The sequence below is a fragment of the Rutilus rutilus genome, assembly GCF_951802725.1.
Source record: "Rutilus rutilus genome assembly, chromosome: 6".
NCBI lineage: Eukaryota > Metazoa > Chordata > Actinopteri > Cypriniformes > Leuciscidae > Rutilus > Rutilus rutilus.
In genome coordinates this window covers 46,693,633-46,765,721 of record NC_140214.1, presented here as the reverse complement: position 1 = coordinate 46,765,721, position 72,089 = coordinate 46,693,633, and the positions used below count along the sequence as shown (strand labels likewise).

The following is a 72,089-nucleotide window of genomic DNA, read 5'->3' as shown; positions in this document are numbered from 1 at the left end:
ACCAGATGCCCAAGTATTTATATGTAGTGACTTGTTCTAAAGTAGCCCCATTACAGGTGGTGATGTTAAGTGCTGGTGGAGGCATAGTACCCTTTCGGTGAAACCACATGATTTTTGTTTTGGAGGTATTGAGACTGAGGTTGAGTTGTGTAAAGGATTGTTGAAGTTGGTAAAAGCTTTCTTGCAGGGTAGCTTGAACAGCATCAGGGGAGGGACCTGTGGCATAAAGAACTGTATCATCAGCGTATAAGTGAATGAAAGAATTGCCAGCTGCCGATGGAATGGTATTAATATAAATTTAAAAAAGAGTTGGAGCAAGGATAGAACCTTGGGGCACACCCCTGATGATCGGGAGAGAATGGAATACAAGGTTTTCTAATCTTACACTTTGAACCCGGTGTGAGAGAAAATTTGTGAATCAAACCAGTGAGTGATCAGTGACACCAATGCTGCTGAGTCTGTCAATGAGTATGTTGTGGACCACAGAATCAAAAGCTTTTGCAAGGTCAACAGCGCAGCGCAGTGTTGTTTGGTATCTAACGCAGATGTAATACCATTGAGTACTTTAGTGGTAGCTGTAACACAACCATACCCTGATCGGAAGCCAGACTGTGCCCCGGATATGATATCGTAAGTGTTCAGATAATTGATAAGTTGTTTGTTGACAAGTTTCTCCACAATTTTAGACACACAAGGCAGGATTGAAATTGGCCTGTAATTGTTTAGATCAGCCTGATTACCGCCCTTATATAGTGGAAGCACCACCGCTTCTTTCCAAGCCGGTGGAATCTCGGATGTATGGATGGAGAGATTAATGAGTGCTGTTAATGGAGCCGCAATGACAGGGGCAGCAATTTTAATAAAAAAGGCGGCAAGATCATCTGACCCAACTGCTTTATTGTGGTCCAGAGCGGTCAATTCTTTCAGGACTTCCTCCATTAAAACAGGGCGGATGGAAAAACTGTGTAGAGGTGCAGAAAGGCTGCAGGGATTAGAGGCTACAGGAGCTGTAGCAGTAGAGATGAGAGCTTTGGGAACAAAGCCTGAATTTATGAAGTGGTGATTGAATGCGTTAGCCATGGTGTTTTTATTAGTGACAACTATATCATCCACTTTTAGTGACAAAGGAATGGTCCGGGGTTTGTTTTCAAGTTTTTTCACCGTGTTCCAAAACGCTTTTGGATTTGCTCCACAAAGTGTGAACTGTTCTTTAAAGAAGCCAGCTTTAGCCTCCCTCACCGCTTGTGTGGCCTTGTTCCTGATTTGTCTAAATAAAAGAGTGTCTTCAGCAGATTGTGTCTTGCGGGCTTTGCGCCAGGCTGAATTTTTTTGTTGAAGCAGAACAGCTAGGTCACGGTTAACCCATGGGCTGTTGCTGTTTTTTATGCGTATCTTTTTGTATGGCGCATGTTTGTTGATCACTGCAGTAAAGCCTGTTTTATGCTTCTGCGTCGAACTGCCGCCGTAGCTACGTCGTAGGCTGTGTGTAGCGCGCGTACCCTACGGCGTACCCTGACGTGCACCTCTCCAAAAATGTAACAACGCGTCAATTCTACGCGGACACAAGCGCTGTGATTGGTCTGCCAGAACCCCTCCCTCGGGGTTTCACACGCTCCCTAGGTACGCGTCAACGCGGACAACGACACAGAAGTATAAATTAAAACCAACACGTTGCCTACGGCGTATAGGCTCCGGCGTAGGTCCGACGCAGAAGTATAATGAGGCCTTAAGAAGGTCTTTAAACAACAACCATGCGTCACTCACAGTGGGAATCAGGCTGACTCTATACCAACTCACATGGGCCAAATCACACAAGAAAGCTTGAGCGTCAAAAAATTTTAGGATACGCTTAGTAGTGATTATGACAGGATGTTTGACAAAAAGTTGTTTTCTAACACAGGCAATGAAACAGTGGTCGCTGAGATCATTGCAAAAGACACCCGGTTGGTACAAGAGTGGGGCGTTAGTGAGCACAACATCTATCAATGTGGCCTTATCACAATTTTTTGTGTTGTATCTAGTAGGCAGGTTTATGATTTGGTGAAGGTTTAGGCAGTCGAACTGTTGTACAACTTTCTCAGGGGGCTTAAGCATGTCCCAGTTTAGATCGCCCAGTAGGATCAACTCAGACCTGGTGAAAGGTACAAGAGCATTGCCTAAGGCCTCTAGAGTACATGCTGGTGCAGATGGAGGGCGATAGCAGCCAGCCACAGATAAAGAAAAGCTGTTTGATAATTTAATGTTAAGGACAAGAAGATCATTCTGTTTGGGTATAGACTTTGCCAGGGCTATACTACATTGAAGATATTCTTTGGTGAAAATTGCCACCCCCCCACCCTTAGATGACCTATCCTGCCGAAACAGGTTGTAACCAGTTAAATACAGGTCAGGGTATAGAGTTGCGCAACCATGTTTCGGTGATCACTAAGACATCAGGTCTAGAACTCTCAACCCATACTTTAAGCTGGTCCAGTTTAGGTAATATGCTTCTTGTGTTTACATGCAGGAAGCCAAGATTTTTGCGCTTACAAAAGTCTTCAAAACTTAGGTCATTTAAGGCCACATGACCCATAGGAGAAGCAACACCAGAAAGAACATCAGAAGAAAAAGACGGGCCAGGGTGGACATGAACATTACCAGAGATCATAAGCAGTAATATAATCAAGGCCCGATAGAGCACAGCTGAGGCACTATAGTAGTGGTGTTTTAACAATACAGTTGAGTGCAGTTTGTTAGGTAAAGCAATAATTCTAATAAGCGTTCTCATCATAAAACATGACAGTAGAGCCGGGGCAACAGAGAATTTGTCAGGCATTAGCCCAAAAGTCCGTAAAATCATTAAGGAGGCAGAGTCTCTATCATGTGAATAGACATGGTGTGCTTTACTACCTAACTGAGCTAGGACTTGTTGTTTGACTACACATGACATAACGCGAGGCACTGAGAAATATGAGAAAAGTACTGAGAGAATGCAAAATAGTTTGAGTGTATCCATGGTTCAACACCAAAACAGAAAGTCACAAAGTCCGTGAGAGGAGCTTTTTCCAGAGTGGCTTTTTTCAGAGTGGATCCAGGTGGAACCACACAGCTAGCCAGCTAGGTATCCATATTAACACTGTGGTGGAAGTAATGCTGCAGATAAAATAATTTAATTAAAACCAGCCGTATCTAAAACATCAGGCTATATCTTAAAAACCAGCAGTTTAGAACAAAGAAGCACTTTCCTTCATTATAGGAGAACAAGCCCGTCAAACTCAGCGACACATCTGCACTCGAGCTCCAGTAGATAAGTAAGCTCCAGGTTCCAACCAGTCAGCATGAAGCAGATCCTCCAAAGACAGCACGGTTTCAGGGAAATTTCCGTACCAGCTTATATGAAAGCTTAGAAAATGATCAATTTGTAATTTTTCCATAAGCAAACAAATTTCATCCACAGACAGAGAGACAAGCTGCCATCTTGGATTTGAAGGAAACAGGAAGTGAAGTGAAGTTGACTACGAGCATTGCTGGGATGAAGACATTTCACACGCCATGTGAACATTCCTGTACATGTCCGCATTTGTGAGGTTTCCGGGTTTATCTGGAAATATACTGTTCCATGTTACTCTGATCCGCTTTTTCCCACATACATCCGGCAAACATCAAATTACACAGGAGTTTACCATGCCCGTATTTTGCCGGATTTGAGTCTTTTCATGCAGTGTTGGTCTCCCCAGCGTGATCCCAATTCGTCAGGGTAACTCCCCCGTCGGAGTTCCCTGATGACGAAAGGGAACTTTAATATACTATCTTGTGTACATTGCAAAATAAATACCTAGAGTACATTAAAAAAGTACAGCAGCAGATATAATCTCTTGAACAAAATACATAATAAAGATCACTGAAATGCTATGGCAGAGCTATATATATACACTTTTGAAGAACATTTCTGTTATACCTGTATTACTGAAAAGTACACTATGAATATTACATCACTAAATAAATAATCCATCTGAGTTTGATCATAATTCTGAATATGATCTGGATGAAGCCTGACATAAACATGATTTTCTCAGCTTTTTGCTCAAATGTTTTTATTATTATTAACCCTCTGGGGTCTGAGGTGTTTTTGGGGCCCTAGAGATGTTTTGACATGACCTGACATTTGTGCTTATTTCAGCTACTTACAACATACTATTGGCCAGCATGTAATTTTGTTGTATTAAGCACAAACTCTGCTACAATAATATGTAAGCAAAATGGATGTACATGTTTGCATTTTATAGAAAAAAAATATTATGCGTGGTTAGTATGTTTTGGGAAAAACATTGTCACTGCAATAAGGCCATTTAACACATACTGAATAGTTGTCCACAAGACTTTGGAATTACTATTCTTGTAGGCTAGAATTTTTTCTACAAAATGAGGTGAAAATCATTCTGACCACTCTTTCACAAACAACAATATAACGTGTGTTTTTTTGTGTCAGCACTGCTGTATGCGTGGGCCATGAATATTAATGTGATTCACACCAGGGGTGTGACTAAAGACACTCCCCCCATGGCTAATGGGCCATCAAGGTGCTGTGAGGCAGCCTGAACAAAGAATGATGTACTAAGAATGATTCACTGATGAATAAAAAGTTAAAAAGAACAACATTTATTCAAAATAGAAATCTTTTCTAACAATGGAAAGACTTAAAGTTATTACTATCACTTAATACATCCTTTCCAAAAAAGAAAGAAAAAAACCCCAAACTTTTGTTTTTTTATAAAAAAAATGTATATTCAAAGAATCCTGAAAAAGCTATCACAGCTTATAAAAAATATATTATGCAGCACAACGGTTTCCAACACTGATTTAAAAATCATTGCCGTTTTCTGTGACACACCATAGAGCTGTTATAAGTTGCTCCATAAACTCTTTATGGGACAAGTTACCATGTAGCTCTTTGTGCACAATGAAAGAGTTGGTGGAAGCAATGTCTAAGAAGTGTAGAAAAATCTTACTGTACCACTTCATGGTTATGTGCTGTGTTGTGTAGTACTGTAACAGCTGATCAGACAGGTCAACACCCCTCATGTGTTTGTTGTATGCAGTCACAGGTGCAGGACATGGAAATGTCTTTGTCCTCCATGTATCTTGTGTTTTCACCCTCATCTGCGCAGTGTCTCCTGTATAAGCAGAATGGATGTTTTTTGTCATTTCACACAAGAATAGATAGGCTACTTTTATATTATGATGATGTAAACACAATCGTCACTGCGAGTATCTGTTGATGGGTATCCCCACGCATTTAGTGACACGCAATGAACGGATTGTTCGCGAACGACACACATCACTACATTTCAAACATTTACACCTGTATTCACAAACATCCGTGCATAAGGCAGTATTGAAGCGTGTCATAGGCTAACCAAAACCGAACATTTATATAAAAATATAATGTAGACAGTATCACATATTTTACCAAAGGCTGAAATATATTTGCACTAAATCACATTATATAACCTAAGCAGATATTCGCAAACAAGCTACATTACGCATAAGGAAGTATTTTAGCATTATAATCAGAGGCGGACAGAGTACACAGCTACATTACTTGAGTAAAAGTACAGATACCTCTTGCTAAATTTTACTCAAGTACAAGTAAAAGTACTACAATCAGATGTCTACTTATGTAAAAGTACTAAAGTACTTGATTTTAAAAGTACTTGAGTATCAAGAGTACAAGAGTAAATTTTTTAAATATTGCATTACTACTGCCACAGTGCTTACATTGGTAAACACAACAAACACTTGAAGCGAAAACTATCATTAACTTGTTCAGAAAATTGAAATAGTCTGGCGAGGTGGGGCCACGGCTTGGCACATTCCCGGGATGCTATATTTTTTTTTCCCAGGATGGTAGGGGAAGACTCATGAATATTCATTAGGGAAGTCATCCCTGACTGGTCTGATGACCTACCCCTAACCCCACCCCTAAACCTACCCGTCACTGGTCTTATGACCTCCATAACCCCGCCCCTAAACCTACTAGACTTAACCTAGTCACTGGGGTTAAGACCAATCAGGGATGACTTCCCTAATGAATATTCATGAGTCTTCCCCTACCATCCTGGGAAAAAAAATATCGCTCCCGGGATGGACCTGCTGGGTCTTCATCCATTGTTTCGTCCATGGTTTCGTCTCTTATCTAAATCTGACCACGGAGTTGACTTGAACATGACTTGATTATTGAGGTGATTGCTGATAGGCTGTCCCAATCATTGGCGCCTGCACAATCCAATCACATTTGAGAGGGTTTCCAAGGTGATTCTTTTTTCCTTTTTTTTTATTTTATTTTTTTATATGTAGTAACAGGTACTCACAGTTATGGATAGAAATGTAGTGGAGTAAAGAGTACAATATTTGCCTCTCAAATGTACTTAAGTCATGAGTAAAGTCATGAGTACTCCCCAAAAATGATACTCGAGTAAAGTACAGATCCCTCAAAATTGTACTTAAGCACTGTACTCAAGTAAATGTACTCAGTTACTGTCAGGCTCTGATTATAATCAGTGTCATAAGCTAATCAAAACTGAGTGAAATATATATGAAGTATAAATTTAGCACTGAAAGGTTGCCTACCAAACTAGTTCACATTTCAACATGTGTCTGTCTATTTATAGATGCATATAGGCTACATGTACGATATTAGGCTTAGTTCATGTTTTTACTCCAAACTCATTTCATAACATACATTTTAATCTGGCACGACCAGTTTAACATGTTTTACCTGTAAAATCTTCTCATCTTCAAATTGCGTTCTTCTGAGGTAAATCCGAGGTAAACAGCACAGCACAACACAGTCTTCCAAACTCGATGAAAAGCAGAGAGGAGTAAGTTCCCGAAGTCTCTAATTCTTTGTTTTGAGGTGATGAGGGCATTTACAGGTCTGGGTTCTGCCGCGTGGATCATTTGCATGTCAATCGCTCGTGCACGCGTGGGTGTGGTCACATTATAGTTAATTAGGACGCGTTTGAGAAACTGTACATGCCAATGCTTTCTTACGGATTACTTAAACAGAGAATATTTGTTTTTTATATAATTTACATATTTTAAAAATAGAGACTCCAAGCCTTGTATTGACATGCGTTTTAAGTCTGTGTGACAAACATTCGCTGAGTTACAGGTCATTTTCTGTCGCGTTTCAGAATGAGTTTCACATTGAGAGAGACGGCAGAACGCGCATCATGTTTATTTTTCTTTATTTGGCAAAAAGCACAACACTTTGTTTTTATTATGGATATACAAATAAAAAACAAACTTAACAGGATCGATTGATGTATAACACAAGCATATAAGCTAAAAATTAATATTAGTATTTAGATTTTTTTTTGCACTGATAAGGAAAAAAACGAGTCTATCGCGCCGGCGCGATAGCCGACCTCAGGAGGTTAAACTTTCCCACATTCAAGTGTTGTTAAAAAAGGAATGCATGTTATTTTTTTAAAGCAGAGTGTCGAAAGAGTTAAAAACACAGAGTGAACTTTACAAATGAAAGCATCAGATATAAAGCGTTTTCAGATTACTTAAGTCGTCGTAGTTGAGCCGAACCGTTTGTGAAAGTTGGACTGGTTTTTCACTCAAACCACCATTGTTAGTTAATTGTGTCTTTAAGGTAATTACAGTTGCACACATTGGATCAAATAGTTTGTCTGTAATCTCAGGCATTTCCTACATTAGATCCACAAGCTTTAAGATGTGTGTTTTACAGTGTGTGCAGGGAATGAAGAGCTCTTTAAACACGGCAGTGGAAACTTGTGAAACATCTGTCAGTCTGTGTGTTGCTCCACAAACTTCTGCTTTGACCTGCAGACGAAACACACAATCCTGTCAGTAACGTAAGTTCTTCAAGATTTATTCCTAGTTTAATAAACCATTGTACACAATGGTTACATAATATTCAGAACAACAGCATTCTTGCTTCTGTGATATTGTTCAAATGGAGGATTTCCAAACTTTAATCTTACATTTCACGTATTTCATGCTTTCTAACATTACACACATCTCCTCTAAAGAACATGTCAAGCAAACTGAGGAAACTTTATTTCAACAATCACACAGAAAACAAGTTATGTCATATATTTTCCCCTAATGTTTTTAATAAAGTAGTAAATAGTAAATGAATGCATGTTTTTAAACTAATGACTGGTTTGTTATTTAGTGTTGCCTGTCAAGATTTCATGAAACAATGGCAGAACAAAACACCAGCAGCAACAGATCAAGTGAAGATTTTCATATCAACGGATCAAGTGGAGTACATTATGGCGATGAATGGAGTCGTCAGATATGGGAATTTTACTTGATACTTGAGTCTGCAGACCCATTAATAATCAAGATCATTTCAGCCATTGAGATTCCAATCATAATCTTAACTCTGTTTGCGTTGTGTGCTCTTATCAAATCTCATCGCTCCACTCCAGTGTTTGTTATTCATTTGATTCTTTCAGATCTCATTCAGATCATTTGTAGATTAATAGATACAATCAAAAGGTCAGGGGGTGTGTATAATGCATATGATTATAGTTTGAATGTGGGTCTGTATTTTATGGCATGTGTTGCTTTTGAACGATATCTTCTGGTTTCTCATCCTATCTGGTACAGATCTCATCATTCACTAAAAGTCTGCTGTGTCGTTTCTGTGATCATCTGGTTTATTCCTCTGATCTTTGCAAACTTTACAAACGTTAACTCTCTTTTGTCCCGATCAATCGCCTGTTTAATCCCCTACCCGATAATCATTCTGTGTTTTGTTGGCACTTGTCGCGGTCTTTCACGTGCAATATCACTTACTTCTCTAAAGCGCAAAAAAATTTTGGGCAGTTTGTTCCTGGTGCTTCTGACTTACACTTTTCTCATTCTCCCGAACGTAATCCTAACTTTTATATACATATTTACTTACGACAATGCACAGCAAGGGTTTAGTTACAGCTATACACTGTTTTATATAATTTGGTATTTTTCTGAATATCTCCTGTATCTGAACCCACTGGCTGACTGTGTATTGTACATGTTCTTGAGGCCTGATGTTGGAAGGTTAATTAAGTCTGTTCACTGCTGTTGTAGAACTGACACACATCAGAGTTCGACACACAGCCGGGACGAACACTCTCGAGACAGTAGTGCAGCGTTTGCCTGCTGTGTTTCAATGCAAAAGCCTGCATCTCATTCACAGACCGCCTGCAGTTCAGTTTAAACATCTGCACTCAATAAATGAAGTCAATGTCATTCTTTTCACTGCACACACCCTTCCTTTCTGTGACATTTAGGTTTATTAGAGATAACTCTTGACTCATAAAACTCAAAACTCAATTGCTCTTTTTGCGCTCCATTAAACACATACGGTAAACAGAGTTTTATTAAAGATGTATTGATGTGCCGTTGATGCTTCTGCTGGCGTTCTGTATCAGCAGGACTTTATCATACGATGGAGAGGAGGGTTGTATAAAGCACGGTTTATTCTCATTAATTCCCCCGATAGACTGACAGATCAACAACATCAAGTAGTTTAATGTCATAGTCTTGCTTGTGTTCCTAATGCATGTACATTATACTCTTTTACCAAATAACTACTATTCACGCTATTATTCACAGCACTTGAATATTGTTAGTTTAACTTCTATTGTTCTCCTCATTTGTAAATCGCTTTGGATTAAAGCGTGTGCTAAATGATTCAGTGTAAATGTATTAAAAATATGATTCACTCAAAAATTGACAATGTACATATGCCCTCATGTCGACCTAAAGCTGGATAACTTTCTTTCTTCTGTGGAACATAAAAGACAATATTTAGAGATTTCTTTGTCTATACATTAGAAGTCAGTGGACAGTTTCGGGTGAACTATCCCTAAAAAGTTGGAAGTCACCTTCAGAAACCTGTCAACTTTATTGCCATGACAACGAGCTGAATATTACAGTAGTGAAGAAAACACCTGTTCCTGCGTTTGTGTTCCTGTTTAAATTTCAAGGAGCAAGTGTATCTGCCATTGCAAATTTTACATTATATTTAAAAAAAAAAAAGAGTTATTTAAATCAATAAAAAAAAATTATGTCACACAAAAGACTGGCTTATAAAGTATATATATATATATATATATATATATATATATATATTTATATATATATATATATATATATATATATAGTGCAATGCAATAATGAGTACACCCACTTTGAAAAGTAACATTTCACACAATATGACAAGGAACACAAAGATATATTTCCAAAATGCTCCCAGACTAAGTTAAACACAGGTTCTGTTGTGCCTTTGAACTCAAAACAAAGGCTAATAATATAACTTAAATTATTTTTATTTCAATTTTAGTGAAAGTGGGGTGGAACAAAAGTGAGTACACCCCAGTACATTTAGTGCTTTGTATGGCCTCCATTATTTGCAATGACAGCCCCAAGTCTCCTTGTCATGGAGTGCACAAGTTTACAGCATTTGGCTACATCAATCTTTTTCCATTCTTCAAGGATGACATCTTTCAGAGCCTGGATGTTGGATGGAGAATGATGCTCAACCTGCCTCTTCAGTATTCCCCAAAGATGCTCTATAGGGTTCAGATCAGGTGACATACTTGACCATGGAATCACTCTCACCCTGTTCCTCTTCAGAAAGTCAGCAGTGGCTTTAGATGTGTGTTTTGGGTCATTGTCATGTTGAAAAATGGCACAATGACCAACGGCCCGAAGTGATGGAAGCATCTTAGCTTTCAGTATAGAGCAGTACATTTGAGAATTCATGATGCCATCAATGAAATGCAGTTCTCCAACACCCGCAGCACTCATGCAACCCCACATAAGAACACTACCCCCTCCATGTTTCACTGTGGGCACCATGCATTTTTCCTTATACTCCTCACCCTTGCGACGCCAGACTGTTTTGAAGCCATCAGTTCCAAAAAGATTGATTTTGGGCTCATCACTCCAGAGTATAGAGTCCCAGTAGCCTTCATCCTTTTCAGCATGTGCCCTGGCGAACTCTAGACAAGCTTTTTTGTGACTGGGCTTTAGGAGAGGCTTCCTTCGGGGATGACACCCATGCATGCCATTCCGCTGCACTGTACGACATATTGTGTCACGTGACACATTCACTCCAATTTCAGTCTCTACTTCCTTAGATACCTGTTGTGCACTTGCATGCCGATTTTCCTCAACTTTTCTCATTACAAGCCGCTCCTGCCTGGGTGTTAATTTTCTTGGCCAGCCTGTACGTCTCTGTACTTTGGCTGCAGTTCCATCTGTCTTGAATTTTTGGATCACTTTTGCAACCGTGTTCTTACTGATAAGTAAGGCTTTACTGATCTTCTTGTAGCCCTCACCTCTCTTGTGTAAAGCAATAATCCGCTTTCTCAGATCCAGAGACATTTCCTTGCCATGAGGTGCCATTGCTGACATCAGGAAATGGGAAAGGGTGGTTTGCTTTAGGTAACAGCCTTTTGTAGGCAACTGCCTAATTAATTGTTTTTAATTCAAAACAATTGGTTAATTGTTTGTTCAGGTCCACATTGGTAGCCTAAAACGTTGCTTTACTCAGAGCCCTTCAGTGGGGTGTACTCATTTCTGCACCACCCCACTTTCATTAAAACTGAAATAAAAATAATTTAAGTTATATCATTAGCCTTTGTTTTGAGTTCAAAGGCTCAGGGAACATAGGTTACAGTCGTAACCTGAGGCGTTCCCTTTCGAAAGGGAACTCTACACTACATCAGAATGACACTAAGGGGAACGATATACCAACGCCACCATGCTAAGGGGAGGGCATGCCCAATGGCAGTGACAACTGTCAGAACTCGCAAATTCAAATGAAACGCTAGAGCCACTCACCCTCAGGTCAGACTGGGCTGTCAGTGACAGCACTCCCTACGGTCATAGCCCAAGCTATATGATACCACAGAAAAACCTCCATAAACATAGTTTAGTTAACCTGTTAACCGTTGCCAGAGCGCGGGCGCACTGAAGCGGTTTTTTTTATATATAGTTCAAAGTTACTATCAGATTTAATGTTATACCTTGACAAACTATACATCATTAAAAAGATATAAGACTCAAGTTTCAGAATTTGACCACTATTGTATTCTGAGAAACTTATAGCGACAGTTATTTCTTAATTTGTGTCAGGAGTTATGAAATGAAAAAATGAGTCGATACCTTTGATATGAATTATGCGCGTCAGCCGCTTTCATTCATAAAAAAACTCCTGTGCTGTCGTCATGACAGCGATACACAAAACAACGTCCTTCTAGGCTTTAGCTCAAAAATGTGCAGATTTGGAGAAATATTGATATATTCTCATAGGTTTACATCAGATTTCTATAGACAGGAATAATATTTATTGAATTTATACCCAAATGCGTCGATGTAATCATTATGAGCGTTTGCATACTCTGTTAATGTGTTTTCAATTCATACCAATAGCCTGAGGGCGCCCTCGCCGCCCTGTGCACATTAGAACATGAAGAAGTGCCATAATCATGTGACAATCCAGGAAGCCTCGAACACACACACAGCTAACAAGAGATTGCGCTGTAACTATGGCTGTAACATGCAGATACAGACATTTTGAAGACAATAAACATGTTTGCTATGATATTTGAGTTACCTGTGTTTTTCAATCCATGCCAGGTATTTCCATAATAATAGATTATATTTATAATGTAATGCTAATCTATAGAGAATCGTTGTGCAGAACACTATCCAATAGTATATTTTCTGTCTGATTTTTTATCTGAAGCCAAATTAGATCACAGAAAATTATTTAAAATACTCGATTTGCTTTATAAAGTAAGTTTATAAGCACAAACATGGTTTTAATCTCATAAATTGTCGTGTATTGATGGTGTGCTAAGCTAACATGCTAGCTAGCCCTAGGTGCACCTGCCACCTAGAAGTTATATTTTTATTATTTTTTGAATGCTTACTGAAATGTTTCTTTATTCAAGAAATGCATTTGATACAGTTTAAAATGTAAGGGTGAACTTTGAGAAAAGAAATTAGTGACTGAAACCATATGAATAGCCTGTGAATAGCCAGTCGTTAGTAACTATAATGCAGACAAAAGAAGTGCATATTTACAGCCATAACCAGGCTGGAGAGGTGTGAATGTGTGCATGGGGAGACTGAGACTGAATGGGGATCGTTTGCACCACAAAACAATAAAGACAATATACTGGATAGATGGTTAGAAGATGACAATAAACATCAGTAGCATTTTAGCGTCAAATCAAAATAAAGTCACATGACATGGTCTTGAAAAACATTTCACTAAATACAGAGTTTTGGACTTATTATCTTAAGATTTTAAACATAAAATGTTTAGACATGTGGCATTAGCTGTAGTGCATTTCTAGATTGCTCCAGTGCCAACTTCAATTTTATTTTCATGAGGATATTTCATAAAAAATAATTTCTAATAACTTTACAAAACTTTGAAGCTATTTATAACAATTTTTGTCATTATGACAAAAATTAATTCTACATTTACAATAAACTGCCAGGTGTCAGCTTTCAAATGAGATCATACTTGTGCTTTTAGTACAAAGGGTTCATGAACTGTATCTGTTTCAGTTTGGGTATGTCATTTCTTGGGATTTTTCAAAAGTGGGGTTGCAGCTTAACAGGTTAAAGGTCTACCTGGGCCTGCTCAAGGGCCTAGAACCACAACTTCAACTTCTTAGAAGGGGTCCCTTCTAGGGAATGTGGCTAGGGAACCTGAGGGAACCCCAGCCAGTCACTATTCAGGGGAACATGGCACCTGAAATGCCACCAGGCAGGCCTGACCTGGTGTCACTATATAAGACACTACAATCTGACCACTTCCTGTCTGTCCGAAGACAGAGCCTCTGGACACTTGCCTTTCGGAAGGCATCCAACCCGAGGGACTGCGAAGCAGGCAGTGAACCACTCGGACCGGATCTCAGAGACGGGATATCCTGGAGAGTATGACTCAGCATAGTGCTTTACAACCCTTGCCAGCGAGGGGAGTTTCTCTACTCGATCCACGGATCAACCCAGTGTTTGTGTTTCAAAACACTAAGGAGGCCTGTGAGGGCCTAAGGACTGACCTAACTGGGAGGCCTCATGAGAGGCCTACGACCGACTGACCAGACTCAGGAGACCACATACTCATACTGACCCTCAGTGAGGGGAGGATTAGATCTACCTGGTAGGCAACCAGGCTGTAGCAGGATAAAGAGATTCCAGGAGGGAACCCGTAGCAGAGAGTAAAAACTTGAGTCGAGCCAGGGCGCAAGCTCACCTTCGGTAGCTGCCTGATAAGGTCTGCTAAACTGAAAGTAAGCGGCCACTAGCTTACAAAACCCAGCACCACAGTGAAACTACTCAGGGAGACCTGGAGAGGCCTACTACCTGACAACCACAGTATGTGGAAGCTCACCTTCAGAGAGGCCTGGTGAAGCCTACTACCTGAAAAACCATGCTCAGTGGAACACACAGTAAGTGGGAGCTAATCCTCCAAGGAGGCCTGGTAAGGCCTACTACATGACAACCACAGTATGTGGGAGCTCAACTTCAGGGAGGCCAAGTGAGGCCTACTACCTGATAACCACAGTGCATGGGAGCTCACTACAGAGAGGCCTGGAGAGGCCTACTACATGACAACCACAGTATGCGGGGGCTCAACTTCAGGGAGGCCTAGTGAGGCCTACTACCTGATAACCACAGTGCATGGGAGTTCACTACAGAGAGGCCTGGAGAGGCCTGCTACATGACAACCACAAAACGTGGGAGCTCAGCTTAAGGGAGGCCTAGTGAAGCCTACTACCTGATAACCACAGTACATGGGAGTTCGCTTACAGAGAGGCCTAGAGAGGCCTACTACCCGTTACCAGAAAAACCACATTAAGTGGAAACTCAAGGTATGTTGGAACTCAACTCCAGGGAGGCCTGGTGAGGTCTACTACCAGAGAACCATGACATGAAGGAGCTTACTTTCAGGGAGGCCTGGAGAGGCCTACTACCTGAAAACCACAGCTGACAGTGGGCCAGACTGGCAGTCCAGTTGACTGTCTATGGGGCTTTGCCTTCAAGGAGGCCTTATGAGGCCTACTACCAGATAGTTCAACCTCAGGGCCACTTAGTACCACAGTATGAGGGATTTAGCCCTCAGGGAGGCCTAGTAAAGCCTACTACCTGACCCCCACAAAAAATGTGGGAGCCCATCTTCAGGGAGGCCTGAAGAGGCCTACTTCCTGAAACAGTCTAATCAGCTGGATGTGACTGCTGCTGGGGACTCGCCTAACAGGGAGGCCCGGTCGAGCCTACTAGCTGATAGCGAGTCTTTCTGCTACTTTAAGGCGAGACACGGCAGGCAAAAACATAGTTTTTTTTTTACTGGTCAATTTTGAGATTTTTGGATATTTGTCTTCAATAACATGTCTTCTTTCAGACTTGTGTTGAAAAAAAGTCCGAAATACACATTTAGGTCTTTATTTTATTACACTTTGCCTATTTGCGTCTGTAGATTTCTCATAAATTCAACAAAAGTTTGCGTTCTTAATCAACATGCTGCTCCGCGATCTCTGCCGGCACCCTTTCATCACAAGCACCGTTAGGAAGCTCTCTCTCTTGTGTACAATCCTGTCGGATCCAAATATGGTCATTTCCTTTTTATCAGCAACCAATCGCGAAAGTAAAAGGGCTGAATGCGCAATCTCATTGGCTGATGAAAAATCTTTAAAGCCCGTTTTCTCAAAATGACTTTTCTCTCATACTCTAAGTTCGAAATCTCCACTTCAGTAGCACCTATATACACCAAACCTTCCAGTCTTGTACCTAGTTATATTATGAAGACATTTACAGAGGGATTTGTAAATATATTATTCCTAGCCTGATTTATATAACATTTTATTCCAAAAAACATGGCGAAAATCATTTTTCTAAGGCTATTGACAGTATTTTCTGATTTACAGGATAACAAAAGTAGATATCCATAAATCCCTCTGTAATTTTTTCCCATCTAATATGTGAACACAATGAAAAAATAATTTTTAACCTGGCTTTATCCAATACTCAGATTTCGTTTTTTAAAATATATGCAAATTAGTGCATATTTGATTAGATATTGCCTAATTTGCATATTTAAGCATCAAATTACAGAAAACTTGTAATACATTTTTTTCTCATCTTAATGTAGGTAATCAACTGGAAAAGTTTCATGGTGATATCTGCTAGTTAAATTTTTTACCCTATTCACCTGTAGTGTCTCGCCTTAATGAACACTGCTGGAACCATACTATTAAAAACTTTTCCTATAGTTTTGTCCTAGTGTATGCTCCACAATGTTGTGACCCACCTCCGAGGAGGCCTGTTAAGACCTACTACTCGGTGAGCCAACCACCGAAGGTGAGCTGTCCTAGGAGCCCTATATTAGGGGCTACCCGGTCAAGGAGGCCTGCTGGGGCCTACTACCTAACTGTGCAGCCTTCATGGCAGAAAAACTGTTACTACAGCGCTTACAGCATCCTGGTACCTATTCACATTGCCAAAGGCAGTGTACTCAGCACAAAGCAATACCCTCATAGCAGGGGAGTACAACATACACCACTCTGCCTAGTGGAGGCCCCATTTTGAGGGCCTACCTACTAAATGCATGGGCGTCAGCTCATGGCAATGCCCTGGCTTCAAGGGAGCGGAGTTCGAATACCGGAATGAAATGTAGTTAGAACTCCCTGCTCAACCGGAGCCATCATGGTGTGAGGTAGATAATACAGAGCTGAGAATGGATTACTCAAAACTACCCTGCGTTAGCGGGGGAGTAACACCAAATGCCCCTGAAATGTTAGACAGGGAGCAGGCCTGCAAGTGGCTCCAAAGGGTGACAGGATTGTCCTGTGCCCAGCCTGGGGAAGCGGGGCTTGCTTGCAAGCCAACCAACCTTCACCATCTTTCGAGCGGTTCAGCTCAACGGGCTAAGTGGAGCCAGCTCTAGAGGCCTAATCCAAGTAGCTCTGTTCGGCAGGGTCTGGCAAACTATCACATCGCAGAGCGAAAGACAGCCTAACCCTGCCTAAAGGATCATACCTCAACTACCCTGAATGCAGTGAAAGGGGCGGGCCTTGGCCAACAACTCCCAATTAAGGGAGGAGGCTGAAATCTAGGGGAGGAAGCCTAACACATAATGAATGCGGCAGCTATACTTAGCAGAACGCCTCCAACATCCCAAACCTAGCCTAGGCCAGCTACAGAGGCGGCCCGGGTTAGGGCCGACCTATAAGCATAGATCTACCTGAGGGCTCGGAGGAGCCACAGCCTACTTGATTGAGAGGCTGTGAAACACTCAACCTACTGACACCTTACAGAGCTCAGGGAAGTGAAGTACTCAGGATACCACTGTCACAAACCAATAGGTAAGACATAAGATCTATCTGAAGCGCCAGCGTCAGTCTAAACCTAAAGCCCAACTACTCTACCCCAGGGTGGCTAACAGCCCTGAGGCTAAACAGAAATGAGCGGTGGCCCACCACGCATAAAAAATGTTATGACAGGAAGGCCATCACATACTCAGAACGGAAGTCAATTTTCCTTGAGCTTCTCGTTAATTCGTTCCAACCACCAACTGGGGAGGCTTCAGGGCCCTGAAGTCTCCATACTTTACCTTTTTTATTCCTCTAAGAATGACCCCTAGGTCTATACAGGGAACAAGGCTTCTGTAGAGAGATACAAATCAGTGTTAGTTATATACACAAATTCTCAAAAACCAAAAAGTTCACCTGCGGCGTGCGGAGTGAAGACTTCACCAGAAAGGTCTCAACGAACCTGGGGTCCACCACTTTTACATGCCTAAAAGAGGCGCTCACATCAACCAGTTGCTACAGTGGGCCATCATAACATAGTTCTAATCATAGGCCCAACCCCAGGGCTGGTGTAACGTAAACGCCTGGGGAGTCAAGAAGAGGGAGAGGGCCGGTAGAAAAAGCCCTCCAGGGAGATCAAACCCTTACTTCCGCTGAGCGTTGCTACGCTTGCGCTGAATGACCTCCCTTAAGTCCCTCTTCCTGCGGGAGGCTCGCCTTCTCTGCATCCTACTCCTCCCTGGAGGGGGCGCACGAGAGGCAACACTAGACCTCTGGTCCTGTCTATGGTCCTCAGACCAAGACGGACCAGGTCCTCCCGCCTGCCTGGGCCGGGGCCCGGATCTCAGCGGTATACAGGTTTTAAATGCGGCTGAGCGCGCGTTCGCCTACCTAAACTTTCCAACCACCGCCTCAACGGAGGTGCCAAAAAGTTTAGTAGGCGAAACTGGTGAATCAAGGAGAAGGACTTTTTCCTTCTCCCCGATATCAGCCAAGTTGAGCCACAGATGCCTCTCCGTGGCCACCATCGCTGCCATCGACCAGCCGATCGCGGCAGCAGTCTGTTTAGTGGCCCGGAGAGACAAATCTGTGGTCCGGCGCAACTCAGCGACCGCCTCAGGGGACAGCCCCGTCCCCTGGTCGAGATCCCGCAGCAGATCAGCTTGGTAGGCTTGGAGCACTGCCATGGTGTGAAGGGCAGCACCAGCCTGACCTGCTGCCATGTACGCTCTGCCATTCAAGCCAGCCGTGACTTTAAGAGGCTTGGATGGCAGAGTCGGAGCTTTTAGTGTCGACGCCCGCCCAGATACGAGATAGTTCGCAAACGTCTCGTCAATGGGCGGCATCGACACATAACCATACTCCCCGATCCCCTCAACATCAGCGAAATTACCCCGCTGATGTCGATGAATACGGGCCGAGTATGGTTTCTCCCATGCCCTCTCGATCTCAGAATGGAGATCCGGAAGGAATGGAAGGCTCCGTTGAGCTGGTGGTCTATGTTCAGGGAGAAATCGATCGTCCAACTGGCCGCGAGCGATCTCTCCCTGAGCGTGCCGCCATGGCAACTGAAGTTTGTCAGTGGCGCGCTCCATAACTTCCACCAACTCAGCGTACATGGAGCAGGATGGCTGACGAGGTTGAGGATCTGATTCATCCTCCTCAGCCATCTCTTACCCAGCCTGAAGAGCACTCGCTGCAGTATCAGTAGGAGAATCGTCTCCGTCATCCACCTGCAGCTCACTCTCGTCAGCCGATGACGCGTCTGAGAGGTGAACAACCCTCTCGAGACTGTCAGCGAGCTCCATCTGGGAGCCCCATGAAGCGCGTCGCCGCTCTGCCTCGGCACGAGCGGGACCCGATCCGCGAGGACCAGATGCTGAACTCTCTCCCCTCGAGAAGAGAGCCAGACGAGAGCGGAGCGTTCTCATTGGAAAACACTCACAGTTTGCACAGGATGCTCCCTCGAGAGCATCCCGTGCGTGCTCTTCACCCAGACAGAACACACACATCTCGTGAGTGTCACCCGGCGACAAATATCTTGGGCACGGGTCAACACATTTCACATATGTTTTAGGACTTGCCTTAGATGTGCATTTCATCTTTGCTGTAGCAGACATTTTAATTAACAGACAAAAACTGTCTCTGAAGACGAAAAAGATGTTGTCATGTTTGCAAAGCGCCCTTTTATACTTGCAGGTCGCACGTTAATCATTCACGTTAATGATTCACGGGCTGTCGCCGGTCAGCATGATTGCTGTGAGTTTATATTTGATTTCAGACACCTGTCACGCCTGAGGCGTTCCCCTACGTCAGAATGGCGCTAAGTGTAGAGTTCCCTTTCGAAAGTTCAGAATTTAAGACATTTTAAGACTTTTTAAGACCCCGCGGGAACCCTGAAGAATACTTCCTCCGCAAAGTCTCAAAATACGTCTTGCAACCTGTTAAATAAATCATAAATAAATGTAATGCCAATAAAACTAAGTAAAACAGAGGACATTAAAATGATTACAACATCTTTAAGATTACCTTTTGCACATTCAGGGTCAACGTCTGTAAAAGTTGTCCTTAATTCTTCGAAGAGGTAATTGGTCACAGCCAGGGTTTGTGATGAATTTATTCTGGGGGAAAAAGTTGCAGGCATCATTAATGAAATTCAGTTTTGGTATTTCAAATCCATATAGTATTAGATTAAACTAACATTTACAGTATACAATACGCAGTCTTACCCGGTTTGTGGATCGTATTTGTGTGGGTTGTTCTCTGAATTATGGAGGCACCTTACAGATTCCTGTAAAGTTTGAAATTAAAAAAGTGTTTAAATGGATTCACAATCTGCATGAACCACAAAACTGAATTTTCAGTTTGAATAAGTTGGCCATCACAGTAAACATAAGAGACAAAACATATCAGTTCATAAGTCTTTAAGATGTCAAGCAGCGCCTCTGATATCTTTCCGGTTCGTGCCGCCTTCTGCCTATACAAGGCCACCAGTGCAGGTGTGTGTTGGTCAAGCACAGCGTAGAACTGGTTCCGTATGTTGAGGTTTGTGATGCGTTGGAACTCAGCACAAAGCTACAAAAACAAACAAAAATAATTATATAAAAAGACTAAAACTCGATTTGCAACAGAAAACACATTTGTGATGCAACATGTTCAGTTAAATTACATTGTTGAGCAACATGGTCACATGCAAAGTGATAGTTCTTACACACAGTGAATAGTGGCATTTGCAGTTCCATTTGAATATGATACATATTAAAAATTTGGCAGTGAAATATGTGTGAAGAGTGGCAAAAAAGAGAAGTGAGTCTGTTTTACCTGTGATTCAATCCGAAGAGCCGGCCATTTCCCCAAGAAGTCCTTCACCTGCACAGATAAAACAATCAATATGAAACCAGTCAAATTATGCAATCAACCTCTTTACAAATTAATGATACAAAATTTAAACTGAATGTAGGCTAACTTACCGATAAAGTTGCTCTCTGGTGACAATGTAGGTCTGCACATGCACACAAAAACAGACAGCAAGATATTGAATTTTTAAGAGACGTTTGATTGATGCTAATGAATTAGGCTCCAAATAAAAGAAATGGTGAAAAATAGTTACAGCCAAAATTAACATTTGAGTCACCTTGATTTTGGGGATGCTCACTGCACTCCTTCCACTTAAACCTATAATGAAAAGACTTTTGTAAAGATTTAATAAAAACTTGCATAGTTCATTCGGTAACTATTATGTCCATAACCTTAACTTTGTTTGAGTAAAAGTTAACATAACTGCTAACGTTAGCCACTAGCTCATTTGGGTGCATGTAGTAGATAACATCACTTTGAACTTGCCAGAGCAAGGCGCTTAACACAAACAATAGCAGCAACACACTCAAAAACAGAAGGACTATCACTTGCTGAAAAGAGTTATTGACTAACGTTAACATTATTGCCCTGCCATGACATTAACAGTAGCTAACGTTACACAGGATATTATCTGTAACTAGCAGGCGGACTGACGGCAATCGCGCCCGCGGCACCGCGCTTGCAACTTAAAAATAGCCTCATCTAACAGTCAAATATCACGTGTAATATGATATTCTTACAATATTACAACAAGCAAAGTAGTTTTGAAGTGTTTTGGTTTACTTACAAGTTGTTTCATTCTTGATACCACGTCGCTCGAGAGGGTAGCCATCTTGGATAGATTTTTCAGGTAACGTCAGCTGCATGTCATGACGTCATATCACGTGATCGACAGTACACTTTAAAATAGTAGTGATGGGAAGTCCGGTTCTTTTCCGCGAACCGGTTCTTTCGGACAGTTCGTTTCAATGAACCGGTTCAAAAAACCGGTTCACCAGTTCGTTTACGTCATCACGTAATGACGTCAATTCTATCATCCCGGCGGATAAAAATACATTCAAATAAAGGCATTTGTAATCATAACTTCAGTTAAATAATAGTACTCATCGTCATAATCATCTTGGATAGGTTTCTTATATTTACGTTTTGAAAATGAACCCTGTAGTAGGCCTAAGGCGATGCGTAAAACGCGGCTGTTTTACATGTCTTGAAGTGAATAAACTGGTCTTCATCATTTTTTTTTTTTTTGTAATTAAATAAACTTACATTTCGCCGAATTCGGCCCCTCATTCAAGTCCTTGGTTCACCCGTGCTCATGTATCAGCACAGCACATAGACAATATAAACACAGCATCAGTTGGCCAAAAGAAAGTTTGGTTCAGAGACGCATGCGCAGTCTCTCCAGCTGGTCGGTTCTGTATCGAACGCGTCCGAAAGAAACAGTTCTCGGTTCTGTACTGGTGATCCGAGAACTGCTGCAACAACCAGTTCTTGACTCGAGAACCGTAGCATATGCCTGTGTGCGAGCTGAGAACTACTGAAACCTTACTAGGTTATAGCCTTCAGTCGACAAAACTAAAAACTTGATGCATGTCTTCAGTATGTTTACGTTATGTTTTGATTAACACATTATAAACATTTACTTTGCACCCTTTAAAACCTTGGCAAGAGTTTACGTCAAAAATGTATATCAACTTACTTAGAAATTAAATGATCTGTTCCAGAAAATAATGTTTTAGTAGGCTATAATAATAAATGTTTAGTTTTACAATCCATTCATTGTGTTTCCAATCTTTAAAATAATACAGTGAAAAGGCAGTAGCCGATGTGATAAACATGTTTCTAACGTGTTTTATTTTGTTACACTTATTGATGTTTAATCAAATACTTAAGAAACATGCATTTCGTCCCTCTGTAAGAATTGCACGCATGCTCAGCTCATCAGCTCATCGGTTCTCCGTATCAAACGCGTCCGAAAGAAACAGTTCTCGGTTCTGTACTGGTGGTCCGAGAACCGCTGTACCTGTACGTTCGGTAGTGCGCGCATGCTCATATCAACTGCTCGTGATCATCACTTCTCTCAGCACATGTCTCAGTTCAGTGAACTGTTGGATTTACTGGAGTAACATATATGCCTACTCCGGGATATTGGTTTATTTTGAGTCGAAGGGACTGTCAGGACTCAGGCATGTCCGAAAGTGAGTAACCTCGTAGTGTTTTTGCGCTGCGCGTCTGTGTTGCACGTCATCACGCATCACACACGTGACCGGCGTCGGCCAATAGTGAGCCTACGTGGTGACGTGTAACACAGACGCGCTGCGCAAAAACACACGCAAACCAACTAGAGGTCCAGAGAGAAGGAAATGAATAGTGGAATAAAGTCGTTATTTTTGTTTGTTTTTGCACACAAAAAGTATTCTTGTCGCTTGATATACTTAAGATTGAGCCACTGGAGTCACTTGGACTATATTAACGATCTCTTTAATAACTTTTCTGGGCCAGCAAGTTTCGGACACCTAGCAGCCTATGGAGAAGTGACCCAGCACTCAGATTTCATCAAAAATATCTTAATTTGTGTTCCGAAGATGAACGAAGGTCTTACGCGGTTGGAACAACATGAGGGTGAGTAATTACTGAGAGAATTTTCATTTTTGGGTGAACTAACCCTTTAAACCCAGGCAATTGGTTGATGAAACATTGATTAAAATTAAGATACAATTAATACCAAACGAAATTCATTTTAAAGAAAGGCTTTATGCTTTCTTTTGTTATTGTTTTTTGTTCAAAGGACTTAGTTTATGGACAAAACGCCTATGGTTTTGGCTGTAGGTCCGGGTTCATATTGGACGGCTTCTGGGTCCGGGCCCGGACCGCGGTCCGCCTGTTAGTGACCTTTGTTTTAGAAGATACTTGTGTGGCGGCAGGTTGGTCCTCTTCGCACATATTTATCAGGTTTTATTACTTGGATTTAGATGCGGACCCTGGTTCCCGGGTTCTTTCCATATGAACTGGTCACTTAGGTCCTAGTTGAGTTTGGTCTGGCTCAAAAAAAAAAAAGGTTAAAGGAGAGTTCCTTGTTGGGCCAGATCTGGCAGTGCTTAGCTTGGCGTGTGTGGTATATCGTTCCCATTGCGTCATCGCTACACAGCGTCGCATGAACCTATGAAAGAGAATGTCTTGGGTTACTTGCGTAACCCATGTTCTCTGAATAGGGAACAAGACACTGCGTTCACTGCCAAGCTCCTCTTGCTGCCGATGGAGCTTCTTCTTCATCGGTGGAAAATCTGAGGAGCAGATGGCACGTTCACTGTATAAGAGTGAGTGACGTAGCACCGCTGAGGAGGCACCCGCACGGTAGCTGACTTCTGGGTACAAATGTGTCCCCAAAATATGGTTAAGTAGGTAAGTAGGCACACATAGATCAGTCAGTCAGGAACAGAGGGGAAAAAGAGGTATTTTGATTTTCTGTTTGAAGTCAATTAAAGAGTAAAGGAGGAGAAGCCAGTGGCACAGGAAAAGAATAATGAGAGCATGTTTGTGTGTGAGGGGGAAGTGAAAATGAGACATGAGAAATTAAAAGAATATTACATTATCCACATCAATTTAAATCAAAGAATATCCACATCAATTTAAAATTCCCAAAGACTCCTCAAAAACAGAGTATGTTTGTATGTGTGTATTTGCTTGTCTATACAGATGTCACCGTGGGACGGAAGTGTAACCAAAAAAAAAATGTGATGCGGTTCTTTCGGGGAAGCACTTCCGGTGCGACACCAGGCCGGTTCCGCTTCTGTGTCATGGCCGACCGGGATTTTCTCGGAGGAAACTAGCGGCAGCTGTAGCGGGTGAGAAGTATTCGAGACAGCGATTGGGACATGTATCCCCAAAGGGGATTATAAAGTGGAATTTGCAGACTGAAGGGGAAGGAAAAGAGAGCGGGAGGAAAGCAGAGAGAGAGCAAGTGAGTGTTTCTATCAGAGCTTGGCTGACGAGGAGAGTACCCTTGTGATTGTGACTATCACTCTCTTGGAAGCAGTTAAGTACATGTTTTACATCTATTACAGAAGTATATCATCTGTGTTCATCAGAAGCATATCAGTGTACCAGTTTGTGCTTACCTGTCCATTTGATTCCCTGTTTTGGGGACACGTTTCCTTTTTATGGTTCACACAGCCAGACAAAAGCCCCCCCCTTCTCGATAAAAGCTGTGGGTTTGAGGAACCCAGTTAGATGGAGTGGAGGCTTAATTTCACTGTGAGGTATTGTGGAATTGCAGTGTCTGAAAATTGCAGTGTCTGAAAATTGAAGTGCACACGTGTGGAATTCTGAAGTGTTTGATGCATGTACGAGTGTTGGGAGGGTTGAACTTTACCGCCACTCATAATCTTTGCTGGGGATCGTCTGGCCCTGTGGGGTGTTAGGAAATATTCTAATCTACTGTGTGTACAGCTCTGTGCAGGTGTTCCATCCACCATTGTTGTTCTGGAGAACAGAGAAATCCAGCCACTCATGCTGCTCTGAGTTTCCTTGCTCGAAGACCACTGTATTCTGAGTCCCCACCGCTGTTCTGGAGAACGGAGAAACCCAGTCACTCACGCTGCTCTGAGTTTACTTACCCGAAGACTGCTGTATTCTGAGTCCCCACCGCTGTTCCATAGAATGGAGAAACCCAGTCACTCACGCCACTCTGCGTTTCCTTACCCGAAGACCGCTGTATTCTGAGTCCCCACCGCTGTTCTGGAGAACGGAGACATCCAGCCACTCATGCTGGTCTGAGCTTCCTGGCTCGAAGACCGCTGTATTCTGAGTCCCCACCGCTGTTCCGGAGAACAGAGAAATCCAGCCACTCATGCTGCTCTGAGTTTACTTACCCGAAGACCGCTGTATTCTGAGTCCCCACCGCTGTTCTGGAGAACGGAGAAACCCAGTCACTCACGCTGCTCTGAGTTTACTTACCCGAAGACTGCTGTATTCTGAGTCCCCACCGCTGTTCCATAGAATGGAGAAACCCAGTCACTCACGCCGCTCTGCGTTTCCTTACCCGAAGACCGCTGTATTCTGAGTCCCCACCGCTGTTCTGGAGAACGGAGAGATCCAGCCACTCATGCTGGTCTGAGCTTCCTGGCTCGAAGACCGCTGTATTCTGAGTCCCCACCGCTGTTCTGGAGAACGGAGAGATCCAGCCACTCATGCTGGTCTGAGCTTCCTGGCTCGAAGACCGCTGTATTCTGAGTCCCCACCGCTGTTCCGGAGAACAGAGAAATCCAGCCACCTACGCTGCTCTGAGTTTACTTACCCGAAGACCGCTGTATTCTGAGTCCCCACCGCTGTTCCGGAGAACAGAGAAATCCAGCCACCTACGCTGCTCTGAGTTTACTTACCCGAAGACCGCTGTATTCTGAGTCCCCACCGCTGTTCTGGAGAACAGAGAAATCTAGCCACCTACGCTGCTCTGAGTTTCCTTGCTCGAAGACCGCTGTATTCTGAGTCCCCACCGCTGTTCCGGAGAATAGAGAAATCCAGCCACTAGCGCCGCTCTGAGTTTCCTTACCCAAATACCGCTGTATTCTGAGTCTCCACCGCTATTCTGGAGAACGGAGAAACCGAGTCACTTACGTTGCTCTGAGTTTACTTACCCGAAGGCTGCTGTTCTGGGGAACGGAGAAACCCAGTCACTCATGTTGCTCTGAGTTTACTTACTCGAAGGCCGCTGTATTCTGATCCCCCACTGCTGTCCTGGAGAACAGAGAGATTCAGCCACGCACGCTGCTACTGTTTTAAAATGTTTTAATGTTCAATAAAAGGAAACTGTTTTTCTTACCTCGTTGTCCTGTTTCGTGGTGTTTTCCTGGTGTAGCTCCTCAGAGTGGTACTCTGTAGGGGTGGTGTGTTGAAGGGATTTGTCCACACCCCGGCCTGTGACACATACCTTTGTCTGGTTTTGCTGAAAGATTTAATAACAGCGGTTTTTCTTCTTGGAATTGTGGACTTCATCTACAAATAAAAGCAAACACAATTGCACACCAATTACATATACACATCGCAAAAAAAAAAAAAAAAAAAAGTCAAAATCATCATCGGTAGCAGCAGCAACAAAAGTACTAATAAATGAAGAGAAAACTAAAAGAAATATGTAAAATATAAAATAATTTGGTAACTATAGCAATTATCTGTTCATTGAGAGAAGAAAATTCACACCTTTAAGATAATCTCTCTTCTTTATATGACATCTGGTGTAAATGCTTCACTGACCTTTCCATATTTTCATAAGGAGAGGTAGCATGGTTTGTCATTGGATGTTTTATTTTATTTATTTATTACAAGAAAAAAAAAATCACAGGCAAAACTGCAAAATAAGAATGCACAATATTAGTCTATTATTCTGGTTGATGCATTAAAACATCCCTATCCAAAATTGCTAATTGAAATTCATTATTTTGAACAAAATCCATAAGGATCCTAAGGATCAATAAATATTTCCCCTAAGAATCAAATAAGATTAAATTACAAAGGTCAGATTAGCTCACATAATGTTCCATAAAATAAAATAAAAAAGATTTCTCAAGCTTTCATGTGTGTTAACCCTCTGGGGTCTGAGCTGTTTTCTGGCCCTGGAGGTGTTCTGACATGCTCTGACATTTGTGCTTATTTCTATTACTTGTGACATTTTCATGGCTAAAGTCTGATTACACTGTATTTAGCACAAACTCTGCTACAATAAAATATCAGCAGCATGTGTGTAAAAGTTTGTAGTTTTTGAGATAATGACATTTATGCATGGATTGTGAAAATACAAAAAAAAAATTCTCACTGAAATAAGGCCATGAAACCCATACTGATTATTTCTTCACAAGACTTTTGCAAATTGTATCACGTAGCCTAGAATATCTGCTCCAAAACTATGTGAAAATCATCCTGACTGCTCATTCAGATAAGACAATATATTGATTTAAAAATTGTAAGATGTGTTTTGTGTAAGAAAGCTTTATGCGGGAGGCATCATTAATATGTATGGTTTTCACACCTGAGAAAGACAAAGACCCTCCCTAATGGCCCTATTAGGAGCTATCAGGCCCTGTCACTCTGATCAACCTTGCACAAAGAATGAGGAGATTTAAAAAATGCCTTTTTGATTGTTTGGATTTATTTACAACACAACATAATCCAAAGATACACAACAAATGACAAAAAGCACATTATTGAAAACAATAATCCAAAGACAAAGACCTTTGTGCCATTGCTAAAAACATTGTACATACCTTTCATTTCCAAAGTGTTTGATTTTCACTTTACCATGTTCATGTACAGAGACTTATGTGAATTTTGAAGTCAGCAGGACTCGGTGGCATCTGGTCCCTGTATAAAAAATAAATAAAACAAAACTGTGAACATGCTGATATCAAGAGAGACTATAGGGCAGTATGGTTAAATGTATGTTTTTTTCTGGTTAAAATTGCTTTTTAAAATTCACAGAATACACACACAAATGTTTCCAACTATATATAATGAACACCATACGCTGATTTCACGCAGCCGCCATTTTGAAATCGAAAGTGAGGCTCCGGTGGGAAAAAACCCGGAAGTAAAGATAAACAACAATGCCTTTGGACTACCAACCTGAAGCTGCTGCCGCGATTTACACTATTGGATGTTAATATCCAATATAGGAAATGTATATAGTTCATTCCTGCATCTTTTTGCATCAAAAAAAAAAATTGATTATCATGTTACTTCAAATGTTTCCATTCGTTATGATGATATAATGTGAAAAATTCAAACGCAGAGCATGCTCCAAAATATGTTACATTCAAACACAGCGCGCTCCAAAATATGTTACATTCAAACACAGCGCGCTCCAAAATATGAAACATTATGGTTACCATATTATACATATCTACGTTTGAGCAGATATCCACAAACAGTAAACACGGGTCTAAATATTATAATATTCACCATATATCTAGCAACAGTTCAACTGCAATGTGAAGTTTATGCAACAATAATATTCAACTAATATAATTATAAATTTCTTACCTTACATCTTTCTAGTCTTCAAATCGCGTTGTTCTTCTTCTGAGGTAAATCCAATGTAAGCTCAGGCGCGTCTTCCAAACTCGACGAAAAGCAGAGACTGATGAAGTTTTTTCGTGCTTTGTTTTTGAGGTAATGAGCGCGTTCATTCCATGTGGAGATTTGCATGTGAATCTCTTTTGTGCGCATGGGTGTGGTCAAATTATAAATAATGAGCAAGCGTTTGAGAAGCTGGACATCTTGTTGGTTTTATACAAATTGCTTAAACAGAGAATATTTGTTTTCAGTTTGAATCCTATCATTTAAAAGTACACACTTAAATGATTATAAAGATATATGGCTCATAAATGTGCGACAAGTATTCGCTGAGTTTTGTTTCAGTTTATAGACGTGCTCAAGAAAAAAAAGTTCACCGCGACGGAGAGGCAGAACGCACACCCTGTTTATTTTCTTTATTTTACAAAAGCACAATGTTTTGATTTGATTGTAAGTGGACACATATAAAAGTAGAAATATCACAGATTCTTTTTTCATATTTCTTTTTCTGTGTGACCATAAATGACGGAGTAATTTAAGTTTATTTTGCTACAATGTGAAGAAAATCCAGCAAAATGCGCCGGCGCATTTGCCGACCTCAGAGGGTTAATATAAAAAGTGTGTATCAGACACCATATGCCAGCAGAAAGCTCTGCATTCTAATTGTGACAGGGAATGTTTAGGAGACATACTGTAGATGAGCAGATGCTCTTATTTAGTTGCAAAACACAACAAATAGATAATATCTGAAAAACATGCACATGTCATGTCAGGACACATAGGTCTGAATAAAACAACATTCAAAGTAAAAACCTTGGAAGCTTTTACCTTGCAAAAAGATTGGATGCCTATGAATGCTGTATATTTGCACTGAAATAGCAGCAATTACCCCCAGGGACCAGATTTAATTTAGATACAGAATTTCATATTTAGATAAGACTGACCAGTGATGTGAATATCAGAAGAGTAAATATGAGCTAAATGCATGCACGACCACTAAATGCATAACAGGTTTAAGTAAATGTCTCATGTATAGCTCACCTACCCTCAGTTTGAGGTCCATTCAAGGACACCTCAAGTAAATCATCTGCTGAACTTACACAAACAAACCATTGCTACCTCTATGTAAATTCACCTTTTCCTCCACAGGCCTGGTCTGGTCCACTTCTGGTAGATTGAAGGTTAATGCAGTTTGAGACCTTCTGATGTGGACTCATTTTCATCCATCTCCCTCCATCGTCCTCGGCAAGGCTGCTCTAAATCTCCTCATTCACAAAAAAAGAGAAAAAAAATAAAGAAAATGAGCTTGAATTGTCTTCGAGATTATATATTTCTTTATTTTCCCTCATAAAATCATAAAATAAATTGTAAAGGGCTTTGACTTTATCATCCAGATGAGAAGTTGTCTGGAACTTGGTGTGAGGAACTTTACCCACCCAACTTTTCTTCATTACTGTCCCCTTCCTTTCTCCCTCTCTCCCTCCCTCCTTAAAGGGGGGGTACAATGGTGTTTCATGTATTCAGAGTTGTTTACAGTGTTAAAGAGATGGATTCTCATGCTAAACATGGGCAAAGTTTAAAAAATATATTTTGGACGAATAACGGAGAATTTTTGTGCCGAAAATCTTACTTCCGGGTTGGTACAAGTTTCGGCTGTTTTTTTTCGATCGTGGATCTAATGACGTAGATGAGAGTGGAACTCCTTATTTGAGCATTTCTCTCAGAAAAGCGCGCCCGCGCACACGTCGACCAGAGGAGAACGAGACCCCGCACATCAACGTGCTTCAACAGGAAATCATCGGCAGCCAGCGCTGCATAGGATTTGTTCAAGAATGTCTCCAAAAAAGTGTGTTTTTGGATGTGAGGGAAAGCTTACCGTGTTCAGCTTTCCAAAGAACCCAGTGTTACAGGAACAGTGGATGCAGTTTGTTTTTCCGGGGCAGCAACGGAGTGTACCAAGTGCGGTTGTGTGTTCTGGTCATTTCAGTGACGAATGTTTTATTAACAAGGCCCAGGTCGACGCTGGATTTGCAAATCGTTTGCTATTAAAACGTGGAGCGGTCCCAGTGATAAAAGACCCCATTCATGTAAGTACAACTGGATCAGATTTCTGTCTTTTGCTGGAAATCAAGCACTACCGCTTGACTCTATAGCTCCGCCTTCAGGACCTTGGCTTTTTCCGGAGAGAATCGGAAAGCTGTATTTTTCTTTTATAAATATAATAAAACTAAATACTTTTTGGAGATATTAAAGATGCACTACTACTCTATAGGTACTCAAGATTAACATGAGATTAGGTGAAACTGTGCATGTTATGTACCCTTTAACAAGGATTTCTCATTTCTTCCCCTGCTTCTCTCTCTCTCTCTCTCTCTCTCTCTCTCTCTCTCTCTCTCTCTCTCTCTCTCTCTCTCTCTCTCTCTCACACACACACACACATATTCTTTCAGTTTCACTCTCTAAACATGGATGTTAAAGGTGCTCTAAGCGATGCCACGCGTTTTTTAGGCCAAAACAAAATCTCCTCACTATCCACTAGCTGCCTGTCTCCTGAACACACTGTAAAAAAAACCCGGTCTCTCTAGACACCACAGGCTCCACAAACGGCAACAAAAACAAACTGGGCTCACCCGCACCACGAAACACAACAAACAGTACTCCAGCCAATCCCAGACAAGAAGTATTTGAGGGTGGGGTTTGGGGGGTTAGTGCGCGTGCACATGAAGTGGGTGTGGAGCGTGTGGAGGAGAGAGAAGCATGAAGAGGGAAGTTTGAATTATGGCCGAAACACGACCAAAGAGACGACGTTCCGATGAACAAATTGCAAAGAAGAGGGACAAGGAGAAGGAACGCGCGAAATACTGAATTTACATCTGAAAAACCTTCGAAAGGCGGGAGAACTCCGCCGGCAGAAGAGCTTCCAATCCGACATTCAGTTGCTCTGTTTTTGGCAGAACAGGTAAGATCTTTCTTTCTAAACTGACGTTCATGTTCGCCAAACCAACACAAGGATGTAATTAGCTAGAACTATGCAGTCAGCGTTAACTTTGGTGAATACAACATATAACGTTATGTTTCTAGCAGCTAGTGGTCAATCTCTATTGTAAATGATCAAGCAAATTCACAACAGACAATTTGTGTGAATGATTGTTTTCATCCACTGTTTGTTATGAATTTGAATGTTCATTTATAGGCTGACGACAACTTTGACTAAATTTGTTTACGCCGCCGCCGCCGTTGTTTATGCTCACTGGGAAACGCAAAGCTAACGTTATCTTACTATTATTGCGTCCTTGTATGGGAGCTATACACTATAAAAACTAATCTATAGAATTTACCCAATAAATGTGAGGTAACAATTTGCATCGACTTTGGTGGGGTAGATTTAATCCCAATTATTGAGTATAAACTATCTGAAGTAAAAAGCTATTAAATACTTGCATAAATTGGGTAATAATACCTCACATTTATGTATATATTCAACAGCTACTTACTCATAAAAATTAGGTAAAAATTATCTCTTCAAATCAAAGTTAATTAATATCAGTTAATAACAATTACTTATTCAGAGAAGGTAAAATGTACCCCCCACAATAAAGACATTCAGATGGTTCATCAGATCAATGTTTTTAATCCAAAAAATCCTATGAAACACTCAAAATATAGTGCAGCACAACAGCTTTACACAACATTTCAAGTAATGAACCTGTTTTATAACTCACTGATCTATCAAATGTTGTTTCAATAATGTTGGATAATAAAACATATCCCTGTTTTAGGACATCCAGATCAGAGCGGAAAAGAGAAGATAGGCGAGAAGGGAGCAGAGAAGAGAAAATGAAAGGAGAAGTGAGGAGATCAGAGCAGTGCTGGATGTCCAATCATATTAAGATTTTCTTGTCTCTAAACTCTTAGACTAAACTCTTTGTGTCTCTTCAGATTTACACAACAGTGACTGACCAAATCTGTGGTCCAGGTACATTCATATAACAAATAACCGAACAGCCTTGTTTATATGCAGCAATGATGCACCAAATTATCAAAAAACACAGAATAAAGTGCTAAATAAAGTACAACAGCTTCACACAACAATGAACGAATTGACTTGTTTTATAACTCACTAAGTTAACAGTTTCAAATGTTGTTTCTGGATAATTGGCTACTGCAAACAACACATGCCACTTATTCTATTTTAAAAATCTGGATAAATGTAACCCCTAGGGGGCGCTCCCACCGAAATTTGTAAAGGTAGACTAGAAACCCCAAAAACCCACGCTCCCTTCTTAGATATTGAGGCAGGTGGTATCCAATGAAGGAAAGGACATGGGACTGATGTACTCAATTATAAATTTATTAAACAATCAATATAATAATTGGCAGTAAAAATAGACAAATATTCCCTCCAGGTAACAGTAAGCAACTTTACAATAAATAGATCACAGTGAGTTAAAGCATCATAGTGCATGGATACAAGATATAAAGTCTAACAATATCAAATCTACAGTGCATAAAGTCTACTAAATAAGTACTGCTCACAAAACACTCAAACACTGCAAGAAATACTCCAAACGAATACTACCATACAGACACACACAACACAGCATTTCACACTTCACTAGTGAACATTACATTACAAAATGGATACTGTTTCCAAGTGGAATATTGCACAATGCCCATAGGCCGAATGTTAGAATGGCTTAAGCCCAACTAGATCCAAGTCATCACTGGTAGTAGCCGCTCCTCAGGACGCACACATGCACACACAAAAATACAAAATAAAACAATGATTAAGCTCAGGAAAAACAGTGGCTAGTGACCAACGTGGGCAATCCTCCTATAAATCACAAGTAAAGATGGTTTATGATGCTATAACAATTTAAAATAACTGATTAGAAAATTAAGGCAAAAAGCTGGATAAAACTTACATTTTTCTCTGCATCAAAGTCGTATGCCCCATAGCAATTTGATTAAACGATGTGGATGACTGAAAGCTGTGCACACTCTCTATTGTTGCTTCTATTCATACATATTAACAAAACAGGAAACAATCAGCACTAACAATTATACATTTTATCTAAAAGGGAAAAAAAGGTCAGCGTTACTTACGTTGCTGCAACACCTGCGTAAGATCACTACGCTAGTTCTGTAAGCTCTTTACAGCTGGTGCCATTTACTGGACACCATAAACACAGACCCCAGACCGAGCTACAAAACAAACAAACAATGAGCTGTGGTAAGCGGCTCAATGACTTTAATATCACGCAACGAACTGGCGTGGACTTCCACAAAGGCTTGCGCCACTTACGTTGAGCGCAACACCTGTGTAAGATCACTCCTTACTATGATGACAGCAAGTTTCTGTACGTGCTCTACTGCTGGTACCATTTACTGGACACCATAAATGCAGACACCAGCCCGAGCTACAAAACAAACAAAGAGCTGTGTTAAGCGGCTCAATGAATTAAATATCAACAACAAACCGGCATGAACTTCCAGCACGACTTGCGTTACTTACATTGCTGCAACACCTGCGTCCAATCACTTGCTATTGTGAAAGCAAGTCTCTATAAGATAGTCACTGCTGGTTCCATTTACTGAACACCATAAAAGCATCTGCCAGACCGAGCTCCTCCCGTTTGCACAACTGATACACAATAAGACTCACCCTTCAACTCACACCGCATGTTTTTCCTGTTCATATCTCCCCACATTTAAAGGGACACGTCACTTACGCCACCTGATCCCAATAATCAGCAAACCTTAAAGGTACACTTCCCAAACTCACCACCTGACCCACTACATTCACCGCCCCTAAAATGTCACCGTCTCGGTGACAGATGGCAAGTACTACAACCAGGGCCTAAAAACAACATTGTGGGAGCACACGATTGAATGGGCTTCCCCATGCTCGTCTTCAGGTGATTGTTCAGTTAATGCACACGGGAGGTTAAAAGGGTTTGAATGGTAACCGGCTGTTGTTCTATTGGTCCGCCTTGGCACAAACTCTCGCTCCGGTATTGGCATTTCAGCTGCTAGAGCATGTTCCACAGGCGGATCCTGCCGGGTCTGCTCCTGTTGCACAAAAGTTGAAGGTGACTGGTCACCAGCTGAAATGGGGACATGACTAATCTGCCCCTCTCGGCCAGGAGTGTCTAAGGCTACCAGTAGTGCCAACTCACCACTGTCATCGCTGCTACTGTTTGAATCCTCGGAACCCAGATCAGACTGGTCTGAGGTGGGCTCTACGACTGCCAAAGTAGACGAGGGTTGACAGGGGTCCACCGGAAGGGGACGCAACTCCTGTCTATGAATGTTCTTCTCTGGACCCTGCTGGTCCCTTGGTCTAATTTTATAAAGGGTGCCAACCTCATCCAAACAGTTCACCACTTCATATACTACCTGGTCCCAGTGGTCATGAATTTTATGACGACCAAGCGGGTGACTCCGTCGGTACACCAAGGTACCTGATGGTAGAATGGGCAAAGGAACAGCTTGATGCTTTGCTCGCTGCCTGGCGGCTGCCTCAAGATTAGCTTGCGCCCGCCTATAAACTGACGACAAATGTTCCTGATGTTCTCGAACCCACTCTTCTGTGATCAGTTCTGCTGGGGGATCAACTGCCCCCAAGAGGGAGTCGAGAGGGAGGATGGGCTTCCGCCCGAACATTAATTCATATGGTGAAAACCCCGTTGATTTATGGGCTGTAGTATTATATGCAAACAGCACCTGGGGCAGGTGTTGAGGCCACCTTTTCTTCTTTGCTACAGGCAGGGTACGAAGCAAGTTGTGAAGTGTACGATTAAATCGTTCACACTGTCCATTGCCCTCCGGGTGGTATGGACTTGTACGGGACTTATGAATACCATATAGTTGACACAGACGCTGAAACAACTCTCCCTCGAATTGACGACCCTGATCTGTATGGATACGTTGTGGAACCCCATAAGTATAGAACCACTGTTCGGTGAGCACCCGCGCTACAGTCGTGGCCTTTTGGTCCACGGTGGGATAAGCTTGCGCAAATTTAGAAAACACGTCAGTTATAACCAAAAGATTTTCTTTTCCATCACTAGACTTTTCCAGTGTGGTAAAATCCATGGCTAGAATTTCTAAAGGCCTAGACGCAAGAAGACTACCCATGAATGTTCTCAGCTTTGGCTGCACCGCTTTTGCCACTACACACCGTTGACATTCTCGGCACCAGCGCTTGATGTCTCTCCGCATAAGAGGCCAATAACAACGTTGACGAACAAGTATATTGGTCCTTTCCACCCCCTGGTGTCCATGATTATCGTGCAAAGCCGTCAAAACTTCCTCTTGTAGCAGCTGAGGCAGCAACAGTTGCATTATTTTTACATTACCACCGGGGACATGACTTTGCCGGTAAAGCACACCATCTTGTTCCTGTATGTTAATCCACTGACGCACCAGTTCTACCACCGCAGGGGACTCTTTAGCCCTTTCCAATGCTGTAGGGGGTTTACCTCTCCTCCAGTAAACTAGAAAGGCCCGTAGCACCAGATCTTCTGACTGAAGAAGCTGGAGATCGGCACTAGTTCTCACTGGGGAGGCATCCATAGCCTGAATGTCAACAGGCCCGGAGAGGTGAGTTGCCACCACGCCTTTAATCTCCGTAGGGACAGATATTCCTGGTGCTACCGCTTCAATAGAGTCTAAAGTTGGGGATGTAGGCAAGCGAGACAATGCATCTGCATTTCTATTACACACACCTCGGCGGTATTCAATTTTAAAATCAAAAAGAGCCAGCTGTGCTGCCCAGCGTTGCTCTACCGCCCCCAATTTGGCCGTCTGCAGATAACAGAGGGGGTTGTTATCTGTCAGAACCGTGAACTTTACACCTAATAGATAGTCTCGGAACTTGTCTGTTACGGCCCATTTAAGGGCCAGCAACTCAAGCTTCATGGCGGAATAATTGTCCATATTCCGTTCTGTTGGTCGCAACCCCCTACTTGCATAGGCCACTGGCCGCCGCTGTCCCTCCCCCTGCTCTTGTGACAAAACAGCACCCAACCCAAGCCCACTCGCATCTACCTCAAGGACAAAAGGTTTGCTGAAATCTGCATAGCCCAAGACCGGTGCAGTTATCAGTTTCTCTTTTAGGGTTTCGAAAGAACTTTCACAGCCCCAATCCCAGTGGTCTCGCAAAGTAGCATTAAACCCTGCTCTCTTCCTTGGGGCTGGCTGTAATTTTGCTACCAACTTATGCAGTGGCGCCGCATACCTTGCAAACCCCTCAACAAAACGTCTATAATATGACGCAAACCCAAGGAAGGAGCGCAATTCTGTGATGGTAGCTGGGACTTTCCAGTCCCTCACTGCACTGATCTTGTCAGGGTCAGTTGCAACTCCCGAAGCTGAAATAATGTGTCCTAAGAACTTCACCTCAGCCTGAAAGAAATGGCACTTCCCCAAATTAAGTTGGAGGCCATGAGAGGCCAACCTGCCTAACACGAGTTCCAGTCGTTCCAGATGTTGCTGGAACGTGGATGAAAACACCACCACATCGTCAAGATACAAAAGAAGGGTATGGAACCGCTGATCTCCAAAAATTCTTTCCATTAGTCTCTGGAAAGTTCCTGGGGCGTTGCACAATCCAAATGGCATCCTCTGAAACTCAAAGAGACCAAATGGAGTGCAAAATGCTGTTTTTGCCCTATCCTTTTTTGCCACCGACACTTGATTATAACCGCTTGCTAAATCAAGAGTAGAAAAAAAACGAGCACCTGAAAGGGCATCCAAGGATTCCTCAATCCGAGGCAGCGGAAAGGCATCTTTTCTAGTCTTCGCATTCAATTGTCTATAATCAACGCATAAACGGATAGACCCATCTTTTTTTTGAACCACCACAATGGGTGAAGAGTAGGGGCTACAACTGGGTGTTACTACTCCCTGTTCTAACAACTCTTGAATGTGGGCCTTCACCACATCATACTGTGACGGTGGCAGTCTACGGTAGCGTTGCCGCACTGGTATCTCATCGACTAAGGGAATCTCGTGTTCAATAAGGTCTGTACAACCCAACTCCCCTTCCCCACAACTAAAAGCTGCACTGTGCTTTTGGAGTAAGGACTTAGCCTCTTGCTGCTCCAAGTCTGTCAAATTAGGCCACGTCGTATTGGCAAAACCAGGAAGGCGAGAGGCAGTAACCTCCACAGACTGGATGACAACAACAGAGCCCTGGTTGTCATCCTCTTCCTGAAAACAAATGGACTTCTTAGCAGAACATACCTCTATCATATGTATTTGCCCTAAGGTGGTGCGTGGCCGTATCCACCGATCCTCCTTTCCCACATTGACGACCGGAACATCAACTGTGCCATCACCCATGGGGAGTAAAGAACTGGGAATGAGCAAATCTGGTGGCAACTGCCACTCTAACTCTCCTGGTTCTATCAACACTGCGGAAATCAACGGGCAAAGCCCTTGCCTGCATAAAGCTGGAATTAACTTCATTGATCCAGCAGGCACAAGAATAGAAGCCCCTGGGGGGGTGGAAACCTTACCCAAGAAGCCAGAGTTTGCCAAGTCTTCAAAGCTTTGACACGCCAACAGAGCATGTTTCCAGATTGAAGGAACATCTGCAGAAGAAGCAAACAAACTTGTGCTCCCTTGACAGAACATTTCTCGCAGACAACAACGAAGCACATTCATTCCAATAAGACCTGGGACAGTGGTTTTTTTTAATTTTGACCCGAGATTTGGTGGGTCATGAACGACCAAAATACCTACAGAGGGGAGCACCTTACCCAGAACTTCTATGTCCAGCTCTAAATAGCCGCGATAGGGGATATCCAACCCATTGGCTGCTTTTAACTGCAGCCATCCACAGGAGCGTAACTGGTCTTGCCCCTGGACTTGGAAGTGCTCTTTAAAAAAAGATTCCGTGATTGTAGATACCATAGATCCGGTGTCAACAAGGCATGCGATAGGCACCCCTCCCATTTTAACGTCAGCCACCGGACACTGTCCTATAAGTACGGAATGAGAAGATGGTATCGGGCGGAAAGAAACTGAGCCTGTTGAGGCCCCATCTAGTGTTTGGCTCCATGCACTAGAGGGTGCTAGTTTCCCTGCAACCCACTGGATTGACTCTCAGCTGCCCTCTGACCAGAATCACTCCGTACCCATGGTCCCTGCCGACGAACTGTCGAACAGTCCCTGGCCATATGTCCAGCCTGGTCACACCGCAAGCAAATAGGCCGACCATCAGCTTCAAATCTGTAACGTCTGGATGGATTACTTGGTCTGCTATTTAGATTAGAATTTACTGGACCGGAAGACAAATGTTTCAAAATGGTGTCCAATTGAGTTTGTTGCCTACGCAAACAATCTTTAAGTTCAGCTAATTCATCGTTTGGCTTTGCAGCTACGGCCTGGGTTTCCGCTCCCCATTCCCCTACTACCCCCGAACTAACATCGCAAGAGAAAGCTCTAGCGCGCACGGGGCGGGCACTCTCCCCATCATCAGCCCAACGAAATGACTCTTTACGCACCTCCAAAAACTGCGAGTTAGGATTAAGGCGAATGAATTGTTTCAATTCTCTACGCAACATTTTGTCTCGAACATTTTCCACAAACTGATCACGAAGAACTGAGTCAGGGTTTGAAATAGCAGTTGAATTTTTACGCTGACAACTTTCCATTAGGACCATTAAGGAATGGGAAAACTCACGCAACGATTCTCCCTCACGCTGGCGGCATTGGAAGAATTTTTGCTGGGCCTCAATATATGAGTGTGCACAGCCAAACGTCTCCAATAATATCGAAAAAATTCTCTCGGGGTCAGCCCTATCGGTAGCTGGACGAAGTTTAATCTCCAATTTAGCCTCCCCCTCCAGAAGATCATATACGAAGTATGCCTGTTCGCTAGGGGACATAGGTCTAGCCTGTAAACATTTACGAACCTCTTCAACCCATTCCTCCAGAGGAGGACATTCCGGACCTGGACTACCAGAAAATTTGGGATATTTGCGTTCTCTGGGCACATAGACATACCTCATACCGGATGGACCTGGCACTGCCCGACTCGGCTCTCCCTGATTTGTAGCCACTGAGGGTGCTACATTTCCCTGCCGAAGTCTTTCATTGTCTGCTTGAAGTTGTTGGATCTGCTCAGTTAAAAATCTAACCTGATCCTCCATAGCCTATAGTATTTGGGCAGAATAGAAGAACACCAAAGAAACAATTAAACCCCAAACACAAACCACTTTATATGTTTAGAGTGTCGTCGTCCCGGCACCTCTCCCCAGCCACTGTTTTTCCTGTAATCAATATAACCTTGGTTATTAACACAAAAAACAACCAAAAAAAAAAAATACATAAACAAAAACAAAATTCACAAATATTACACCAGTCCCATTACCCTGCCGACTACGCCAAATGTAACCCCTAGGGGGCGCTCCCACCGAAATTTGTAAAGGTAGACTAGAAACCCCAAAAACCCACGCTCCCTTCTTAGATATTGAGGCAGGTGGTATCCAATGAAGGAAAGGACATGGGACTGATGTACTCAATTATAAATTTATTAAACAATCAATATAATAATTGGCAGTAAAAATAGACAAATATTCCCTCCAGGTAACAGTAAGCAACTTTACAATAAATAGATCACAGTGAGTTAAAGCATCATAGTGCATGGATACAAGATATAAAGTCTAACAATATCAAATCTACAGTGCATAAAGTCTACTAAATAAGTACTGCTCACAAAACACTCAAACACTGCAAGAAATACTCCAAACGAATACTACCATACAGACACACACAACACAGCATTTCACACTTCACTAGTGAACATTACATTACAAAATGGATACTGTTTCCAAGTGGAATATTGCACAATGCCCATAGGCCGAATGTTAGAATGGCTTAAGCCCAACTAGATCCAAGTCATCACTGGTAGTAGCCGCTCCTCAGGACGCACACATGCACACACAAAAATACAAAATAAAACAATGATTAAGCTCAGGAAAAACAGTGGCTAGTGACCAACGTGGGCAATCCTCCTATAAATCACAAGTAAAGATGGTTTATGATGCTATAACAATTTAAAATAACTGATTAGAAAATTAAGGCAAAAAGCTGGATAAAACTTACATTTTTCTCTGCATCAAAGTCGTATGCCCCATAGCAATTTGATTAAACGATGTGGATGACTGAAAGCTGTGCACACTCTCTATTGTTGCTTCTATTCATACATATTAACAAAACAGGAAACAATCAGCACTAACAATTATACATTTTATCTAAAAGGGAAAAAAAGGTCAGCGTTACTTACGTTGCTGCAACACCTGCGTAAGATCACTACGCTAGTTCTGTAAGCTCTTTACAGCTGGTGCCATTTACTGGACACCATAAACACAGACCCCAGACCGAGCTACAAAACAAACAAACAATGAGCTGTGGTAAGCGGCTCAATGACTTTAATATCACGCAACGAACTGGCGTGGACTTCCACAAAGGCTTGCGCCACTTACGTTGAGCGCAACACCTGTGTAAGATCACTCCTTACTATGATGACAGCAAGTTTCTGTACGTGCTCTACTGCTGGTACCATTTACTGGACACCATAAATGCAGACACCAGCCCGAGCTACAAAACAAACAAAGAGCTGTGTTAAGCGGCTCAATGAATTAAATATCAACAACAAACCGGCATGAACTTCCAGCACGACTTGCGTTACTTACATTGCTGCAACACCTGCGTCCAATCACTTGCTATTGTGAAAGCAAGTCTCTATAAGATAGTCACTGCTGGTTCCATTTACTGAACACCATAAAAGCATCTGCCAGACCGAGCTCCTCCCGTTTGCACAACTGATACACAATAAGACTCACCCTTCAACTCACACCGCATGTTTTTCCTGTTCATATCTCCCCACATTTAAAGGGACACGTCACTTACGCCACCTGATCCCAATAATCAGCAAACCTTAAAGGTACACTTCCCAAACTCACCACCTGACCCACTACATAAAGATAAAACAGAACACCAACATTCTTTAGTTTTTGAGCTTGCTCTCACTCTCACTCTCACTCTCAAAGATAGGATGAGAATAAAAGAAACAAACAAATGGGGAGGGCAAGAGGGTAGAAGGAGAGATCAAAATTCTTCAGGCCACTTTCTATTGGTATTCCTTTTCTGTCAATCTGGGGGGAAATCACAGAGCAATGGATTGGGCTGAGAGAGAGTGGATGGATCTGTGTCTGTGTGTGGAGCAAATAATAAAAATATAAAACTACACTCCATTACAACTCCATTAAAAGTATGTCCAGACAAAAGATCCTCTTCGAACAAGAGGGGAAATGTGTGTCTACTGCATGAGCTTATTTTTTAGGCTGTGGACCTTTTTCAGTAGTTTTGCCCCGTCAATTTCCAAAAAAAGTTTTTGAAAAGCTTCAAACGTGTTCTTCAGCTCCTTTGGATATTCGATGTTGATTGCATAAATGAGTCCCATCAGCAGTATGCATGCCTTTGTTCGGCTTCCACATCCTTCCATCACTTGGTTTCCCTCGATCACAATAGACAAATCTGATGGATCCTCCTCAGCCATGACATTGTGCTTCACAATCACGTTCATCATTTGATTTTGTTAAAAAGAAACAAACAAAAAGCATACACATTTTTATTTTATTTAAGATGCTGTTTCAATATATTTCAGTTTATCTAAAAGGAGAGCAGAGGGGGAGACCTGCGTGAAGTTGGCCCCCCCACCCAACGCAAAACGTCGTCAAACTATGCTCAATCGTTTGTGCTCCGTTTGTGCTGGTTTGTGCTGTAAAATTTTTCGTTTGTGCTGTTTCGGTTTTTTAGATATTAAAAAAATATTTTTAGGTCATTCTGAGGTCACTCAGCCCCCCCACATGCTCCAAATTCACCCAAAATAGTCTCGTTCGTTTGTGCTGGTTTGTGCCGGTGAAATTTTCGTTTGTGCTGCGTTGGGTTTTAAAATATCAGAAATTGAATTATAGACGATGACGTCACCAGCCCCCCCACATGCTCCAAATTCACCCAAAATAGTCTCGTTCGTTTGTTCTTCGTTTGTGCTGGTTTGTGCTGTAAAAAGTTTCGTTTGTTCTGCTCCGGTTTTTTAGATATTAAAATAATATTATGTGGTCATTCTGAGGTCACTCAGCCCCCCACATGCTCCAAATTCACCCAAAATAGTCTCGTTCGTTTGTACTTCGTTTGTGCTGGTTTGTGCCGGTAAAATTTTCGTTTGTGCTGCGTTGGGTTTTAAAATATTATACATTCAATTATTGTTGATGACGTCACCAGCCCCCCCACATGCTTCAAATTCACCCAAACTATGCTCAATCGTTTGTGCTTCGTTTGTGCTGGTTTGTGCTGTAAAAAGTTTCGTTTGTGATGCTTCTGCCTTTAAAATATTAGACACTGAATGAAAAGCGAATTATAGTGACTTCACCAGCCCATTAAATGACGGTGACTTCAACCAGCCTGCATCTTCGTGAACGCACCACAGAGAAATGCACATTTCATACATACGCAGAGAGCAGTCTGTTTTCTTTCGTTTTGAATTGTTCTGTTTAAAAGAAGACATGTCTGATGCAAGTAGGCCTAGGCGCTGAGTTTCGGTTCATTTGGACCAACTGCAGTTTAGGCGCCGGCGCCTCTATGTCCTGATTATGTCTGATATAGGCTAGGCCTTTACTTCTTATTTTGCCTATTAAATCCTTGCATTTGGTATATGAAACAATGATTAAAATTAAGATACAATTAATACAAAACGAATTTCACCTTAAAGAAAGGCTTTGTGCTTTCTGTTTGAGGTCTCTGTGAAAGTTTTAAAGCATTAAATAAAATGAATAATTTATATTCTGCGGAGAGACAACGCTTCTTCATCCGGTAGGTAGGCAAATATTACTTTTGGTTTGCGCAGTAATTCATAGAATTACAAAAAAAATGTAACGCACATGCTATTTCCCTCATAAATATAAAACGCATGAGTAGACTGATATTTTTCTAATATCTGGACTCCTTTATTAAGGGAGAAGCCTATGGATATATAACAGACGTTTCAATGTATTGGTAAGTGCATTTTCTGATAATTTATATGCGCAAATGTCACGTCCATAACGCTGGAATTGACCAATTTTAAAGAATTTATCCTCAACTATTTTTGTGGTGTAAGTCTATGTATTTTATAATGTTAACTTCAAATAATAGTGATATGAACATGTAGTAGCATTGGATCTGGACTCTGGAGTTGGAAGGGGTGTGTCGCGATTCTGCCTTCTCACACCGCTACACAGGTTCGTGGATGGAGCGTCGGAATTTCGGTTTCATATTGCATATTGTTACAGCCCTAGTCGTTTTAGAAATGTTAAGTTCTACTTCTGTAGTTATTTTGGTGAAAGTAACTGGAGTAGCTAATGCATTACAATTCTGAGACAGCCTTTATTGTAAGGTAAATAATTACCTTTAAATAAAAGTAATAAAGTAATCTGTAATGTATTACAGTTTGGGAGTGCTGCTGATATTGTGAAAAATGATTAGCCTATAAATAGATATTTTCATATAATTAATATTTTAATGTTTTAATATAATTCAAATGTAATTTATTCCAGTAATGTCTAAGCTGAATTTTCTGCATCATTACTCCAGTTTTCAAAGTCACATTATTCTTTAGAAAATCATAAGATGTTGATTTTGTGCTCAATTATTATTGGTGCTCACTGCTCAGTTAAGAAAGGCTCTTATTTTGTATTGTATTTTGTATTATTTTAATAAATATTGTTTTATTTGTGTGTTTTTTTATGTTTAATATTTTTTGTGGAAAATAAAATTTTTGATAAATTTTTTACTTTTGATTAATTTAATCCGTTTCGGTCTTACCTTGTTACTTCAACTAGCTTCTGTAAAAAAAAATAAATATATAAATATATTATGTATATATATATATATATATATATATATATATATATATATATATATATATATATATATATATATATATATATTATATATATAGGGGTGTAACGATACGCGTATTCGTATCGAACCGTTCGGTACGAGGCTTTCGGTTCGGTTTTCGGTACGCATTTTGGCTTTCGGTTCGGTTTTCGGTAGCTTACGCATTTTCAAACCGAACGGTTCGTTATACCATTGTTCCTGCCGACCAAAATTTGCTTATTTCAAATGTAGGCGCATGGCAAGTGCGCTCATAATGTAAGAGACGCCGGCGCGACCACAACATTGTCCAACATCAAATGGCAAACGTAATGCAAACGGAACGAAACTGCTCATTATTGCGTGGTTGAATGACCGTTTATCAGTTTGGACCAGTGCAGCGCGAGCAGATTGTCTATGAGCGCGAGCCGATCATGATCAAACGACACTGTTACTTACTACACAGCGCTAATAAGAGATGCGGTAAAGAAAGCATTTGAATTCTCCACAGAATAAACATTTACATTTCTCCGTTATTAACGGATCAAACAGCGCTGACGTGGAAACCAGGAAGAAACATTGTGCCTTGAATGAACTTGTCCACAGATCAGCAACATTCACTATGGATATCTGAACTAAAATAAACCTGTTTAGCCTATAACTAGCCTACTACAATATTACATTTCATTTTTTCCAAGGAGCTGTTTGTTTTATATGCTCCTAGTCAATCATAGCTCCAGAATTGCTCAAAGTAAGAAAAAAAAAACATACTATATGATGTTAGTTTTAATAATAAAAAAATGAAATAAAGAGAATTTCTCTTGCATTTCTTTCTTTTTGCTGTATCAAAAATGTACCGAACCGTACCGAACCGAACCGTAACACAAGTGTATCGTATCGAACCGAACCGTGAATTTTGTGAACCGTTACACCCCTAATATATATATATATATATATATATATATATATATATATATATATAGGCCTATATAATTTGGTGAATTTGGAGCATGTGGGGGGGCTGAGTGACCTCAGAAATGACCTAAAAATATAATTTTAATATCTAAAAAACCGAAGCAGCACAAACAAACTTTTTACAGCACAAACGAAGCACAAACGATTTAGCATAGTTTGGGTGAATTTGAAGCATGTGGGGGGGCTGGTGACGTCATCAACAATAATTGAATGTATAATATTTTAAAACCCAACACAGCACAAACGAAAATTTTACCAGCACAAACGAAGTACAAACGAACGAGACTATTTTGGGTGAATTTGGAGCATGTGGGGGGCTGAGTGACCTCAGAATGACCACATAATATTATTTTAATATCTAAAAAACCGGAGCAGCACAAACGAAACTTTTTACAGCACAAACCAGCACAAACGAAGAACAAACGAACGAGACTATTTTTGGTGAATTTGGAGCATGTGGGGGGGCTGAGTGACCTCAGAATGACCTAAAAATATTTTTTTAATATCTAAAAAACCGAAACAGCACAAACGAAAAATTTTACAGCACAAACGGAGCACAAACGATTGAGCATAGTTTGACGACGTTTTGCGTTGGGTGGGGGCCAACTTCACGCAGGTGAGGGGGAGTGGAAGGCAAAAGGAGAAGGTGGAGAGGAGAGGAGAGGAGAGGAGAGGAGAGGAGAGGAGAGGAGAGGAGAGGAGAGGAGAGGAGAGGAGGATCCCTTGAGTTAATCAAAAATCTGTTATCAATATGACATACCTGGCAGTCATGGAAAAGATCTTCTTGTCTTTTACCGAGGTAGTTAATAATGAGGCAGCAGACAACAGCATCTCTTTTTTTCTCAATGTTCTGTGTCTGTAGGGAGATACAATTTAGTGATAAGACTGTTAGCGGAGTGGGGAGTGATTTACATATACTAAGACCGAATTCCAGCCCTGCAACAGACTGGCAACCTGTCCAGAGTGAACCCTGCCCCTTCGCCTGATAAATGCTGGGTTGGCTCAAAAATCTTGTGACCCGACCGGACAAAGCAGTAAAGAAAATGGATGGATAAGACCGAATTCACACATTGATGTTAAAAGGTTTAAGTTGGTAAGGAGCTCAACTTTGCGCACAACAAAGCAATTGTTTACAAATTACTTTACTTTTAATTCACTCATATCAATAATTACATATTTGTGAAAAAATAAAATAACATACGTCATTTAACCCTCTGGGGACCAAGCTGTTTTTGGGGTCCTTGAGATGTTCTGACATGCCTTGATATTTGTGCTTTTTTCAGTTATTTATAAACATGTTAATGGCTAAGGTGTAAATTCACTCTATATAGCACAAACAGGGCTACCATAATATGCGAGCAACGTGTATGTAGATGTTTGTATTTTTAAGAGAATAATGTTTATGCGTGGTTATTGGAAAAAAATAAAATGAAAGTTGCTGATTTAAGAACACAAAAGACATATTAAATATGTGTCCACAAGACTTTTGAGTAATTGATGTTGTTCCTTTGAGTTCTAGCTTCAAAATTATGTGAAAATAGTCTTGCTTTATCGTTCACAAAAAAAAATACATTGATTTAAATGGTGTAAAACAGATTTTGCTTGGAAAGCCAATATGCGAGGGGGAGGAGTAGTTTACACCAGATTACAGTGTCCCACACCCACTCTGCATAATTAGCCATTCATTCAGGTGTGACACTGACTGAGCCACAATGCAGAGACAAAAGATGTATTTAGAAGACTTATATTGACCATTTAAGATTTCGCTTACATCTCTCTTGTAAATATGTTTTGCTATTTTATTAAAAATGTTACAATTACAACAATAATTACAATTTCAACAATATTTCAAGTGTACTCTTTCTTTAAAAAAAAAAGATTATAGGCCTACATTTTATCATATGTATTCATTAGTTTGAATATAGCCAACATTGGAACATCTAACATCTTAGTCTATGAATTTATTTTTGACAAAAATAGTATTTTTTTGCAGGTTAATATGTTGCTTATACAAATACATTTTATTTCAACATATTCCAGTCGATTTTTACTCATCTCAGTAGGCTATAGCAAAGCAGTTAATTCTTTCACAAACATATTTAGACTAAACAGTCTTTACAAATATGTCCCCTTCATTCATCTCACAGAAAGGCGAGTCATATTATAGAAATGCGATTCATCTTTTTGCGGTTTGCATAGGCCTACACTAACGTTATTCCATAACGTTATTCCACACGTGAGAAAAGAAAACAGCCTACCTCACTTCTCAGCGGGATCTGCTCCTCATATCAGGATATATTGCTCCTCATATCAGCACTGTTCTGAGGAAACTTTTCTCCATAAGGTAGGCTATAATGTCTCACTCCCGAGAAGTCGCGACGCGCTTTGTTTACAGCTGATGTGGGCGTTTCACAGCTCTGAAATAGTTCTCAGAATTTGCGTTTGAATAGCACGCGCTCTCCGGGGAGTGGTCACATTAGTGTGAATCATCTCGTAATGAGGTCGACTGGAGTCGCTCTCTTTTTATACAGATTACAGAAGCTGATAATATTTGTTTTTTATATAAGTGACTTCATTTAACAGCTGCGATCTCAAGCTTTATGCCCGTGGGTCTGTTTGCCTGTTTGACTGAATTTTCGCGGAGTTATAGATCATTTTCGAACGCGTTTCAAATGGGAGTTTACTGATAGAGGGAAGGCAGAAATCGCATCATGTTAAAGTTTCTTTATTTGTCAAAAAGCAAAACACTTTATTTTTATTGTGAGTATACAGAAAAAAAATTGAAACTGAACAGGATCGATTGATGTATAACACGAAAATTAAAGATCAAAATTAACAGAGCATTTTGTGTTTATTTTTCATTGCTAAAAAAAAAAACGAGCAAAACGCGCCGGCGCGTTTTTGGTCCCCTGAGGGTTAAAGTGTCCAGCAGAGGACGCATCTTACAACCAGCTGCTCCTCCTTTGGCACGCATTAGCCGCAAAAGACCTGGTGTGTACTCATCAAGCTTCCGCATGAATGTCTCCTCCAAGGAAACTGTTGTGATGCTTCTAAACTCCTCCTTGATCTAGGAAGTAAAAGGACCAAAAATTACAATTTAAATTAAAGACCAGCTCTCATAGTAATCACATGAATGTATCCTAGTGGGGAAAAAAAATTACAAGACATTCTCACCTGAGCCTCAGTGAATAATGCTGGCCACCTTTCTTTAAACACACCAACAGAGGGGCTGAGGCTGACCACTTCAACTCTTCGGCTAGAGAAGGTTTTATTCATTTTATCTGCAATTATCTTTGCATTGTTTTTCTTTGTAATTTCACAAATTAATTCAAGCCTCTCTTTCTCCAGAGTCTCTTGGCTTTCACCACTAGGGTGCGGAGGGAGGTAATTAACCTCTGCTTTTTTGGGCTTTTTTAAATATTTTTCGAAGGCACTGCATCACCTGGATGCTTCCTTTTTAAGGTGTTGATTTCAATTTCCGGGTAAGAATATTTTCGAGAGCTTAGCTTGGCACGGTAATTGTGCATCTTGTTTTTTATGCGCTGCTGCCAGCCATATAAGCCTGCATATGATCCCGGCTCCCTAAGACACGGAAACTTAGAAACCAAGGCTTCAGCCACTGAGAGGATTTGCTCATTGGTTGGGTAAGCAGTGTAAGAAAAAATTACTTTTGCAAGCTCTTGCATTATTGCTGATTTAACACTGGCATCCATGAAGTGTCTTCCAGTGGCATCATAGGAGTTGTTTGCCTCTGCGAGGATGAGTTCTATGTCTCGGGAAAACTCCGGTACTTGGAATGGCACTGGCCATGCAGCAGAGCGACATGAATCAGGGAGAATAATGGTGTCACTGGAACTTGACGATGCGTAGTTTGACACCTCTGAGGATGCATCATGATCTGCAGGGCAGATGTCCGTTTCAGTAGTACTTGCAGGATAGGTGCTCACTGAACTCAATGTAGATGATTCAAGTACTGGGTGTAGGTCAAGGGTTATCGTCGGCTCTTTTAGGATCACTTTAACAGTGGCCTTGTCATACAAGTCAGCAGTTGAGGTGACACTGAAAAACTCATTGTCAAAGTGTTTATCTTGGTATAGTAGTCCAATTTCCCCATGCAATTGAAAAGTTTCAGTAACTATGGAAACAAGATCTTCCATTGTATTTGGAATTCCTGTTGGAAGTTTCAGCTTTTGAATGTTGTGTTCTTCTAAAATGACTCTTAAATGGACCGCCATTGTTGTTTGGTGTGTGTTTCCTCAGCTGTAGAGACAGAGAAAGAAAAGAAATTGAGACAGGTTATTAATAGTTGATGAGCTTACTTGCATAGGTTTGCTTCAATATTATTCTGCCAAAGCAATAAACAGATATTTAGTTCAGTGGAAATTTCAATAAATAATCTTTGATTGTCATTATTATTTTAAGAAGAGGTAGATGAGGAAAGGAGGAGAAGAAAGGAGAGTAGGTATGCATCACATTTTCCCATTTTCTGTGGCAATCGTCCCTGTTAAATAAACATTACAATAAATAAATAAGACAGGATTCCTGGCCATACAGCTGTTAAGTAATTGTTTCAATATCTACTTGAAGTGCACACATATTTGATATGACAACATAAATAAATCAACCCATTACACTTACTCTGATGTGCAAATGAAGTGTTTAAGGGTCACCATACGGCCATCCGCTGTATTGTATGCAGCCAAGGGGTATGTTTCTTTTAATAATAATAATAATAATTCATTACATTTATATAGCGCTTTTCTAGGCAGGCCTACTCAAAGCGCTTTTACATGAAAGGGGGAATCTCCTCAACCACCACCAATGTGCAGCATCCACTTGGATGATGCGACGGCAGCCATATTGCGCCAGAACGCCCACCACACACCAGCTTACTGGTGGAGAGGAGACAGTGAAGAAGCCAATCAGTATATGAGGATGATTAGGCGGCCATGATGGACAGAGGCCAAGGGGCAAATTTGGCCAGGATGCCGGGGTTACACCCCTACTCTTTTTCGAAGGACATCCTGGGATTTTTAATGACCACAGAGAGTCAGGACCTCGGTTTAACGTCTCATCCGAAGGATTTTAATGATGTTTTATAAACAAAGTTCGGGAGGAGCACGTTCAAATAATCAATCAATCAATCAATCAACTCATCAAACAATTACCATGTCTACCCTATCAGCATGAGAGGAAGCATGTATATATATTCACTCTGTCAACTCACCTAACTTCCTTGACAGGTTTCAGCATCCCTCCACCACCCCGACTCCTCACTCTTGGCTTGTTCTTTCACAGCCAGGAATACGGGCGGAGTACTCTGGGTTCGGGCCGAATACCGAGCCCGGAGCCCTCTCCTCGGACAGCACGCCAAATAAGCATTTATTCTATCTGACTTATTTGTAAGTGTGAACTAGTGAAATTCGGAATGTTTAAGGATTTCTGTCTCTCCTGTTGACTCTACTTTGAAACTCCTCAGGTGTTCACAATACCAACCACTAAGCAATTTCAGAACAAAGACAGGAGTTTCACGCACAATGATTATTTGCTGGATTTCTCCAAAGTCAGGTAGGCCTCCTGTTGAGCCAAACGGCAGCATCATGCCAATATTATAGTCTGTGCCTAAAATGGTTGCTTTATTTGTCATGTTCACAAACTCTTCCCCAGGGAACTTCCTTGCGAAGGACTCCTAATGCCATCTTTAAGAACATCAACTGCCACAAGAGTCCTCTGGGACACTGACAGTGCTGGCCTTTGGTTGTTGCAATTGTTGGTATGATACGCAATCATTGATTGGTGTTTTCTTGCCATTGTCATGAGAATGTTTCTAAAACACCCAGTCTGCCTCACAATCCTTTTAAAGAATCGATGTTTGGCTTCTGCTCTGGGAACACTTCAAAATATCTGTAACGGTGTTCTGAGATCTTACTTTGCATGTATCCTATTGTCTCATCTGTGTGGAGAGGAGCCATGACAAGCTCCACAACATCTTTAAGGTTCATCAAAACCTCCCAAGCAGGCTCATCTTCTGGGACTTTGTCACCAATCATGAGTGGCATCATTCTCAACAAACACCAGTTTTCGTGTGCGTTGCCTCCTACGCTTTTTCGTAAGTTGAAATGCGGGGCAATGGGATGTGGACAGTTTCTTTTGTCACTCCATTTGTAAGGAAAGCAACGTATGGAATGGTTGAGCTCCTGAAGAGAGATGTATTTCTTTCTGATTAACACATCAAGACAGAGAGCCCTATCTTGCACCCAGCGCAATTGACTTTGTACATCGACGCACGTATCATTCCTATTTTGCACCCGCGCAAAGTGCGCTTTTCCCTCCACAGAAGCACGTCGCTAAACTAGGGAATGAACTTGCGCTCCCTGGGCGGTTCAGCGCAAAAAAGGAGGCGTGTTCCGGCGCAAACGTTCCTTCATGCTATTTTGCAGGTTTAGAAAACAATTGCGCCACTAACCAGGAAAAAATAGTTTAAAGTCAGTGGCGCGTTGCGCATGTTATTCATATGCTATTTTAAGGGCGCATGCTTGGCCATAATCAATGTAGCGTGTGCACAACGCGCATACACTTTGATTATCTCATCTACACAGAAGCAGCAGTTTTCATTTTTGCAAATCATACATTATTACGATAGATAGATAGATAGATAGATAGATAGACAGATAGATAGATAGATAGACAATTTATTATAAAAACATACATCTAGCTTACACATTTACCCAAATTATCATACGCCTTTTTAACCGAAGTTAATTTTGGTGGGTTTCTCCATCCCCAACGTCCCTGACGAGAGCGTTGCTCTCTTTGGCTGTGAACCGCTCCTGGCGCGCGCCTGGCAAATCCGCCGTTAGAATACGAATCCGCTTTAGAACAAGGGCGCCTGCTCTTAAAGGGAATGTGAGATGACGCTCTGATTGGTTTATTTCACGTTACGCCCAAACCACACCTATGAATAATGAAGCTACTTCAGACCAACCCATTTTAGATTTGCGCCTGGCGCAAGTGTCATTTATCCCGCCGGGAAAATAGCAACAGCGCCAAGACCCGCCCACAAAGTTACTTGCGCTTTGTGCTTTGACACTTGCGTTTCAGATCGTTAAAATGGGGCCCAGAGTGATATTTTCACAGGTACAATTCCTTCGAGCAAATCATGCAAAGCATCAGGGGGATAACCTGATATAGCATGAAAGTTACTGAGTCTGTCTGAGATGGGACACTGTCTTTTAACTCTGCAGTGGTGACCTTCTGCTGGATCAGACAGTGCTGCTTTGACATGCATGGCATAGTTGGACTTAGTCCGTGGAGGAAACAGTCCTTCTCCTACTTCATGCTCCTGGATCTGTGACCGTTCTCCAATGCAAAAGCGACAGAAATGTGAAGCTGAAAAGCTTTCAACAAAGCCACCTATTGAGTGAGCACCAAGATTGTCAGCGACTACAGCAAGTACAGTGCCCTTGACCACTTTGCCCAGACTTGAAACAAAAATACCTTCATCTTCAAAGGACTTCAAATCTCTGAGCAGTGGGTCCAAAACCTTTGCATAGCCATACTGGTTGACATCATTTGCCTTGCACAAAATGGTTAAGTAAATGGAAGTCAGTGTAGATCTCAATGTGGCATGTATGTCTGCGAACACCCAGTACACTGCTGTGACTTTATGCTTCTTGCGGGATGTTCCCAGAGGGTTGCAAATCTCAAAGTCATCTAATATATAATATGAGTGGGAGTTTAAGTTCATCTTCACATAAAAAGCTGTTTTCTCTTAAATCCATCATTAAACGATTTGTATCCAGAAGAGGCATCAGATGGCTTTTTGTTTTGTAATATTGTGTTTTGAATGTGGCTGTTGTTCACAAGTTGCGATAATAATGGGAGGATTGGTATATGCTGAAATGTTTTTTTCTCTGTACTATCAAGTATGTACTCAACTGGTTCAATCGATGAGAGATGCTCCTTACTAAATTGCTCTCTCCTGAACTTACTGCTGAAAGTCCCATCCACTCGTAAAGCAGCACAGACAGGGCTTAGCTGGCAAAGGTCTTTGACTAGTTCTGATATCACTGAGTCTTCAAATGTACAGCCATGTTTTCTCAAAGTACTCAGAATGATCTCTTTAATGACGGGGCCAGATGCAGACGCTGTAAGGAAATGAAATTCCTCTACTAGTTCATTAATGCATGAATTTGAGACATTAAAAATGTTCTCCATTTTCAGGAGGAGCAACCCCACTCTTTTAGTAATAATTTTAAGTCCTCATCCTCCTCAAGGACTAAGCCACAGTCGTTTTCATCCTCAACAAAATCACTTTCTTCATCCGGGTTGTTTTGGTGTTGATAAAGAACATTAGTCTTGAAATCTTCCAACAAATGTGGGTTGTGTTTTCTACTCTTGTGGCTGTGGAATGTTGTATATTTGTTGGTCTTATAATCACAACCCTCAAAAACACATGTCACAGTTTCAAACTTTTTTAGATGGCCACCAAGATGTTCAAAAAAATGCCTCTCATTGTCAAAAGAGCATGAATTACAGACAATGCATGTAAACGAAATGATGTTTCCTGGCTGGGTTGACTGAGAATGATGCCTTGACAAATGTGTCCTTAATGCACCCCATGTCTTGACTGTGCAAGGACAATCTGCATAGAGGCAGGGTATGGAGTGGACTCGACCTAAATGCTCATGTATTAGTCTGCTGTGTTTCAGCAGGTCCAATCTTTTTGATGTTGTGAATTTGCACAACTTGCATTTCCAGTTCATTTTCCCATAACTGAGGACTTTAGTTAAGGTAACTATACCTTTAAGGACAATGTGATTTATTTTATTTGGAAAACTTGCATACCTGTAAAGGATACACTTGTGGTGGGGACATGGGTGGATGTGTCAACACTAGAACTGGTAACAGTGGTCTATCAGTGAGTCTCTGCTTGTGGAGGACAGACAAGAGGAACTGAAGAGAGGGCAAATAGTGAGTGTCCACATACACAGACTCTGCCTGCAACAGAAATAAAAACAAAAATTACACAAAACAAATTATCAAACATGTACCTGGGTTAGATTTTGTACAGATGATTTTGGGTTTACCTCAATATAATGCAAATAATTACCCCCTTTGGTTATTTGGGTGGGTGTTTAATACGCAAAATGGATTATAACCCCAGACGTTTAAAAGAACCAGGCGGCTATTTGCAGACCGGTGATTAATTGGGGAAATATGGTAGTTTATCAGTGCTCCTCTGATCTGGGCAGTCTGTCTGTCTGACAAGGGCCGGTCATGCAGAAATAACAGACTGTGTACTGACTTAAATAAAGGCATTGCAATTACATATATTAATATTCATGCTTCATATAATTAGCTTCATAGATGTAATGTGCTTCATAGAACATATTACAAAATTATGAAAACATTTATTAAGCACTGATGTTCTAACAATAACAAATATAATATAAAATCAATTCTAAAATGTTGTACTTGATCCCACAATTCCTTAAAAAACTTAGATGCAGCAACAGTTGGTGTTTTCACACACACTCGTGGGATACAGTGGTAACGTTACTATGTTTTTATTTTTAATCCTGCGCCCATTCAATATATTAGAAAAAGCTGGCTTTGACTAGTTTCTAACCTTAAAACCAGCGGTCATACACAGTCATGCATGCTGACTAATCTTGTAAAAAGCACACCACGACGGCATTTCAACTTACCGGCAGTTGTGCAGATGGTGAAAGCCCGAGACACAACAAACCGATGGCAAAGAACTTGCAGCGACGAAAGCAGACGTGCCGTGTCAATGCATTCTCATCCTAGGGCGTCATATACTGTCGCTTTTGATATTTCGTCAACATCCGACGCACATGGCACCCTTTAGCGTCAATATGAGACACAGATTATGGGTAGGTTTAGGTCTGGGGTAGGGTTAGGGTTAGACTAATATTGTTAGTTGTTGTTAATATGGTTAGTCTAATATTGACGAAGGGTGCCATGTGCGTCGGATTGGGATGAGAATGCATGTTGGCCTGGGGTCAATTTGTTTATTTGAACACAATAAACCAAGTTGCCTGACCGATGGTGCCTGACCGGGTCATGGTGACGCCAGCGACAGATTCAAACTTTAATTTCAAGTAATGGCATGTTAAACAAACGAAAGCCGAATACAAGTGAAGTGTAATATCTCATAATTAAAAAAATATATATACAGCACTCCTATGTAAATAGCTTAAGTCAAGTCAACTTTATTTATATAGCGCTTTTCACAATACAGATTGTATCAAAGCAGCTTCACAGTATTAAATAAAATAGTACATCAGTGTTTGTTTCTAGTGTAAAACATCCATGTTTGATAATGCTGATCAATAGTATTGTTGATTGATTAATTAAATTAAGTAACCCCAACTGAGCAAGCCAAAGGCAACAGTGGCAAGGAACCGAAAAACTCCATCAGGTGACCTAATGGAGAAAAAAAAACCTTGGGAGAACCCAGGCTCAGTCGGGGGCCAGTTCTCCTCTGGCGTTTATGAAGTAGAGACCGGATTTTACTGTAAGATTAAAAATATTATATAAATGCCTGGCTGAAGAGATGCGTCTTTAATCTAGTTTTAAACTGGGAGAGCGAGTCTGAGCAACGAACAGTATCAGGAAGGCTATTCCAGAGTTTTGGAGCTAAATGTGAAAATGATCTCCCTGCTTTGGTTGATCTGGATATCCTAGGTATGACCAAAAGCCTCGAATTTAGTGATCTTAAAGAGCGTGATGGATTATAGGGCGATAGAAGATCCGTTAAATAGACTGGAGCTAAGCCGTTTAGGGCTTTATAAGTCAGTAGCAGTACCTTGTAATTAATACGGAACTTTATAGGTAACCAATGCAGTGATGATAAAATTGGTGTTATATGGTCAAATTTTCTTGATCTAGTAAGAACTCTAGCGGCGGCATTTTGGACTAACTGTAGCTTGTTTATTGAGGATGCAGGACAACCAGCTGATAAAGCATTACAGTAATCTAATCTCGAGGTCATGAACGCATGAACTAACTTTTCTGCATCAGAAACAGAGAGCATATTACGTAGCTCAGCAATGTTTCTGAGGTGGAAAAAGGCTGTTTTTGTAACATATGAAATATGATTTTCAAAAGACAGGTTACAATCTAATATAACACCCAGGTCTTTTACTGTAGAGGATAAAGTAACAGGACATCCTACTATGTTAAAGTTGTATTGTAAGAGGTTTTGTGGGTAAGTAGTACCTCTGTCTTGTCTGGATTTAATAAAAGAAAATTGCGCGTCATCCAATCTTTTATATCTTTAACACACTCTGTCAATTTGGATAATTTAGCGTTTTCATCCAGCCGTGATGAAATATATATTTGAGTGTCATCAGCATAACAATGGAAACTAATTCCATGTTTCCTAATAATATTTCCAAGTGGCAGCATATATATTGAGAATAATAGAGGGCCTAACACAGATCCTTGCGGCACTCCATAGTTTACTGGAGTTATGATCGATTTTTCTCCATTTAAATAGACAAAATAATAACGGTCAGATAAGTATGATCTGAACCAGCTTAATGCTTGTCCTTGAACACCGGTATAATTTTGTAGTCGATCTAAGAGTATTGTGTGATCTATAGTATCGAACGCAGCACTAAGATCAAGTAAAACTAATATTGAGATACAGCCTTGGTCAGAAGCTAAGAGTAAATCATTTGTGATTTTAACGAGCGCAGTTTCAGTGCTATGATGCGGCCTGAACCCAGACTGAAACTTTTCATAGATGTCATTTTCTTGTAAAAAAGAGTCCAGTTGGGCGGACACAACTTTTTCTAGTATTTTAGACATAAAAGGAAGATTTGAAATGGGTCTATAATTTGCTAGGTTATTTGGGTCTAATTGTGGTTTCTTAATGAGAGGTTTTATAACTGCCAGTTTAAATGTTTTTGGAACATGACCTAAAGTTTAAGACGAGTTAATAATATTGAGGAGAGGCTCTTCCACTATAGGTAACACTTCTTTCAGTAGTTTAGTTGGTATGGGATCTAATAAACATGTTTTTGTTATAAAGGAAGTGATAAGTTTATTTAACTCTATTTGTTCTATAGTTGTAAAGCACTGTAATTGTTCTTGCGGGGTGATAATCGAGGCTGAATTATAAGGCGCGATTGAGGATTGAACGTTTACAATTGTGGTTCTGATGTTTTCTATTTTCTCAGTGAAAAATTTCATGAAATCATTACTACTAAACTGTAACGGAATATTTTGTTCAGGTGACGCTTGTTTATTTGTTAGTTTAGCCACGGTGTTAAATAAAAACCTAGGATTGTTTTGGTTATTTTCTATTAGTTTGCGGAGGTGCTCAGCCCTGGCCGCTTTTAGGGCCTTTTTATAACGTGATGTACTGTCTTTCCAAGCGATTCTAAAAACCTCTAAATTAGTTTGTTTCCATTTACGCTCTAAATTACGAGTTTCTCTCTTTAGAACACGCGTAGTATTGTTGTACCATGGTACTTTAATTTTCTCTCTGACCTTTTTTAGTCTCATAGGTGCAACAATATTCAATTTTCCAGAGAGAATGGTGCTCATAGTGCTGGTTAGTTCCTCTAGTTCATCTGTTTGTTTAGGTTCAGACAGCAGCTGAGACAGATCCGATAAGCAATTAGAAAAATTATCTATGGTGGATGGAAGGATTGTTCTGCCTAATCGATAACGCGGCGCAGCATGATATATTACAGGGGTACGTAATATGCAAGTTACCATGTAATGGTCAGTGACATCATCACTTTGTGGAATGATATCTATATCGGTTGGATCAGTTCCATGTGATATAATTAAATCTAGTGTATGATTAAAATGATGAGTTGGTCCGGTAACGTTTTGCTTAACCCCAAAGGAGTTTAATAAATTTATAAACGCAGCCCCTAACGTATCATTTTGATTATCTACGTGTATGTTAAAATCTCCAACAATTAATGCTTTATCGACATTGACCAATAGGTCTGAGAGAAAATCTGCAAATTCTTTTAGGAAATCAGCGTAAGGCCCTGGCGGTCTGTATACGGTAGCCAAGGCTAAAGATAATAGGGATGTTTTTCTAGCGTCTTAAGAGCGTAACATTTAGTACAAGTACTTCAAATGAAATAAACTTATAACCCGTTTTCTGAGTAACACTAAGAAAATCTCTATAGATTGTTGCAATACCGCCGCCACGACCAATCAGACGGGGCTCATGTTTATAGGAGTATCCTGATGGAGTAGACTCATTTAGACAGACATAATCATTTGGTTTAAGCCAGGTTTCAGTAACGCAAAGTACATCGAAGCTATTATCTGTGACTATTTCATTTACAATAACTGCCTTAGGTGTGAGTGATCTAATGTTTAAAAGACCTAGCTTTAGAAATTGTTTTTGTTTACTAATAGCAACATTTTCTGTTTTAACAACAATTAGATTTTTCCTAGATCCTGCAGTAGATTTATTATTTGATCTCACTAAACGAGGAATAGACACAATTTCTATGCAATGTTCTACACTAGTATTTATATCAGTTAATTTGGTGCAGCAGAGACTATGATTTGGACTTTTGGTTACTAGTCAAAAGGTATTTAACATTTTGGAGATGTTATCTGACAGAAGATCCGATCCGAATCTGCTTGGGTGTAAGCCATCAGCACGGTAAAGCCTAGGACGCTCCCAAAACAGATTCCAATTATTTATAAAGAGCAATATCTGCTCATTGCACCATGATATTAACCATTCATTTAGCGCGAATAATCTGCTAAACTTTTCATGACCTAGTTGGTACGTGGGAAGCGGTCCTGACACAATGATCGTTATATCAGGCGATGTGCTGCGTACCGTATCGATCAGATTCCTGAAGTCTTTCTTCAGAACCTCCGTCTTGCGCAGCCTGATGTCTGCCCCTCCCGCGTGCAGGACCACAGTTCCGACGCACTCGTTCAGAATCTCGGGAATGCGAGTAGCGATTTCAGAAACACGAGCACCAGGAAAGCAGTGACTGTGCACCTTATTTTTACCTAATGTAGCGTGTACGTGTCGAACGATGGAATCACCGATGATCACAGCATCGCGTTCTGTTTCGAGAAGAGGGGAGCATTAGCTTGTAATTATGTAAGTAAATTAGCCTAGCTATACATTCACCTAAAGGATTATTAAGAACACCTGTTCAATTTCTCATTAATGCAATTATCTAATCAACCAATCACATGGCAGTTGCTTCAATGCATTTAGGGGTGTGGTCCTGGTCAAGACAATCTCCTGAACTCCAAACTGAATGTCAGAATGGGAAAAGGTGATTTAAGCAATTTTGAGCGTGGCATGGTTGTTGGTGCCAGACGGGCCGGTCTGAGTATTTCACAATCTACTCAGTTACTGGGATTTTCACGCACAACCATTTCTAGGGTTTACAAAGAATGGTGTGAAAAGGGAAAAACATCCAATATGTGGCAGTCCATGTGGGCGAAAATGACTTGTTGATGCTAGAGGTCAGAGGAGAATGGGCCGACTGATTCAAGCTGATAGAAGAGCAACTTTGACTGAAATAAACACTCGTTACAACCGAGGTATGCAGCAAAGCATTTGTGAAGCCACAACATGCAGAACCTTGAGGCGGATGGGCTACAACAGCAGAAGACCCCACCGGGTACCACTCATCTCCACTACAAATAGAAAAAAGAGGCTACAATTTGCACGAGCTCACCAAAATTGACAGTTGAAGACTGGAAAAATGTTGCCTGGTCTGATGAGTCTCGATTTCTGTTGAGACATTCAGATGGTAGAGTCAGAATTTGGCGTAAACAGAATGAGAACATGGATCCATCATGCCTTGTTACCACTGTGCAGGCTGGTGGTGGTGGTGTAATGGTGTGGGGGATGTTTTCTTGGCACACTTTAGGCCCCTTAGTGCCAATTGGGCATCGTTTAAATGCCATGGCCTACCTGAGCATTGTTTCTGACCACGTCCATCCCTTTATGACCACCATGTACCCATCCTCTGATGGCTACTTCCAGCAGGATAATGCACCATGTCACAAAGCTCGAATCATTTCAAATTGGTTTCTTGAACATGACAATGAGTTCACTGTACTAAAATGGCCCCCACAGTCACCAGATCTCAACCCAATAGAGCATCTTTGGGATGTGGTGGAACGGGAGCTTTGTGCCCTGGATGTGCATCCCACAAATCTCCATCAACTGCAAGATGCTATCCTATCAATATGGGCCAACATTTCTAAAGAATGCTTTCAGCACCTTGTTGAATCAATGCCACGTAGAATTAAGGCAGTTCTGAAGGCGAAAGGGGTTTAAACACAGTATTAGTATGGTGCTCCTAATAATCCTTTAGGTGAGTGTATGTCTGGTAAGTATATACCTAGTTGGAAAACAGTTTAGCTTAACTTAGATTATTCGTGATTTTAACATTTCTTATCACTTGTAGGCAGATGACATTCAGCTTCATTTTACATTCCGGCAAAATGAGTCATCCTATCCTAGGCTCTTAGATTGCATAGATGCCATAAACAGCTGGATGGCTGAAAGTTTTTTTTGCAGCTGAACCCAGATAAGATGGAGGTTTTAATTGTAGCACCAGACAGCGCTATCCCTCTGATCATGCAGAACCTTGGACCTTTGTCATCTGTGGTTCAGCCTAGTTTAAGGAACCTTGGGGTGACATTTAATAAATTTCTATCTTTCGAGACCCACGTCAAATCACTGACCAAATCATGTTTTTTCCACTTACGTAATATTAGTAAATTGAGGTCTGTGGTCTCTCACTCAGAACTGGAGATGCTCATTCATGCTTTCATTTCCTCTCGTATTGATTACTGTAACTCACTTTTCTCCTCACTTAACAAATCTGTTCTCCATCGACTGCAATCTATTCAAAATTCTGCTGCTAGGTTACTCACTAGATCAAATAGGCATACCCATATCACCCCGATACTCTGTTCTCTTCACTGGCTTCCTGTAATTTACTGGATCCAATTCAAAATTTTAACCATAACCTATAGGGCTTTACATGGTCAGGCCCCTGCTTATCTTGCTGACATAATTCATCTTCATACCCCTCTCCGGTCTCTCAGGTCAAATAACCAAAATCTGCTATCTACGCCACGCACTCGTTTAAAGACAGGTGGGGATAGAGCCTTTGCCGCTATGGCACCCAGACTATGGAATGCTTTGCCAACCAGTATTAGGTTTGCTGAGAATGTGGACAGTTTTAAGGGACAAGTGAAGACTCATTTGTTCAGGTTAGCTTTTGGGTAATCTTTGTTCTTTTATATATTGAAATTGTATCTGTTTTGTATCTGTATTGTTCTTTATTTTTTATTATGTTTTACTGTCTATTGTAAAGCGCTTTGTGACCTAGTCTGTGAAAGGCGCTGTATAAATAAATTTTACTTACTTACTTACTTAACTGTTTCTGCCAACATTTGATGGTAGGATGGTATAATCGTGAGGTAAATGTTTGTGTAGACAAATAGATCAAGTTAATCTGTTGTGTGATTGTGTGATTCACTCCTTTATAAAGTTTTGTTCAGACTCTACTGTTGACACCTGCTGTGATCATCTTCTCTGGATCTGCTGCCTCAATCTGCTGCCAAATCACAGCTGTGCTGACACAACAGTGCCCCTTGAGGTGTTATATTCTTGTGGTATTTATTGATTATTATTTTTTAATGATCATGCTTGCACATAAGTTGGATTATATTGCACATTTGCCCAAAATTACAATAGGTAACATGGAATAAAATTGAAGCACTTTGGGAAAAAAATCCGCTTTTACCACTTTTAAAAATATAGTGTTAAAATGGACAAAAAAACATTTTCTAAGCTGACAACCTGGCTAGAACACATGTTGAGGGGTTAAATATTAATACTGGATAGGTTGTATACTTGTACCAAAAAGTGTCCAACAAAGTTTTAATATCAGTTTTGGCTAACTTGGTGACATTACACATTGAATGAAGTATCAGTAAAACTTAACTTTGTTTGTGACTACTTTGACTTTCCTTTATGCCGGAAGGGAGGGGAGGAGGGAGGAGACGGGATGAGGAGGAGGGAGGGTCTAGCTAGCCTCCGTTTTGTTTGACAACAATTTGAATGTCAACACTCCCGGCATCACTTAGAGCACCTTTAACATTCCTAACTAATTCCACCAAAAAGCAGCTAAATTAGCCAGCTTTTTTTAACTGGATTCTGTCAAGCAGCAATTAGTTTTAGATCATTAATTACTTAATTTTAAAGTTAGAGAAACCAATAAAAAATTATTTTGAAACTGTATTTATATAGTTTTCATGTGTCATAAGGCCTGCAGATGAAACTCAGCCCACTGATGCAGCTGCCTGACCAAGAGTCACACAAGAGGCTGTTATCAGGTTGCCTCCATCTTCTCACTTCTTCCCTCACAAGCTACAGCTCTGTATCTGCATATGTACATGGACGGACGGAGCCAAAATATACTCTTTTCAATGTCTATATTTATTTAACTGTTTTTGTTTTTACTTAAGTACTTGGCTCTAACTGATTTGCCTTGTGTGATTTTGAAGACATCGTTTATAAAGACATCATTTATAATTTGTCACTGCATTTGCATATGCTTTCCTGTAGCTCAAACAGCAGAGCGTTGGCGCTTACAAACCTGCTCAAACCTGGTGCTTGCAATGCCAAGGTCATGGGTTTGATTTCCAGGGAAAGCAAGAACTGATGAGAATGTAAATGTGTACCTTGAAATGCAGTGTAAGTCGCTTTGGATAAAAGCGTCTGCCAAATGCATAAATGTAAATGTAAAATGTAAATTTGAGTGGCTCAAAGTAGTACTTGAAAACAGCACTTAAATGACACTTTAAAATGTGTACATTTCATTGCATTCGACAGTACATCAAACCAAGTGGCATCTGCCAACAAATAAGGCTTGACCTTTTCTTTTTACATATTTTGGTTTAAAAAGGTCATTTGTTTTCAGTGCATGAGTATTGTGTGTGTTTGTGCGTGTGTGTGTGTGTGTGTGTGTGTGTGTGTGTGTGTGTGTGTGTGTGTGTGTGTGTCTGTAGGCATCTTTGTAAAGCGTAAAGTCTTTGTAAATGTGCAAGGGCTTGGTACACAGCTGGAAGAATTACCAGAGCTAAAGTTAAAAACTTTTTCACCTGGGGCCTCATTTATAAACGTTGCGTACGCACAAAAGAAGGCGTACGCTGCTTTCTACGCAATAATTGGTAGTTATAAAAAGCATTTATAAAACGGTCCGAGGTTGTGAGGCTGCAGCATTAACGGCGTCTGAAACCTTTTGCCACTCAAGTGCAAATTAGTAATGCCCACACTGTGCCCTCCAAACAACATTTTACTCCTCTTTTCCACCTCGCCAACGATAATTTCTACTTCACATTGAGGTTTCTTGGTTTTCCTCTCTGTGTTTGACATGATTTCGCGATCAATGAATATTAACTTGTGGGCATTTCACGGACTATTTATGGGCAACTATGGGTATGACATGAAGCCGCAAAAGCTGCGCTTAATTTAGAATTGATTGTGATTTATTAAGGGAAAACTGCGTAGGATGTGCGTGCGCACAGTTTTATAAATCCGAATATTTCTGTGCATACGCACATCCTATGTTTCATCTGTACGCCACTTCTGATGCAAATCCTAAGCAAAGTTTTATAAATGAGGCCCCTGATCCCATACAGAGTCAAAAGCACTCAACTTGCAAAAAATTCAAATTCATTTCTCTTTTTACCTTCCTTGCAGTATTATATAGCACAACTTTGTACTAATAAAGTCATGCAGAAGAGGATGATGAAAACACTTGCTTAAGGCGCATGCTGAAGAAACAAAGTCAACTTCTCCTTTTAGACAAACTGAATATCAGAACTTCCCTTTTAAGAGATGGGCCACAACTTTAACCGGTTGAGTGTTGAAATGGTGATTGCACACACATCTGATTATTTACAGAGAAATTGAAAACTCACTCACCCCTCACACGGCTACATGTACACACTCATACACAAACATATACACACACAACCTTACAATGAAGAAGAGAACCCTACGACTTCCTCCACAGGACTTTACAATCAAGGATTAACAGGCAATCAGAACTTTAGTGAACAGTGTTTAACCCTCTGAGGTTGGCAAACGCGTCGGCGCGTTTTGCTGGATTTTCTTCACATTGTAGCACTATAAACTTAAATTACTCCATCATTTATGGTCATACAGAAAAAAGAAATATAAAAAAATAATCTGTGATATTTCTACTTTTGTATGTGTCCACTTACAATCAAATCAAAACATTGTGCTTTTGTAAAATAAAGAAAATAAACAGGGTGTGCGTTCTGCCTCTCCGTCGCGGTGAACTTTTTTTTCTTGAGCACGTCTATAAACTGAAACAAAACTCAGCGAATACTTGTCACACATTTATGAGCCATATACCTTTATAATCATTTAAGTGTGTACTTTTAAATGATCGGATTCAAACTGAAAACAATTCTCTGTTTAAGTAATTTGTATAAAACCAATAAGATGTCCAGCTTCTCAAACGCTTCCTAATTATTTTTAATTTGAACACGCCACTCGCACAAAATAGATTGACATGCAAATCTCCACATGGAGCGAACGCACTCATTAGCTTACATTGGATTTAGGCTACCTCAGAAGAAGAAGAACGCGATTTGAAGACAAGAAAGATGTAAGGTAAGAAATTCTTACACATTAGTTTGTTATTGTTGCATAAATTTCACATTGCAGTTGAACTGTTGCTAGATATATGGTGAATATTATATTATTTAGACCCGTGTTTACTGTAACTGTGTTTGTGGATATCTGCTCAAATGTAGATATGTATATGGTAACCATGATGTTTTATATTTGAGCGTGATCGCGTTTGAATGTATCGTATTTTGGATCGCGGTCGCGTTTGAAAAGCACCAAACGGCTTCATGTTTTTACTATTATCTCATTTCATATCATCATAACGAATGGAAACATTTGAAGTAACATGATAATATATTTTTCTCTAGCTTAGTTGTTACTAAAATATTTTGGAAGATTTATAGGCTGCTATGGTTATTGTTATTATTATTTTATGCAGCACTGCGCATAGCCTATGCCTACAAGGCACAACAAACCTGGTGTTCATTATATTATATATTGTTGGAAACATTTATGTGTGTGTGTATTCTGTGAATTTTAAAAAGCAATTTTAAACAGAAAAATCTAAAAATGTATTCCCAAAATCGTGCAGGCCTTTCTCTTGATATCAGTATGTTCACTTTTTTTTTCTTTCAGGGCCCAGATGCCACTGACTCCTGCTGACTTCAACATTCACATGAGTCTCTGTACATGAACATGGTAAAGTGAAAATCAAACACCTTGGAAATGAAAGGTATGTACAATGTTTTCAGGAATGGCACAAAGGTCTCTGTCTTTGGATCATTGTTTTCAACGAGTGCTTTTTTGTCATTTGTTGTGTATCTTTGGATTATGTTGTGTTGTAAATAAATCCAAAAAATCTAAAAGCCATTCTTTTTTAAATCTCCTCATTCTTTGTGCAAGGTTGCTCAGAATGATAGGGCCTGATAGCTCCTAATAGGGCCGTTAGGGGAGGGTCTTTGTCTTTCTCCGGTGTGAAAAGCTTACATATTAATGAGCTCCCGCATAAAGCTTTTTCACACAAAACACGTCGTAAAAAATTTAAATCAATATATTGTCTTATCTGAATGAGCAGTCAGGGTGATTTTCACATCGTTTTAGAGCAAATATTCTAGGCTACGTCATACAATTTTCAAAAGTCTTGTGAAGAAATAATCAGTATGGGTTTCATGACCTTATTTCAGTGAGATTTTTTTTTTGTATTTTCACAAACCACGCATAAATGTCATTATCTCAAGACAACAAACTTTTACACACATGCTGCTGATATATTATTGTAGCAGAGTTTGTGCTGAATACAGTGTAATTAGACTTTAGCCATGAAAATGTCACAAGTAACAGAAATAAGCACAAATGTCAGAGCATGTCAGAACACCTCCAGGGCCCAGAAAACACCTCAGACCCCAGAGGGTTAAATATCATCTAAAAACATGCACACAAACACACAGTCACTTACGGACATAAGTTGTACACATTCATGCACAAACATGACCCTCCTAGACACACACAATACTTAAAACAGATATTAACATAAGCTAGTGAAAGAGACATCATGAATAAATTCAGAAAAGATGTTTATTTTTATATTTGATGCTTTGATAGAAGCAGATGAGAACATCTATAAGTGTGTGTGCGTGTGAGAGTGTGATATGAGTGCATGTGAGTCATCATGACTGGTGTGGTTAGAACACTTTGCTGATTTATATCTGCATCTAGTCACTCTGAAAAGCTGCAGTGAAGATTTGATCCAAACTAGGACCAAAACCTGTCACGATCCAGACACAAGAAACAGGGAGAAGATCCAATAGCAGTAAGTATTTCAATGGGGTATTCCGTAATCGTAATCCAGTCCAAGCAGGGGTCAAAACCAAGGTAGCAATCAGACATAAACAGGAACTAAACAACGGACAATAACAGACCTCAGAAGTGGCGTGATAATTACAAGGATTCTGTGACACATACTAAAACAGACAGGGTTATATACACAGGGAAATGACAATGCTAATGGGGAACAGGCTGAGTGCAATGATCAGTGATAAGGGACATCTGAGTGCAATGAAAAGACAAGGATCATGGGGGATGTAGTTCAAGAGTGTGATGGACACCGTGGGGAAGGAGGACATCTAGTGGTGACCCAAGGAACATAAACCAGACACTGTGACAAAACCAGCAGAGCACAGTGTAAGAACTGAGAAATTAGGAGATGCCGGACAGTCTGGTTGAAGAGCGACCAGACCCTGAGAGGACAAAAGGACCTCTCTGGAAATTAACATCTGAACTAGCCCTCGTGCACTATCGAGACAAAAGTCTCACCCCCGAGTCATCCTAATCTACATCTCTTTCCCTCTTCTCTCACCCCCTCTCTCTCATGCTCAGATCATCTGAATTCACCCAAGAAAATTTATAGTTTGATGTGAATGATTGACATTGAGTATTGTACATATTTAGTATCATTTGAAATGTCTTATTGTGACTGGTACAAATGTCTAATTTCCAAATAAGTAAAACAAAAGGTAATAAGGTTTTTAAGAGTTTAGGGATAACTGGCACACAAAGGAAGGTTGTCTCCTGGCAAATGGTCACACACCCCCAAAAGGTGTAACCTCTGAATGCAAATTTATTTTGTTAGTACATGTTTCCATGTGAAAGAGGTCTGTCTATATAATGGAATGTAGCAAAGGGTTCGGGTCTTTCTGTACCTCAAATTCGCCCGTGAGGCTGACAGTGAGACCTCTCAGCCTCACGTATTTCTTAACCCCCTGGGGTCGGCAATCACGCCGGCGTGATCTGCTTGTTTTTTCCCTTATCAGTGCAAAAGAGATTCAAAATAATCTGTTGATTTTGATCTTACATGCTTGTGTTATACATCAATCGATCCTGTTAAGTGTGTATTATTTTTGTGTATACTCACAATAAAAACAACGTGTTTTGCTTTTTGCCAAATAAAGAAAAATAAACATGATGCGAGTTCTGCTTTCTCTCTGTCAGTGAAGTCCATTCTGAAACGCGTACGAAAATGAACTGTAACTCAGCGAATACTCTGTCAATCAGGCATACAGACACACAGGCATGAAGCTTGAATTATCTTCTTTTAAATTAAGTAATTTTTCTTCAGAGATGTCAGTCGTTCTCATTTCAGCTCATTATGTTTTAATGTGACCAAAGAGCGCGCGCTATTCAAACGCAAATAATGCGAGGCGATCCATGCAAACCTGTGAACGCCCACATCAGCTGGATAACACACACCGCAAGTTCACTTTCAGACTCATGTACTTTACGACGCTGTGAGGAATTACTATCTTAATAATAATCCTGGAAAATTTACCTCAGAAGTGCTGGAAGTTTCAATTCGAGGAGCAACGGATCCAGCTGAGGAATAGGTCAGTTCTATATCTGCTTTGTTCTAATCGCAATAGTCTCTGTACACGCAAAAAGACTGTTTAAATATGAATCGTGTTTCTGTGTGTGTGTGAATGAATGAATGCACAGATGCTCGCTGTTGTGTAGCTACTACAGCTGGCAAAAATACTGTTTAAAAATGAATCGCGTTTTTGTGTGTGAATGAATGAACAGCTTTTACCAAACTCTATTGCTATACTAAGATGAGTAAAAATCGACTTCAAAAATGGGATAGATTATAAAGTTTTTACTGTAAAATACTGACACATCAAATAAGCTTATAATGTTGCCAATTTCTGCTCATATATGTTGGCTATATTCAAACTAATGAATCCTTAACTTTTAAAATAAATATGATAAAATCAATGTATACTTTAGTTTTCACAAAGAAAGATTACACTGGAAATATTATTACAATTTTAATTGTTGTAATTGTATAACCTTTTTAATAAAATAGCAAATATATATATATAAGGATAGATGTAAACAAAATCTTAAAAGGTCAATATAAGCCTTCTCTTTAAAGATGAACTGAACTGAAAAAATCAACATTGATAACGTGTTGTTTATGACAATTAAAAGTAAATTACACTAAAAAATTAAAAATTATTAAAAATATCAATATAGCTTTTTTTAAAAGCAACACAAAAATTGCATTTGTTAGTATAAGAACGCTGGCAATTCTGATGACGTCACTGGAATGGTAGGACCTGCAAAGGTATATAGGCAGCTGCAACTGCAGGTCCTATACACACGAAAATGAGTCATTTTGGTTACGCGTTTGAGCCTGTGAGGGACAGGCCAGTAGTACCTGACTACCACCACAGTTCCAGGCTCCACCTACAGTACAGGATTGTTTGGGGGGAAGTGACTGGTGTGGGTGCGGGCGCTCAGATTCTCTGGGGCGCTGCCGGAGCATGGACAGTGCACGGGAATCAATCTGTTGCAGAGAGGTCAACCTGGAACATTTATTTTTGAAATGCGATATGGAATTAGACCATATCGCATATATCAATATAGTTCAAATTTGTGATCCTTATTGCCCCCCGCGCCCCCGCTCCTCCTTTTCCAATCTGAGTGCGTGTTTAGAGCATGTTATGAGCGGTGAATCATGACTACTTCAAAAAACCCAGCACAACGGGAACTACCAGGCAGTGACATAAAGTGAAATAAAGTTTTTAACCTCAGAAAAACTGACTTTCTTGTCCTGTCAGCCGTTATCCTGTTCTCATAGCGCACACACTCTTCAGTTGCACGCGCAAATGCAGTGGCGCGCGCTGTATCGCCTCACTGATCAAGCTTGTTAAGTTAGCTGCACACAAAATGTTAAAATCAAAATACTGCACGGCGGGTTACTGCACAGATACCTCTTACTATGGACCTAACAGCTAACGTTAGTTCTGCGAGTTGAACTCCCTGCATCAACAATGTTTCCTGACATGATGAACATCAGCTAGCTTCAGGGTGAGTAGAGAGGGACATTGGATTCTGTTTACAGACCTGCTGCGGTTTAGTTAGCTGCTAGTAAACGCATTATTATCGATCTGTGATATCGTCGGAGTCATGATTTATTTAAACAGTTTATATGGTCGGAGTGGTGGCTAGCTTGTGGAGTTTGACAAAAGTGCTTCCAACGTGTTTAGCTGCTAACCCTTTACCTAGTTTGGATCGTTTGGTATCTAGCTTGGTTTTGTGACTCAATTTCAATGAATGCCAAGTGTATGAAGCTTAAAATATGACAAAATGATTTGAATTTGAATTTTGTCAATTTGAATATGACAAAATGATTTGAATTTGAATTTTGTAAATTTGAATATGACAAAATGATTTGAATTTGAATTTTGTAAATTTGAATATGACAAAATGATTTGAATTTGAATTGTGTAAATTTGAATTATTTACAAGTGTAAAAATAGTTCTGAATTTGATTTTTTTATTTTTTTTACAAATATTGAACATTTGAAATTTAACAAATTGAAATGTTTTTATGGCTGAATTTTATAGACATGTATTTTCAAACAGCTAGTTTTTTTTTGTTCTTAATTCTTATACTGCAAATATTCAGTTTTAAAAAAAACAGATTCAAGTTTTCAAGATGAAGAAATTCGGAACTTCAAATTCAGTTTTCTAAAATTCAAGTTCAAAAATTCAAGTTCAAAAATTCAGATCATACAGAAAGTAGGTCACAGGTCATCCACAGGGAAGAGTAGTGGATCTCAGAAAGGTCGAACAGAGCATTTCGGCCAATTACAGGACTGCAGTAGTTTTCCGGCATGAACGTGGTGGTTCAAGAGGTTGCCACTCTCTGACTCTGATCATGAATCGCCCGGGGGTAAGTGATTCTCTTAAACATGAATGATTTTGTGTTTATATGTTAGGTTAGCGTTCTCAGCAAGTGAGACTTTTGTCTAAGCGGTCTTTGGTGTTTGTTATAAAGTATATGTTGTGTAAAATTGTTTAGCTTGCCACCGTGTCTACACAGACAGGACGCGAGCGGCGCGACGCAACACAGTGCTTGAAGCGACCGTTGCAAAGAGCTGGGACTAATAAGAAATAGTATGGGGAATCAGTGTGCTGTTGGGGATTTCACCGGTCGCACCGCTCGCGTCCGGTCTAGACTGCGTCGTACATGTAAGCACAAGGTACGAGAGGGTGTGCTGTGGCCCTGGCCGTGAGCAGCAGCAGAAGTTAAAATATTTCGCCTGTAATGTTAGATGGCGACAAAGACGGTCTTTATTACCGAGTCAGTCATCAGTCAGTAGAGAAGACTTTAATATTGAAAGGACAATTGCATTATGTAGGCTTATTGTAAGACATTTAATTGCTAATTCACACGCCAAACTGGAACAAATAGTTGTCACAGACCATCGTGTTCAAAGACAACCATTATTACCCTGCGCCCTGAACTATTATCTATCTAAAAGCAGTGGACCGTTAAACCAATAATGAACGAGATAAACATTATTCTGCTTAAACTCTGTTTACAGGACAGTGAAGTTGTAAGGTCAGCCAGGCACTTGTTGTCATTGCTGACGTCTGGCAGTACAGCTGGTCCCAGTCAGGAAAATGCCAGGTTTTTTGTGTATTTTTTTTTAATTGTGTTAAAGGTGCATAACGCAAGTCTCTGAGTTTTTGCAGAACTATGCCCCCCTCTGGCGACAAATGAAACTGCAGCACTGCAACTGAACGCGCATGACGTCACGCCCAGTCTCAGATTCCGACCCGAATCCCTCTTATTTATTTTACTGTACAGGATTATAGAGGCAATCGCATTGATCAGAGAAGGGCTCATTCAGCCCATCAGGCAATTGTTTAAGCATGTATGGGTTAGAATAACGGGTATTTTTAACTTTAAA

The 72,089-nt window shown here is 40.7% G+C and overlaps 1 long non-coding RNA gene across 1 annotated transcript; it reads right to left on the bottom strand.

Moving 5' to 3' along the window:
• Window positions 1–20,309: 20,309 nt before the first annotated feature.
• LOC311292088 lies at window positions 20,310–20,843 on the bottom strand. Its single transcript, XR_014627665.1, has 3 exons — window positions 20,810–20,843; window positions 20,661–20,708; window positions 20,310–20,414 (listed from the first exon to the last, which is right to left on the bottom strand). It is a non-coding gene; the product is annotated as an uncharacterized lncRNA (long non-coding RNA).
• Window positions 20,844–72,089: the final 51,246 nt, after the last annotated feature.